This window comes from Podarcis melisellensis, assembly GCF_964234715.1.
Source record: "Podarcis melisellensis genome assembly, chromosome: 6".
NCBI lineage: Eukaryota > Metazoa > Chordata > Lepidosauria > Squamata > Lacertidae > Podarcis > Podarcis melisellensis.
Genome location: NC_138538.1, coordinates 76,541,152 through 76,602,099, shown reverse-complemented (window position 1 = coordinate 76,602,099; position 60,948 = coordinate 76,541,152). Strand labels below are relative to the sequence as shown.

General features: G+C 44.5%; 1 long non-coding RNA gene across 1 annotated transcript; it reads left to right on the top strand.

Annotated features, from left to right (window-relative positions):
* Positions 1–11,639: 11,639 nt before the first annotated feature.
* LOC309372472 lies at positions 11,640–29,819 on the top strand. Its single transcript, XR_014169518.1, has 3 exons — positions 11,640–11,758; positions 14,763–14,881; positions 29,496–29,819. It is a non-coding gene; the product is annotated as an uncharacterized lncRNA (long non-coding RNA).
* Positions 29,820–60,948: the final 31,129 nt, after the last annotated feature.

The following is a 60,948-nucleotide window of genomic DNA, read 5'->3' as shown; positions in this document are numbered from 1 at the left end:
AGAGGCGAAGGGAACTGGTTGCCCCCAGGAGGAGTGCTCGCCTTAAGGCCAGAGGAGGCGGGGCTCCTGGGGGCCGGGACCGCCCCCGGCCTTAGAAGAGGATAAAAGCCCAGTCAGCCTGGCCCCAGGTTGCGGGAGCAACGTCGTTGTTGGCTTCGGACCTTCCTGTGTTCCTGATCCCTGCTCGGCCTCCTGTTCCTGACTATCCGGTGTTCCTGATCCCTGCTCGGCCTCCTGTTCCTGACTATCTGGTGCTCCTGTTCCCTGCTCAGCCTCCTGTTCCAGCGTTCCTGTTCCCCGCCCGGCTCTCCGCCTTGGACCTCGCCCCTCTTCGTGTGGACTCTGCTTACACCCACGGTACCTACCCCCGGGACCAGCACAGTTTGCTCCCGCCACACCCGCACTCCCCCTTCGTTGGGGTGCGTTCGGGAAGAGCCAGAGGCCATGGCTGACCAGGCGGCTGCGCTGGAGGCTTTGGCCCAGGAGAACCAGGCCTTGACCCACACCGTGCAGCAGCTCAGCGACGCGGTGACGGCTCTTCAGCAGCGCTTGGAAGCCCCACCGGCTCCTGGCAAGTACCCAGTGGCTTTGCCCGAGAAATTTGATGGGGCCCCGGCCAGCTTTCCCATGTTCCTCGCCCAAGCCAAGCTGTATATTCAGGGGCGAGCCCGGAACTTCCCTGACGACCGCACCAAGGTGCACTTTTTGATTAGTTTGTTAAAGGACCAGGCGGCCAAGTGGGTGTTGCCGCTACTCAGGCAAGACTCCCCCTTGCTGGCAGACTATACGGGGTTTTGCAATCTCCTGGAGGCCGCGTTCGGCAACCCCCTGAAAGGGAGTCAAGCCAACCGGGCGATTCGGCGGTTGGAACAGGGCAAGTCCACGGTAGCCGCATATACCACGGAGTTTCGGCTGTTGGCACAGGATTTGACCTGGAACGACTCGGCACTGCGGGACCAGTATCTCGAAGGGCTTTCGGACGAGATACTGGACCAGCTGGCCACGATGGAACGCCCCACCACGCTAGACACTCTCATTCAACGGAGTCTACAGATAGACGACCGGCTGGAGGATCGTCGCCAGGCCCGGGGCCGACGACACCTCCAGTTCTCGGCACCAGTTTCTTCCGGCAGCCCCTCGGTCACAACTAAGTTATCGGAGGAGCCTATGCGGCTCGGGGCAGTGCGGCCACGCCTTTCCCCCGTAGAGAAGGAGCGGCGTCGGGAGGGGAATCTATGTCTCTACTGTGGCGGAAGTGGACACTACGCTCGGTCCTGCCCTGAGAAACGCCGGCCGCAGGGAAACCGCCAACCCCCAGTAGCTGATGGCCCTAGCTACCGGGGGTCCCAAACAGCGCAGAATGGGCCCGCACCAATAGACTTGCAACATCTTATGGTTCCGGTACGTATATACCCTCCAGGTGGGCCCTGGATTCTTACCCATGCTTTGGTGGATTCAGGAGCAACCCGTTCTTATATGGACGCTGCTTTTGCTGCCCATCATCAGGTGCCACTTCGGAACAAGCCAGAACCGGTCCAGGTGGAAGCAATTGACGGATGGCTTCTACGTTCGGGAGCCGTTACTCAGGAGACCCAGCCCCTGGTCCTGTGTCTCCAGCAGCACCGGGAGTTGCGAACTTTGGACATTGCCTCTATGCCCCGGTTCCCCCTTGTGCTCGGGATGGACTGGTTGGAAGCTCACAACGTTCAGATTGACTGGGTCAAACGGACTGTGTACTTCCCAGACCCATGTTCCCATGCTCAATCCGAGACGCTGGCGGCCGCGCCCACGGAGCAGGCAGCACCCACGCTCCCAGCCGTGTACCAGGACTACCAGGACGTGTTTGAGGAACGGGGGGCGGACCAGCTGCCGCCGCATCGGCCTTTTGACTGCGGCATAGACCTCCAACCCGGAGCGCCTTTACCAGTGAGTCGCTTATATTCTCTAACAGAGCCAGAGCGCGAGGCTTTGCAGGACTTCTTGCGCAAGAACCTGGAGCGTGGGTTCATTAGGCCTTCCACCTCGCCTACCGTGGCACCAGTGCTCTTTGTTAAGAAGAAATGTGGGGAACTCCGCCCTTGCCATGATTACCGAGCCCTGAACAAAATTACCATCCCAGACCGGTACCCCTTGCCCCTTATTTCGGAGTTGCTGGAGCGGGTGCAAGGGGCACAGGTGTTCACCAAGCTGGACCTCCGGGGGGCCTACAACTTGATTCGGATCCGAGCCGGGGATGAGTGGAAGACAGCGTTTGGGACCCGGTACGGGCAGTTCGAATACTTGGTTATGCCCTTCGGTTTGTGCAACGCGCCTGCTGTGTTCCAACGCTACATCAACCACGTGTTCCAGGATTTGTTAGACAAGTACGTGGTGGTGTACTTGGACGACATACTGGTTTACTCCCGTGACCCGGCTCGCCATGAGGGACATGTCCGGACCGTGCTGCAGCGCTTGCGTGAGCACCGTTTGTACGCAAAGCTCAGCAAGTGCGAGTTCCATCAGCGGACTGTGGACTTCCTTGGTCACCGGCTCTCTCCAGATGGGGTGCAGATGGACCCTGGGAAGGTGGCAGCGGTTCGAGAATGGGCGGCACCCCGGAACCGCAAGGACCTACAGCGTTTCCTGGGGTTCGCCAACTACTACCGGACCTTCATTGCAGATTATGCTCATCGCACCACCCCGTTGACCCGGCTACTGCGCCCAAAGACACCGTTTTCCTGGGACAAGGAGGCAGAGGAGGCGTTTCAGGGGTTGAAGGCCTGTTTCCAGAGGGCGCCGATCTTACAACATCCTGACCCCTCTCGACCCTTTGTGGTGGAGACTGACGCCTCCAGTACGGCTCTCGGTGCCGTCTTGTCTCAACAGAGTGGACCTGAAGCGCCACTCTTACCCTGTGCCTTCTATTCCCGCCAGCTCCTACCAGCGGAGCGTAACTATACTGTGTGGGAGCGGGAACTACTGGCCATCAAGGTGGCCTTTGAGGTCTGGCGCCACCATCTTGAGGGGGCACGACATCCGGTGGAGGTGAGAACCGACCACCGGAACCTGGAGTACCTTCAGACCACCCGCAAGCTGAACCAAAGACAGATCCGGTGGGCGTTGTTCTTTTCCCGGTTCCAGTTCCGGATACGCTACATTCCTAGCTCTCAGAACCAGAAGGCGGATGCCCTGTCCCGGAAACCTGAAGACAACGCAGACACGGTACAGCAAGCAGAACCCACCACGATCCTACCTCCAGCTGCATTCCTGGCCACCCAGGAGGCGGAGCCACTGCAGGCTCGGGTGCGGGAACAGCAGCGGATCGACGCTTGGGCCCAGGTACGACTCCGGGAGCTGGCTGAAGGGTCCAGCCCACAGTATCCGGGGCTGGCCCTGCATCAGGGCCTTCTGCTGCACCACGGCCGTCTGTACATCCCGCCAGGGCCACTGCGGCTGGAGGTTCTCCGGATGGCCCATGATGCCCCAGCAGCGGGGCACTTTGGACGGTATCGGACCACCCATCTGGTCAGTCGTGAGTTTTGGTGGCCCCGCCTGAAGGCTGACGTGGCTCGCTACGTTGCTGGTTGTGAAGTCTGCCGGCGCGCCAAGGGCCCTACCGGGCGACCCCCCGGCCTACTTCAGCCATTGCCAGTTCCACCGCGCCCTTGGCACACGGTTTCGTTGGACTTTGTAGTGGACTTACCCCCGTCTCGTGGCTGTACCTGCCTTCTAGTTTTCTCCGACCATTTCACCAAGATGGTGCACTGCACCCCCTGCCCATCTGTACCCACAGCCAAGGAAACCGCTCAGCTGTACCTTCAGCATGTCTTCCGCCTGCATGGCCTACCTGAGCGCGTGGTGTCCGACCGGGGCGTTCAGTTCACATCCCGGTTCTGGCGAGCATTGCACCAGACCCTCGGGACAGAGGTGTGCCTCTCGTCAGCCTACCACCCACAGACCGATGGCCAGACGGAACGGGCGAACGCGGTGCTGGAGCAGTACCTCCGGTGTTACTGCAGCTACCAGCAGGATGACTGGGTCGACCACCTGGCATTGGCGGAGTTCGCCTACAACAACGCGGTGAATGCGTCCACCCAGCAGACCCCGTTCCAGGCCAGTTACGGTTACCATCCACGGCTGTTTCCAGATGTGCTGCCGGCATCCGCGGTCCCGGCGGTGACGGAGTGGCTTCAAGAGCTCCAGTCCCAGCAACAGCTTTTGGTGGAGCAACTGCACCAGGCCAAGGAAGCGTACAAAGCCCAGGCTGACCGCCACTGCCAGGTGGGGCCGGAGCTTCGCGTCGGTGACCTGGTTTGGCTCTCCACTCGCCACCTCCACCCCTCTCGACCTTCGCGGAAGTTGGACGCCCGCTTCACCGGCCCGTTCCCTATCGTGGACCAAGTCTCTCCTGTGGCATTCCGCCTCCGGTTACCCGCAACCCTGAAGGTTCACCCGGTCTTCCACAGGTCCCTTCTGAGTCCGATGGCCCCACCCGACGAGTTCCACCCGAACCGTCCCCGACCGCAGCCAGTGTTGGTTCAGAGAGAGCCTGAGTACGAGGTGGAACGCATCCTGGACTCCCGATACCGCAGGGGAAAGCTGCAGTATCTCATTGACTGGAAGGGGTACGGACCGGAGGACCGTTCCTGGGAACCAGCGGCCAATATCCATGCACCTGCCTGCCTCCGAGAATTCCATGCGACGTACCCCGGCAAGCCGGGTCCGGACCCTCGGTTGAGGGGGGGGCCTGGGAGGGGGGATGGTGTGATGGCCTGGGATTCCGATTCAGAGGATGAACCAGAGGAATCCCAGCCTGCACTGGAGTCCCCGCCTCCAGGGCCGGCTGAACTGGGGCAAGGCCTAGATGCTGAAGAGCCTGCACCTGTGACAGAGCTTCAGGAGCTGGCCCCAGGTGAAGCCCTTCTGGCCCCAGAGGGGCTTGACGACTCAGTGGCCACAGGTGAGCCTCCTCCAGGGCCCAGTAACCCTTCGGCCTCTCCTGATCTGCAGAGGCTTAGGGCAGAGAGGCGAAGGGAACTGGTTGCCCCCAGGAGGAGTGCTCGCCTTAAGGCCAGAGGAGGCGGGGCTCCTGGGGGCCGGGACCGCCCCCGGCCTTAGAAGAGGATAAAAGCCCAGTCAGCCTGGCCCCAGGTTGCGGGAGCAACGTCGTTGTTGGCTTCGGACCTTCCTGTGTTCCTGATCCCTGCTCGGCCTCCTGTTCCTGACTATCCGGTGTTCCTGATCCCTGCTCGGCCTCCTGTTCCTGACTATCTGGTGCTCCTGTTCCCTGCTCAGCCTCCTGTTCCAGCGTTCCTGTTCCCCGCCCGGCTCTCCGCCTTGGACCTCGCCCCTCTTCGTGTGGACTCTGCTTACACCCACGGTACCTACCCCCGGGACCAGCACACGGTAGCTTCGAGAACACTATCCAACCATCTCGTCCTTTGTCGTCCCCTTCTCCTTGTGCCCTCCATCTTTCCCAACATCAGGGTCTTTTCCAGGGAGTCTTCTGTTCTCATGAAGTGGTCAAAGTACTGGAGTCTCAGCTTCAGGATCTGTCCTTCCTGCGAGCACTCAGGGCTGATTTCCTTAAGAGTGGATAGGTTTGATCTTCTTGCAGTCCATGGGACTCTCAAGAGTCTCCTCCAGCACCTTCATGGATCCCTTCATGGATCACTGCCTTGCCATGGCGAAGGGGCTTGAATAACTCAGAGAAGCTATGAATTATGCCGAGCAGGGCACCCAAGATGGACAGGTCATAGTGGAGAGTTTTGACCAAACATGATCCACCTGGAGCAGGAACCGGCAAGCCACTCCAGTATCCCTGCCAAGAAAACTCAATGGACAAAGACAACAAACTCCTGCCATTAGGTCATCCCAAACGAGGCTCAGTCCCTTGACTGCAATTACTTTAAGAGCAGGGCATGAAGAGCAAAGTACAGTCCCTGTTTTAATTTCCATGTATGCTGTGGGAGACAGCACTGCAGAACCAGTATAGCCATTTCATACCTGATTGCTATGCAAAGTGGCTCTCAGTAGATAACACCCAGGAGACTGCATTCTCCCAGAGGTATGCCTATATGGAGTCATTTGCATCTTCTAGTGCAGTTTTCATCTGTCAATTAAAAGATCCAAAGAAAGAGCAAATAACAACAACAATAACAAACCCACTTCCTCCCTGCCCAGCCCCAATCAGCATTCAAAACTCCCAGAAACCCTTCTTTACGGAACGAATTGCAGCTTGTGGTGAAATTGGCGCATTCGTTTACAATTAAATTTAGAAATTTAATAAAAAGATATCTCTTGTTAGGGAGGGAGGAATATTCAGCCCCTGATTGAAGTGTCTGGAAAGCTGTTATGAAAAGGACTGATATTCAGATCCAAATGTATGATCAAAGTGCAGCAATAAATAAGTGCGACAGAAATCGTAAGCAGTTCTAATGTACCAACCCTTAAACGAAACAAAAATAAGAATCATTTTAGGATAAAATTAAAGGGCAGGAAATAGATGGCAATGCTGACTTATAAGGCTGCTGGGTGTGATTATGGCATGTATAATTAAATGGATGAGAGATGGTAAAAGGAAAAGAAAATCTAGGTGAAAGGAAATACAAGGAAGAAAGGCTTTTTTTAAAAGGGCTTGGAGTCAAATTCAGACCAAGGAGAGAATACTTTGGATAAAACCACACCATACTGTACTAGCTGTATATAGCCAGAAGGCAAAATAAAATGTAGTATAATGTTAGGCAGTTGATTAATTATACTGATTATCATATCTTGACCATTTTGCAGACCAGAAATTGAACTCTTTGCCTTCAGGTAGCACCTTTCCAAGACACAGGCGTTTTGTTATCTAGTAGGGAGAGGCAGGAGCTGCTGGTGTTACAGGCTTCCTTTACCAGTTGAACCACTGAGGTCCAGCACCAAGGGTGTTTCCCTCACTGCAAGAAGTGAGGTTACAGGGAACCAGGCAGAGGGCCTTCTCGGTAGTGGCACCCGCCCTTTGGAACACCCTCCCTTCAGATGTCAAGGAAATCTGACTTTTAGAAGACATCTGAAGGCTGCCCTGTTTAGGGAAGTTTTTAATGTTTGATGTTTTATCATGTTTTTAATATTCTGTTGGGAGCTCCCCAGAGTGGCTGGGGAAACCCAGCTAGATGAATGGGGTATAAATAATAAATTATTATTATTATAACCACACATGTATCTATGGATGTGGCACTGGCAGTCCCATAGATTTTCAGACATTTTCTCTATATTGCGTCTAAGGAATGAACCACGTATTGTCTCGCCTTGTTTTATTAACAGACTACCTTGGGTAATCTAATTTGGTATGGCAATAAAAAAATTCATTTTATGTCATGTACCTAAAAGAAAAATACATACAAAAAGGTGGCTTTACTGAACTCATTACTTACCAAATCAAATGAGCACTCTTGCCTTATGTTTAATGTTCTCAGAATGTTTTGAAACAGTTCAGTCAACAGGTACTGCCATTTTAGAAAAACCTTTTAAGTCCACGGAAGAAGTTATGAAGCACATCACTCAAACTGAAACCTTGACCTTCTCTTTGTATTATAACGTTATACAATTGAGCCAGAAATGGAATGTTTTCTCCCCAGCTCAGATGATGAGCTTTAAAAGAAGTAGAGAATATATGGGCATAGGGCAGGAATAGCCAACAAATTGTCCTTCAGATGTTGGTGAACTGCAACCAGTGGTGGCTGGTACCTATTGAGACTGGTAGAGCCAAAAGCAGGAAGGCCAACAGTAGGTGGCACCAGAGCCAATGACTGGCAGAGCCAACTAATTCAAGTTTTGCCTCCAACCTTCTCCCTGCTGAATTCTAATAGGGGCAATTCTGAGATGAAAGAAGAGGAAGTTGACAGTGTTGTAAGTAAGCAGGCAAGCATGGTGGGTCTATCTAAGGGCAGACTGAGGTTGGTGGGGCAATGCTCTGTTTGCCCTAATGAACTAGCCTTCACTGGCTACAATTTCCATCGGCTTCAGCCATTGTGGCCAAAAGGACAGGGATAATGGAAGCAGGGCCGTCTTATCCATAGGCGCTAGAGGTGCGGGGCACCCGGGTGCCAGGCTCTCAGGGGCACCAGGCCGAGAGTCCGGGGCCTGAGAGTTGAGTCTGGGGAAGAGCCTGCCCATTGGTCGGAGCACCGCGATGGGGTCTTCTGCTGCAGGTGGCTCTGCACCGTGAGTTCAGGGGCGACCGAGCCAGTGAGATGCTGATGCAGCTGCCCAGCTCTGCTCTCCTGCGCACCTGGGACTGGGAAACCTGGGGGGGGGGGATCTTTGCACTCTGGTGCCACATATGCTTAAGGCAGCCCTGAATGGAAGAGGACCCTTCATTGGCCACCCTGGGGAAAGGATTCTGGACTAAATGGACCTTTGGGCTGATCCATCACTGCTCTCCGTATGTTCTGAGGTCATGTAGGAGGAATCCATGCCACAGCATTTTCCCAGCCCAGCCTTTATGTCAGGAATGAATGGAGAACCTGTGACCCTCCAGTTGTTGCTGGACTATATATCTCATAATCCGTGACCACTGACCATGCCGAGTGGGGCTAATAGGAGTTGACATCCATCAGCACCTGAAGTCCCACACATTTCCCATCCCTGCCCTATGCTGTGGTAGAAAAGAGCCACAGCTTGGTCTCTTACAGGCTGCTGAAATTAACTAGCAAGCATGAAGCCTCTACTCTTCTGTCACTAAAGGAACTCTTGCAAATGAGGGCACACAAATCTGCAGTTATAAGAAGGTAATTTTGCATTCCTATCCACAGTGCGGTCTCCATGAAAAAAAAGAAAGAGCTTTTCTTGATATCCATTGCATTAGCAGAACAGGATAATTCAAATAAGCTTCAAGCTATTTCTCATCATAAACAATAACAAGTTGAATTGCTTGTCAATATGCTATTTAGTATTTGGCCTATATGTTCTGCCATTCCTTCATATTTTATACTGAATTTTGGATGATAACATTGGCATTCAGCTTAGTATGATACTCAAAGCCTTCAACACTGCAAAAGCAGCATGCCTAAATGCATATTGTAGCATCCATCAATTAGCTTTGCCACTGAGCAGATGAAAACTGGCTTGGCTTAGAGCATTTGATGGATTTAGGAGCTCCAATATAAAGTGGATCCATACTTTTGTTAGATCTAATTTCCACAAAGGACATTTAGTAGGAGCAAAGGATCAAGAAGCCATTTGGATTTGTGGCTGTGCACATATGTTAAGCAGTCATTTTCACTCCTTTTTAATTAGTTCCCATGGAAGAAATGCTTAAGCAGCTCTGAATCTTCAAACTGCAGCTAATTCAAGGCAAAAACAAACAAACCCATCTTTGATTCTTCTGTTATTTATTTCATGAAAGCCACGGTCCATCAAGGTAAGCTGGGGCATGTAGAACTTCAAAGATGGCAATGACAAAAGCCCAGAAAATTTTGTTAAAATACCCAGCTTTACATGTTCCAAGGAAGTAGAGAGGGGACACAAAGTTGAGCAGAGGTGCTCAGCAACATTAGAATCATTGCAAGCAGAATGGAGGTAAGCACACATGCCACCTCAAGCATGCCACCTCACCTTGATCGTGGGCACACCCATACTTCCGCTGGTCCTGGACTTTCTAGGCATGGGTCTGAGCAGTTTTCCCCATGCACCACCACCCCTTTCAGCACAAAATTTCAACTTCCAGTACTACCTCAATACAGCTGCACGCTGCCATCACTGGGCTCCATTGAAAATGGCTTTTCCATGCAAACCAGGAAGTGACCTCTCCAGACAATGGAACAACTTCTTTTCTTACATCTGCAGCTGTGATCTCCTGGGTGGCACAGATGCCGTTGGCAGTCAAATGCACATGTGTACTCTGTCCATTTCCCTCCCTCTCACCCACCACTCTGCACAGTCCCGGACGTGGGCAACCCATGCTATGCCACCATCCAGAATTCTGTTTTTTCTGCAGCCTTGGGGAGTTGAAGTCCAAGGCATCTGGGGGACATCAAGTAGAGGAAGGCTGTGCTAGAGGCAAGATGAATGGCTGTCAGCACAACCCTACACGTCTCATTAGGTTTAAGGGGACTTGCTTCCAGGAAAACAAGTCTGGGATTTGAATCTGAGTATTGAGCATACCTGGATCCTGCGATGTCTAGTCTTTGTTGCCTCTCTCAGCTTCACTGAGCTTTCCTTCCTTCAGCATCTATTGTGACTGCAGGCATAGATCATCATCACTGAGTGTCAGGTTATGGAAGCTGTTCTGTCTTAATGCTGCTGCGGTTGCCGTTGAAACCCTTGGCTCAGAGCCTGACCTTACCAGAAGCAGCAGCTGCTGCGTCTTAAGCTTCAGTGCATTAACCAAAGAGATGTTAACATCTACACAACAAACTCAGAAACAGCCAAGGCTGGAAGCAGTGAAGTCAGATTTTTGCTGGCAGCGGGTGGCTCCAAGAACCGATGAGGTAAGGGAAGTCAATATCTTGCAAGGCTCCTGGCAGCAGTCAGCCATATGTGCCACAAGCCCCCTATTGGTTAGATTATTGGACACAGGATTGGGAATGATGGGCTCAATTTCCAATTTATTCATCATATTGTTAAGTATCCATGCGAAAATCATTGCTAGCTACTGTCAGTTCTCCATCTGGAAAATGGTGATTATGACCTACCTCATAGGACTCTTTTCTGAGAACAAATGGCACTGCAGAAAACGGGGGGGGGGGGGACTTTGTAAACTAAAAAAAGAAGAAGTAACATTGAAGTTGTTCATAAATCCTAGGAATATGTCCTCTTCAGTTATGAAAGCACTCAACATTTCATGTAATTAGAAGCTTTGCACTATTATTTTCCATAATAAATCAGAGGATTCTCTTTTATCTTTTTGATGGCTGTGGCCCACTGAGTTGGCAATTGTAAGTTGTGATTGTGCAATGAAACTATTTTGGAACTGGTAATTGCTAATTGAACACCATCCAGCCCTAGAAATAGATAACTCTCCAACATATCAGTTTGTACCAGTTCCCATACCTCTGGCACACACGCAACGGTCATTCTGTTTCAGTCACGAAAACCGGAATGTTGTAAATGTGAACATGGTGCTGATAGTGAGTTCTTCTGTGTTTAAAAAATAGAATAGTAGATCTGCATAAATAAGTATGTATCAAAAATACAAAAAGACATTATATCATCAACAAAATAATCTACAGCTCATCTTCTTACATTGAACTATTTTTAAAAATAATAATCCAGATTTCAGTTGCTATTGAATTGCATATTGCAAAATGCAAGGTTTCTGCTACATTTAAATAGCTTGACAAAAAGGATCTACCAATCAAAGTTTTCTGCTTATGAAATTTAGCAGGAACACACCAGTCCACAGCATCTTCCATGGCAGTAAAGCCTCACTCCAAAACAGTGCATGTGACAGCCTAGGAAGAGGGAGATGGAGGCCTTTATGAGAGAAACTTGGCTATTCAGAAAGGCTTACTCCCATGTGATACAGAGTGACTTGCACCTGCCTTGCTAGATTTCCAGAAGAGAAATGAACAAGAAGGTACCACTGATCTCTTCCACCATTGATTCATCTGGTCATCAGCTGCTGCAGCACTTTTTGCAAATAAACCATTTGTCATTTGTTCCAGCAGCTGCTGCTCCCTAATTGGTTGCTGCCCAAGCAAACTACCTGTATCCACTTTGCAAAGATAGCTGCACTGGTGGAGCAGGAGGACCAAACAGAGAATCTCCTTCTTTGAGACCACGCAATGCAGTGAAGGTAAATAAGTAAAGCTGGGATCCTATACATGGTTTGATGGGAACAAATCTCATTGACTAGGGAATGGGTGGGTCCAGTGGTGTAGCATGGGTTGCTCACACCCGAGGCCATGTGTAGAGGGTGGGAAAGAAATGGATGGAGTATGTGTACATTTTGTCTGGAGATGTTACTTATTGGTTCGCATGAAGAAGTAGTTTTCAACAGAGCCCAGCAACAGGAGTACAGTGGTACCTCCGGTTGCGAACAGGATCCGTTCCGGAGCTCTGGTTGCATCCCGAGGAATTCGCAACCAGAGGTGCCATTTCTGTGCATGCGCACAGTGCATAGAGTGCTTCTGCGCATGCACGTGTGACGAAACCCGGGAAAATACTTTCAGGTTTGCCACGTACATATCCAGAAAGATACGTAACCGGACGTGAACGCAAGGTACAGAGGTACCACTGTATGCATCTGTATTAAGGCAGCAGCAGATGTTGAAATTTTGTGCCCCCTAACAATTTTGAGAACGGGGTAATCACCCCTGTGAGCCCCCTCCCTACACCACTGGGTGGATCACTGTATTAAGGCCCTATATGCACTATGAATTTTAAGCAATATCATATCACTTTGAGAGTCATGGCTTCCTCCAAAAAATTCTGAGGACTATAGTTTGTTAAGGGTGCTGAGAATTGTTAGAAGTCTCAGAAGTAAGACCCATTGAGTCTAGAGTGGCTTGCTTCCCATAAGTTGGCATAGGATTTGAGCCTCAAACATCTTTCTCCCATTTTCATGATTTCTTAAATGTACAGTGGTACCTCGGGTTAAGAACTTAATTCGTTCTTGAGGTCCATTCTTAACCTGAAACTGTTCTTAACCTGAGGTAACACTTTAGTTAATGGGGTCTCCCACTCCCGCCGCTGTGTGATTTCTTTTCTCATCCTGAAGCAAAGTTCTTAATCCGAGGTAATATTTCCGGGTTAGTAACCTGAAGTGTATGTAACCCGAGGTATCACTGTAGATTTTGTTTTTCCTAAGTACGTTTTATTTTGATTTAACCATTTCTTAGTTGTGTTATTTGATTATTCTCCAGCCTTGACATGTCCCCAAATTTTGTTCTGCTCTGGTCTACACAAAGCAACCTAAAGGAAAAGAAGCTCTCATGCAGCTTTATAAAAACTAAATAGATAGCACATCATGCTGAAATTGTCTTTGAAATGAGTTATAGAGTGTAAATGTGCCTGTGGGACTGGCCAATACATGTTGGGAAGCACATAACATATATTTACACTGACTTTTATCGAAAGAATACACTACTGGAAAAAATTCAAAGAAAGCTCCTGAAATGCACTGTTTCAAAAATGCATCATGAAAAATATCATGCTTACCAAGGAGGAGACCTTCAAGTCCCTTTAGGATATTTAAGCTACAATATTTGAAGAACTTGGTGGCTGAAACAGAGAACCATAAGTCAGAAAACAATTATATTTGACCCTAGCGACACCCTTTTTGTGAGTTGTTATGGAGCAACTGAGAAATTTCATTGCCCTTTGGGAGGATCAATATCTATAAAACAGACACGGTTAAGAGAGACAACAAAAATAGTATACAATTTGTTTCTTTTTATAAAGAATGTGCTTTCCCCTTCCCCCTCCACCCCCACTGAAAGCTTTGGCACTGCACACAAACAGTTTGGGTTTGGTACTTTTCATAGTTCTCTTTATATAGGCAGCTTTTGGCTTTGCATGTGGCTGTCAAGATGCGGCAGAGAGTGAGTGGCAGAAAGAGAGGGAGACCATTTTGGGTTCTGGCCCCGCCCCCACTGCCAGCATGCAACCCCTGACAGATTAACACTGAGGGAATATGCCCCTCCCCAGAGGGGAAACATGCTTCTTCACTGCTGAGGGAGAAGGGACTATATATTATTGTGCTTAAGGGCCAGATCATACCTCAAAATGAATAGTATTGGATATTTCACCAGTATTTGTTGATACATGACTGGTACAAAACCAAAAGCTTACTAAAGAGAAAAGAATGTTTTAGTAGGTTTGATGCTTTAATTTGCTGGCAGCCACTGAGAGTGACCAGGGCAACCTGGTCAGATGGGCAGTATATTATTATTATTATTATTATTATTATTATTATTATTATTATTATTATTTAAGAAAGCCCAACAGAGACTCCATCTCCTCAGAGTATTGCGAAAGAACGATGTCAATCAACATTTGATGATCTCCTTCTACTGGTCCACAATAGAAAGTGTCCTTTCATACTGCATCATGGTGTGGTATGCTGGTTTGACATCAACTGATAGGAAGTGCCTACAGAGGGTGATGAATTCAGCACAAGATATTATGGGCTGTCCCGTGAATCCGCTGGATGCCTTTGCGGAAGAACGTTGCCTCAGGAGAGTGAGGAAAATTCTCAGGGATGAGTCACACCCTGGCCGGCACTTTCTTGATCTCCTGCCCTCAGGCAGACGATATAGAAGCATGATTAGTCACACCAACAGGGTAAAGAAGAGCTTCTATCCGTGGGCTGTTAGGCTGCTGAATGAAAAGATAACAATATGGTAACTGACTTTCAGGTTTGGTGTGTGTGTGTCAGTAAACAAGGGGAATTAAGACTATGAGAGCTGAGTGGGGAGTACTCATGTAATCTCACTGTATACAAGTTGTACAAGTGACAATAAAGTATTTCAATTTCAGTTGTACAAGTGACAATAAAGTATTTCAATTTCAGTTTCCATTTCAATTATTATTATTAATCAAGTGACCTCTTTCCAAGTCTGTAAAAAGAAGATCCCCCCTTCCCCCATCTCTGCGGTAGAAGGGGTATCTTAATACTTGGTTTAAGTCCCCATTCATTCTTGGCTGTTAACAGCATTGGATATTTTGGTACAAAATGAAAAGATTATTAAAAAGAAAAGAAAGCTTCAGTCGAGTGACCTCTTCCCAAGTCTGTCACTAACCTCATTAAGCTACTTGAAAATACAACAGTGACTCTCAACCTCATTCGTTCCCTGCAGGCTTTGAAACATATTGAAGGGAAAATAGTGAAGAACAGCGACTCTGCAGCTCTCAGACAGCAAGCTAATAACAGGTTACTCGTCTGAGGTCAGAGGTACCCAAGCCATCAAAATGCAAGGTAAGTCGAGCAAAGTAGCCCTTCGGAGAAAATTCTATGTGATCTGAGGAGGTGGGACGGATGCCCAGTAAAATGTCAGCTTATGGCCTTTTGCCTCGTGTTCCAGAGGCTCTCTGCCTCCCCCACCATTGAGTGCCATGACAGCTCACCCCTACAGATGAGGAAATATGGTGGAAGTCAGCTTTGAGTCAGTAACACGTTCAAGGAAATGGCCGGGCAGCCACCTTTGTGTTAGAGCAGGCGCAGGTAGGTAATATTAAGAAAAGCCCAAAAGCAAAAGCTCCGAAAAGATGGTATGGAATGCAGTACATTATAATGGTGCCCTTTCGACCTGTTCGCCATAAGTGCTCATCTATAATGCACACTACGAAATGCCCTCATGCTTGACATGCCATCTTCTGCTTCTCTCTCCAAGGAGATGTCTTCGATGGTAATTCAACTGTGTCAAAAGCCAGCTTTTAGCCACAGGAATACAAACAGTTTCATATACACTCCTTTTTTAAAAAAAGAACTGGCATAATTGGCAGAATATGGGCTGTAAAAAACACATTCATACTGTAAACTTAAGCCAGTCTTCTGGTGTCCTGCAAATGTCTTGGACTGCAATTCCTCTCAGGCCTAGCCAGCATGGGAGCTGAGGTCCAACACATCTAGAGGGCACGAGGTTAGCAAAGGCTGATTAGAGTCCCTGTTAAGTGCAGTGAGATTGACTTCTGAGGAGGCCTGCAGAGAACCCAGCGGCTTATCTGTTTACACTGTCTCTTTGCAGCAATAAGTATTTTAGTCATCATTGATACAATTGAGTCAAAAGTGGGTGGAGCACAGAGACGCTGAGTTGCACCCAACATGGGGGGGGCGTCGTCATATGTGTGTGATGTCACATGTGTATGACATCACATACACACGGCACTGGCACACTGGGCTCCTCAAAGGGTTGTGCCACAGTGCTAGACCTCTGGCACAACCCTGTTTATGAGCCCAGAGGACCTTCTTGTCTTGCACTGGCAAGTCTGGGTTCATCAGAAGGTTGCACAAGAGTGCTGGACCTTCAGTGCTCTGGTGTGACCTCTGAGCGTCATGATTTTCTATGTTTGGCTGGCTTGGTCTGGATTTTGCTGGCACAGTCAGTCAACTCAGGCAACTTTTCCTCCTTCCAGGGAAAAAAACACGAATGAATAACATTAAACCCCATTGATTGATGATCTTCTAAAATTAAATGTAGTATGTTCCCCTACTTTAACATAATTCATTGCGTATGGAAAAATCATCTCTGCCCTGATGACCGGTACAATTATATGCTTCATTAAAGTGCCATGTATGTCCTTAAGCACCCACACTGATTGATCGTGGCAGCAGTAAAGAGCTCATAAACCTTTGTGAGTGTATAGATGCTCTTGGATAAAACCTGGGCACAGTGCGTTGCGGGGGTGGGGGCTTCTCGTCTTCCCACCCATGTTGGAAATAAGCAGTTTTACCATGTCCACATGCATACTTTCAGAACATTTTGCTTTCCAGTCTTCACACCGGCAGGAAAGGAAAGGACTTTGCCAATGTCTATAAACATACCACGCTGTTTCTAAGCAAAGCTTTCTTGCGCTTGCACTAGTAAGTATTGCAACAATTTCCTGCAAGTGAGAAGAGAAGACATGAGCTACGGACCTATACAATGGGATCTGTGCAATTCTTTTGAAGCTTATGAAATGCTGGGGATTATGCCAAACTTTTCCAGTTGGGAGAACAGATTGGCAGTGGTCTTCTGTGGCTTCGATTTTTGTTGGGCAGCCAGAAAACTACTGTCTGGCCTGGTTCCAGCTTCTTAATGATTCCACACATGCAGTCATTCCTGGCCAATGAACCTTTGATCTACCTCTATGGTAGATCAGTGTTATTATTCCCATTATTGCAGATGGGAGCTGAAGCTGAGAGGGATTTGCTTACTAGCTAGTTGCTAGGTGCTAGTGAGCTCCTGAAATTGTTTGAAGGGAGCCAGTGTGGTGTAGTGGTTAAGAGCGGTAGACTCGTAATCTGGGGAACCAGGTTCATGTCTCCGCTCCTCCACATGCAGCTGCTGGGTGCAGTGGCGTAGCATGGGGGTGCAGGGGGGCCGGCCGCACCGGGCGCAACATCTGGGGGGGTTAGGGGGCGCAAATCCACAGGTTAGGGGGCGCAAATCCACGGGTTAGGGGGTGCAAATTAGTTGCCTTGCCCCGGGTGCTGACAACCCATGCTACGCCACTGGCTGGGTGACCTTGGGCCAGTCACACTTCTTTGAAGTCTCTCAGCCCCACTCACCTCACAGAGTGTTTGTTGATCAAATCCAAACTACTACTACTACTACTACTCTTCTTCTTCTTCTTCTTCTTCTTCTTCTTCTTCTTCTTCTTCTTCTTCTTCTTCTTCTTCTTCTTCTTGCTTTGAATCAAAGGCTTCCTGAGTCACAGCTCAGTCTCTTAGTTCCTCCTAGATATGAGTACTCAGATGGTTTTGATATGGTCAAATGCTGCTCATTTTGCTCTTTTGACTAACACAGAAAGAGCTGGATACATCCACATTTGCAGAGCATCTGGGCACTACATGCCTCTTTACAAAAAGCTAGCACAAAACTGGCTACTTTTTAAAAAGTGAAGTGGTGTCTATGAATGAAATAGCTAGTTCACTGTAATGAGACGCGATCACACAGTTCCCTTTCATCGCACTTCCTGTTTGCTTAACTTGTGTGCTTGCCTGTAGGACCTCGTGCTTAGGCACACACTGAGGGTATTTCATAAGATAGCTGATGTCAGAGAGGAAGTAATCTGCCATCTCTCCCACCACCACCAGGAAAAATAAATAAAGAAGGAGCCAGAGAGGCAGGTGGTATAGAGAAACAAATCCGAGCCAGTGCAATTACTGCAGGACTGAGCTTGCCTTAGGAATGTCGGCTCCGAAGCAGCTATCTGCAAAACAGATTCTAATTTAAATCCTAGTGGGAAACTGAGAAATAGAAATGGTTATCACTGACGCTCTGTCAGAGGATGTCATTTCCACAGGAATTGGGCAGTTGCAGAATTAAGGAGATCACTTGCTTTGAGAATATAAAGTATTTGTATATGCCTGATGCCGCAGGACTGGAGCTCCAAACCCTTCTATAGCCCCATTCCACAAAATGGGAATTTCCTTGGCACAAAACATCAAAATCTTGGCACTGTATGCTTCCTGGCACATTGCTCCTCCATTGTAATCAGAGGTGCAAAGCTTCTGAGAACTGGTTGCTGAAAATGGACGCGGGTGGCACTGTGGGTTAAACCACAGAGCCTAGGACTTGCTGATCAGAAGGTTGGCAGTTAGAATCCCCACGACGGGGTGAGCTCCCGTTGCTCGGTCCCAGCTCCTGCCAACCTAGCAGTTCGAAAGCACGTCAAAGTGCAAGTAGATAAATAGGTACCGCTCCTGCGGGAAGGTAAACGGCGTTTCCATGCACTGCTCTGGTTCGCCAGAAGCGGATTAGTCATGCTGGCCACATGACCTGGAAGCTGTACACCGGCTCCCTCGGCCAATAAAGCGAGATGAGCGCCGCAACCCCAGAGTTGGTCACGACTGGACCTAATGGTCAGGGGTCCCTTTACCTTTACCTTAAGAGTGCTCCTGTGCTCAAATCCTTCTTATAGGTTTCCCAATGGCATCTGGTGGGTCACTGTGGGAACAGGATGTGGGACTAGATGGGCCATTGGCCTGATCCAGCAGGCTCTTCTCATGGTGGCCTCTAACTCACATCTGTCCCAGCAAGCATGGCCGATGGGCAGGGATAATAGGAGCCTGTACTCCAAAACACTTGGAGGCAAACAAAGTGGAAAAGGCTGCAATAAAGCTATGATTGCCCATGGAATACCCACTCTTTGAAGGGGTATTCCAAGGGAGTGCAGTTGTTTTATTACTTCATTTGTTTCATTGTTATTGTTGTTGTTGTTGTTTTATTTGTAGCCTGCCCATCTGACTGGGTTCCCTAGACCAATTTGTTGGAATTGAATTTTTTTCATAACAAATCCTGTTAATTATCCTTATGCACATTGTTTTTTGTTTATGTTTACCATGGATTTCATCAGAGACCCAGCTGCTCTTCTGCTGCCTCTACCTTTTGTGTTTTCCATCCAATTTGGCATGACATATTCAGGCTCTGCCAAATTTCAGACAGATAGGGGGGAAAGCATTCTTGCTTTGTGGGCAATTAAAAGGCCTACGAACACAACCTGACTCCTATCTAATCTAACAGGGAGAAGGTGGGTTTGGTAGAAACAGTGTAGAACAGATTTAAAATACTTAAATGAACTGTCTGATGGCTGGGAAGATGGTGTGTGTTTTTGCTGCTGTTCTGCAGAATGGCAAAACACAGAGAAACCTGCATGTGTTCTGTTTCCGAAAAGAAAAGAGCAAGCACAGGCAAATGGCGACTCCCTGTCCTTCTCTTTCATGTTTCCACAAGCCCCGCCCCCAGGCCACTGTGATTGGAGGATTCTGCCTGGAAAGAAGACCTGTCAAAATTTTGGACACCTATGCTAGAATATGTTTAAGTTAAAAATTGGACCACTGACATTATCACTCACCTCCCACACATACCCCATCACTATATAACTTCAAGGTGACCATAAAGAGAATTGAACTCACATGCTTTTGAACCCCTGCATAGGTGGGACAAAAGTCATATGGTGGTATCTGTTCCATTGTGTCCCAGCACTGATAGATTCCCCCCTCGCACACAAAATCTCCCCCCAAATAAGGAGACTTGTGAGAGGCTATAGTGTGCCTCTCTAGAAGAGAAAGGGACATTGTTCAGAATGGATGCTGAAGAAGACCAGGAGGCAAGCATGTTGTGAAGAGGTGAAATAATTCTTCCTCAAACATGTTTTGCAGGATTGCCACAGGTGAAGGAAGACCAGGGCTGAGTCTTATGGGAACAGAAGTTTAGGGCTGCATACTGGGTGCCATTGCCCCTATGAATCATCAGATGAAAAGATACATTGTAGGCCAGCAGTGTGGAACATTTGGTCCTTCAGTCATTGCCCATCAACTCTAGCAAGCATGACCAATGGCCAGGGATTGTGATGCCTGAAGTTCAGCATCATCTGGAAAGCCAATGGTTCCTCACCTCTGCTATCTATAGGCAATTGTGCTTCTATCATAACACTTATTTGGGTGGGGTAACTGGAACTATTGATTGTTTCCAGCCTCTGATTGCACTCTGTACTTTTTGGAAGGCCTCCCTTTAAATCAAAACTCAATGCGAGTTTCTCTATATGAAATAAACAGTTCCATTCTGCTTCAGCGAAAATGAAATTCTTGTCTGCCGCCCCCATTGTTTCCCAGATCCTCGGAGGCCCATAAACATATTGGCACACTGCTCTGCCATTTCTAAAGCAAAAGCAATAGGACAGGAAGTTGAAATTTGCTTCTCCTTTGTTTTAGCTGTAAGAGAATACAGAGACACACCTGGGAACTGTGCATAATTTAAGGAAAAAAACAAAGCCTTACCATTCTCCTGTTGAAAGAATGTGTGTAATACCCAGTAGATTGGGCCATACCAAATAGAGAATAGATTCTGAGCTGTAATAGCGTTTCTAGAAATGATCAATAATAAGAAACTTTAACAAAAACAGCTCCACTTATTGCAATTGTCTCCCAAAAACGCTTACATTTCTAAAATGGGAGAAAGCCTTAAGGCCCATAAATCTTTCTTCTTCTTCTATGTTACTTTGGCTAAACTGCATAAGTGTAATAACAGCCTTGCTGCGACAGATGAAGGCCCATCTCATATGACATTAGACTGTCTCTAATGTCCAGCCAGATACTTCTGAAAAACCAGGAGGAGAATGTATCAGTGAGAGTCATCCTCTCTTGTGCTGATGGGAAAACTGTGGCCCTCTAGATATTGCATTACTAGAACTCCAAACATCCCTGAACCACTGGACACTGCCCCACCACCCTCAATCTGCCTCACTGGGCCTGCCTGTCAGTTTCCTCCTCCTTAGGGAGACGGATGGGGGCAGGTCTAGAATTACTTGATTCAGTCTCCACCTATCATTGGCCCAGGCTCAGGTACCACTGGTTATTGGTCTCCTTGCCTTCAGTCCTACCAACCCCAATGGGCACCAGCCACCAACGAGTCCAAGAACATATGGAAAACCATCACTGCCCGATTGCCCATTGCCTACATCTGAAACACAAAGGTATGCTATCTCCTTCACAAAGCCATCTAAACAAATGGACATCAGTTATAAACTTTGTGTTGTATATGTAAAAAAAACCACTCCACTTTCTTTTAACCAACAGATGGTGTTTGCTGGAAGACATTTTCCTACCCAAAGGCAAATTCAGTGTCTTCAAACAACCTGTGTCTGAGGAAAGTCACTTAGGTTTATTACTGTGGGTCAATTGTGTCTGAAAAAAACCATTGGAACTTCTTTTAATAATAAAAAACCCCTCAGTACTTTCTATTGAGTTAAAAAGTGTCCCAGCCACAGAAATCAGTTCAAAAATTTTGGGATATGTTTTATCCCAGCCTCTTTTTGGTGAAATGTGCTTCCCTATGGAATATTTGTTACATATTTTTGGTGGGGAGTTAACCCAAATAGCTACATTGATCAGGACAAAAATACTTCAAAACCAGATTCAGTTGGGATTTGAGGTATGTGCCTATGGGTATTTTTTTTGCCCGAGCCTTTTTCTTGTATATAGAAGGGGGCAACTCTGGGAAAAGTAAGTAGCTAGATTTTGGGGACATTGTTTACTAGTAACAATATCATGGAACAGAGTTTATCAGTGTGGTGTCCATGCCTGCTCATGTTACCACAGAGACCTTCTTTGGTGCTCGTAGGCTTCGTCTCCTCTTGCTGAGATTAAACTTGAGAGAAGCAATCAACAGAAGTGGTTGTTGTCTATGCCTGGCTGCGGCATCTGCATGTGTGTGTCACTCGTGACAGTTCCTCCAGTTTTCAAATGTGCCCATGGGGCCAAAAGGTTATAGACACCCTGTCCTAGAAGGATTATGTTGTAAGTTTCCTTGCAGTTAAATTCTGCAATGAAATGTCTGCCTGGGGTAGGATTTCATCTCAAGCCACTGTTAACTCTGTATGCAACTTTGAATTCTCTTCAGTGTGGATAAAAATCCCTTCACATACAAAAAGCCAGCCTGTTGGCAGGAAAGGCTAAAACAGAGCTCTTCTGCCCAACATCTTCTTGTCTTTGTAAAAGGGATTTCTTTTTTTTTTCAAGAGTATGCAGCTCAGACAAAGGTTTGCCCCTCAGCTGGAAGAGCTAAGCCTCTGCCTTAACTGTGCCTTAAAATTAGAAAATTAGATTTGAAATCACAGGTGACCTTATCCTCCTCCGTCCCCTTTTACATTCACATTGTTCTCCTTAAGGGGATTGTGGGCTTGAGACTCCCCCCCCCCCTCTTCAGCTCCAGGCATTGCACCGCATGCTCGAGAGGCAGAATAAAATGCAAACTCAGAGGCAGCTCGGACCTTAAGGCCAAGGTCAATAACAATTCACTAGCAAGTTACATTAAATTCCTAATACACATTCGCTGTTGTCATTTCAGCACATTTTTGATGATGATGTGGAACTGCCTGCTATGAATGTCATTTCTGCTTGTTATCTAATGGCTTGCCTGTCTCTATTTATAGCCCATCAGATCTCGGGGCTTAACGCAGTCTGAAATGAAACCATCTTAATTTAAAAGAAGCATTGTTCTTGCCTTACCTAATAGCTTCAGGCGTTGAGGAGGGAATGCCTACATGATTAAAACGGATTAGAAACACTCTTGCTTAACACATAACTCGCCAGCGGTATCCTTTTGCCAAGGTAGGATGATGTCACAAGCCCAACGGGGGATGTAAGGCTGCTTGATCTCCTAATCAAAGTGGCCTTGTAGTACATATGCCTTGTCTCCTCCTCCACTCCTGTATGCAAATTCTATGCCCCTTTCCATTTCTCACAGCTAACCATGACCGGTTGTGTATCTGCGCTAGCATTTTAGATGGCCAGGGTTAATGACAAATGATGGTTCTCAAACACAGGAAGAAGAAGAAGAAGAAGAAGAAGAAGAAGAAGAAGAAGAAGAAGAAGAAGAAGAAGAAGAAGAAGAAGGCTTGTCAAGTGTGGTTTTAGCTAAAGTACTGTACAGAGAGCTGGACCATAAAGAAGGCTCATCGCCGAAGAATTGATGCTTTTGAATTATGGTGCTGGAGGAGACTCTTGAGAGTCCCATGGACTGCAAGAAGATCAAACCTCTCCATTCTGAAGGAAATCAGCCCTGAGTGCTCACTGGAAGGACAAATCCTGAAGCTGAGGCTCCACTACTTTGGCCACCTCATGAGAAGAGAAGACTCCCTGGAAAAGACCGTGGTGTTGGGAAAGATGGAGGGCACAAGGAGAAGGGGATGACAGAGGATGAGATGGTTGGACAGTGTTCTTGAAGCTACCAGCATGAATTTGACCAAACTGCGGAAGGCAGTGGAAGACAGGAGTGCCTCGCATGCTCTGGTCCATGGGGTCACGAAGAGTCAGACACGACTAAATGACTAAACAACAACAACACTGTGCAGCTATGACACGAAGCATGGTTATCACCAAAAAGGAGAGGAGGAACAAAAGGACAAAGGAAAGAAAAAGAGGACTTTGAAAGAGGACTGGATGAATTCATGGATTACTAGCCACAATGGCTATGCGCTACCACCACTGCTGGAGGCCCTTTACTTCTGAATGCCAGTTGTTGTTCTCCTCAAGTCCTTCTTGTGTGCTTCTCATAGTCATCCTGTAAGAAATTGTGAAAACAGCATGCTGGACTTGATGGACTTGTCTACCTTCATATGGACAAATCCTGGTTTCAAAGCCTATTAGACTTTGTAGTGTGGGGTGGAGAGACCTGTTTCCTTTACCTAGCCAATTTGGAATGCAGAGCAAGAGGTGTTGCCTACTGGGCTGCTGACTGGCAACAAGCTACAAAGACCACAACTTGCTTTGAGGTGAAAAGGGGGAAGCTGCCTCCCAGGGTGGTGGAGAGGCAGCTTGTCTGGTCTTCACTACTTTCCTGATGGTGGGAGATGTCTGGTGAGACACAATTCAGTTAGAAATTCACAAAACTGAGCCAGGAGTTTGAGCAGAAACTTTGACCATGAAATGGCCAGACTTTATCACAAAGTGCTGGATGTGTCATAGCTGCTTCTCTTTTTCACCTGGCAAACGAGGCGTGCTTAGAAACACGGTCTCCAGCTTGGGGGAAAACGCAGAATAAGGCAAAAGCTAGCTGCTTTGTTTGTTTGCCTAGCAAACAACCACAGTCATTCTGAATTTCCATTCCAGTGCTCCTTCTGCATAGAAGTGTTAAGAGCAAGATATTTTGCAATCTCCTCCACCACAGGAAGCCCTATAAACACATGTATTTTCATTGAAGAATAGTTCCTGTGCATCTTGCCTCAGAATCCTGGTTCTACAAGGGCTAGAGACTTTTAGAAATGAAGGCAGGAATTTCGGGTCAGGCAATGCAGCAAAAGGGCACTGGATGGGATGGCTTAAATTTGGGCAAAACCTGTTCCACCCCATAGGTGATGCATGTATCAAATGAGTTCACCATCTGCTAGCCACTCCCCCAGCCTTCCAGATTGCAGTGGGGAGTATTTCTGTTGTTCCAACGAGATACACTGGAGTCTTATATTTTGCAAATTTTTGTAAACGCCAACAATCACTCCCATCTGTCAGGCTGGCAGTGCAAGTTGCTTGGATTTACTCTTTGAGAGCAACACAAAACAAGAAGAAACTTTGGGCTTTTTTTCTTTTTAGGAATGAAATGGCTGAAAAAATAATTCCATAAAAACCTGTGACAACAGGGGAGAAATCAACCTCAGACGAACAAATTCAGCAGATCCTGGCAGCTATCACACACTCCCTCCATTGCTTAACCGGGGAATAAATACAGAGAGCAGATAATATCCTTTCTTAGTATTCCTCAGCATCCCAATTAGGTGTGATGCAGAATCCCAGACAAGGGAGCCTTCACAGGCTTTCAAGATTCCAGGTTTTGTTTCTGCAGGAGTTCCCTAAAATGCAAGACTCCTGTAGAAATCAGCATCTGTTAAGCACAGATGGAAGAGTACTGTGATATCCCCCAAGTCCTGATTATTGTTTCAACAACAGCAACAGCCTGCTGAAGAATTATTTCCATTGACTTGTGTGGGTATGAGTCCTGTGAGTAAAATATGCAGCTCGAATGTAATATATGTGGATTGGATCTCAGTCTGACTCTCAAAACGCAGTTTTTAAAGTAAAAGAATCTAACGGCTACCAAAGAGGCAGTAGAGTAGGCATCTTTAGCACAGTAATTACAGAGGCTCTTTGGTAAAATAACTTCCTGATTTTTCCATAATGCTGAAACAACCAAGGATAGATATATATTCTGAAAATGAGTGTTGTTGTTAGAATTCAGTATAGAGCTGATTGGGGCATCTGTTTTTTTACTGGTCTTTTTATTTATTGGTTCATTATATTATTTTTAGGCTGTCATCCCAAGGCAGATGACAATACTTTTTTTTATAAAAAAAAAAAGTATCATAAAGGAGACAGAATAAAAACAACTGTTTCAAAACACAACAAACTGACATCTTTTCTTTATACCTCAGCTACAAGATTCAAACTAACGTCAAAAGCAGCGTCATAAAACCATCAAGAAAAAGGAAATAAGAATGAATGAGGTTTTAAAGTTCCCCTCTTTAAAAAACCAAACCCTCAGATTGAAGGGCCAATCATGTTTTTCTGGCTAAAGAATTCCACAGATGCAGAGCCACCACATTTTCTCTGAATGTGGCTGGTGCCATAAAACCACACCAGGACCCCCTGTTTCTTCCCAACTGTATGCAAACACTTCCCCACATGCATCTTTGAAACTACATTTGGCATTTGCTACCCATTCCAAAAGGGGCGCGGGTGGCGCTGTGGGTTAAAGCCTCAGCGCCTAGGACTTGCCGATCGAAAGGTCGGCGGTTCGAATCCCTGCGGCGGGGTGCGCTCCCGCTGCTCGGTCCCAGCGCCTGCCAACCTAGCAGTTCGAAAGCACCTCCGGGTGCAAGTAGATAAATAGCGACCGCTTACCAGCGGGAAGGTAAACGGCGTTTCCGTGTGCGGCTCTGGCTCACCAGAGCAGCGATGTCACGCTGGCCACGTGACCCGGAAGTGTCTCCGGACAGCGCTGGCCCCTGGCCTCTTAAGTGAGATGGGCACACAACCCCAGAGTCTGTCAAGACTGGCCCGTACGGGCAGGGGTACCTTTACCTTTACCTTTACCCATTCCAAAACTCTCTCTTCAAAACCCCGCCTGCTCAAAGGAATGCAACCAGACAGGCCCATCAGAAGGAGCCCGGAATGTCAGGCTTCTGACAAATAAACCAAAATGGATATACATATTTTTAAGGTGGGGATTCTCAAACAGGCCTTTTCATGTGATAAATCTACTTGATCCATGATACATCAAAGCAGCTCTCAGCCTCACTTTTCTCTCTGTCTACAATGCGAGGTTTATGCTAGATGCCATCTGTTGTTCTGGCATACGTATAGAGTAACTGGGGAAGGATAATAAACTTTTGCAAAAGTATCAATATTCTGTAGCAGCATGGAATATCTTTTAATCAGAAACAGAGATTATCACAATAGGTCTCGTCTGGTCACTCCACCAGAGCATCTCTTTGCACACAGGGGAAGTCCCTAACTCACCAAGGCTTTGAGACCCATTGAGTACCCTCACCTGGTTTAGTCGGCCAGCTGAAACCATCCCCAAGGTGTGGCTGCTGTCTCATACTGACAGCTGCTGGACCAAAGGTGGACAAGCTACCCCAGAAGGAGCAGGGCTGTGTTCCACACCTCTCCTCTAACACCCCCTACACCCCAATAACAACAAAACAAAATTAATAAAACCGTGGAATTATATACATTGTATTTCTTGAAATGGGTTTGTTGTGTTGCACATTTAATATATTTTAACTGTGCAAACTTTAATCTGTGCTTGAATCCCTCCCATTAAATATCATACCCTCCAACATTTCTCCAATGAAAATAGGGATATCCTACATTTCCCTCCAACACTTCTCCAAGGAAAATAGGGGCATCCTAAGGAAAAATGGGACATTCTAGGATCAATTCAGAAACCTGGACGACTTCTGTGAATTCACGACTGTCCCTGAAAAATAGGGACACTTGGAGGGTCTGAAATAATGACAATCTAGAGGTGCATCTACACTCACTAATTTATAGGGTTAACTTCACCCTAGCAGCTGGAGTTTATGAAGAAGCTCTTCAAGTAGTGCTTATTATATGCAAAATACAAATTGAACGAAAGCTGCCTTTTTCAGGGTAATTATCAGCTAATTCTCACCATCCAGACACAAGGAGCTGCCTCAATTGCACATTGTTTTCCCATTCCATGGGTGCATGTGGGTTAGAAACCATTTTCCACATCTACAATTCTCACTGCGGTAGCAGGAAGTTATGGACTCTGTAAAAATGTAATAAGAATTGAATACTTTTTAAAAGCACCTGTTAAGACTACTACAACAAAATCTTAGCTCTTGTGGTATTTTAAGCCAATACAGACTCTCCATCTGAACAGCTTTCCCTATTGTATCCTTATAATTGTTTCTGAACGACACTGGAAAATGAAGGCCTGTATAATAAACTGTTAGGAATGTATGAACTGTGAGCTTTCTCTTTGTAAAGTCAAAGTTCTCCTGTGATAACCCGATTTCTCTCTGAAGAACTCAGTTCTGCAATCTGTGTGGTAAAAGGTAAAGGTCAAGGATGGTTAAGTCCAATCAAAGGTGACTATGGGGTGTGGTGCTCATCTCGCTTTCAGGCCGAAGGTGCTGGCGTTTGTCCACAGACAGCTTTCCGCTTCTGGTACAACGGGACACCGTGATGGAAACCAAAGCACACGGAAACATCATTTACCTTCCTGCTGCAGTGGTACCTATTTATCTACTTGCACTGGTATACTTTTGTACTGCAGCTTAGTAGATAAATACATTTGCTCACTGGACTAAGAAATATGTTTACCAACGGCTGCTTGACTGAGACTGCAGTCCTCTACTCACTTACCTGGAAGATAGTCCCATTGAACTCAGTGGGGTGCACTTCTAATAGACAAGTGATTGGTTTGTTAGTGTGCTACTGCTAATCACAGGGAAGATTAAGAAGCAATGCAAGGCATAATGGACTGTGCAGAACTGGCAAAATTAACAGCAAAATGAAGAGAATCCAACGATGGGTGTTTTATGGCAGAATGGATGCCTTTTTCGGACTATTTAAAGAAATATTGTAGTATGATGAACTTGTGAGCAGGTTTTGAGCTATGAGCAACAAACAGAGATGATTAGATTATAATAATGTGGTTATGATTTAATATATAGAAGATAGAGTCCAGCAGAAGAGGAGGAACAAGAACTCCATGGAAAATAGGGTGGGAACTTGACAAAAATAAGAGAAAAGATGAAATTGTGTTTTGATGGTATATGTTTAAAAATGTTGAAACTTAATAAAATATACTTGAAAGAAAAGAAGCACTGAAACAGGGGCACCAGCTCCTGGGGACTGAGCCCTTTTGGGACCCCTGAATATTTGGGGGGTGGGAGCTGCCCCTCATGTCCAAAAAGTGTGGAGGCGAAGCATGGAGCCAAGCATGGCACAGCTCTAGTAGCTGGATCTTTCTTCTCCTCCTCTTCCTCCTCCTGCCGGTGGTGGCACCAGGAGGAGAAGGAGGAGCTGTCACCCATTGAAGCCGTGTGGCCACCACTTTCAGCTCTGCCCCTGGTTTCTCCCACTGTCCTGGTGTCACATGTGACATCACACACACAACGTTGTCCCCTATCGCCCTGGCAAGCTGGCGCCTCTGCACTGAAACATCTGACACCCAGAAAGATACTGACAACACAATCTTATGATGTATATTTACTAGGTCCCATCAGGCTTACTGCCAAGAAAGTGTTCACACAATTGCACCTTTACTACTGTAAACTCTTTCCCAATAGTATCTTTGCAGGCATATGGATTAGAAGCCCATTTTCACAGTGGCTGCTTTTGCTATTTTGTCATTTTTTTAAAAAAGTGTCTTCTTTTTATATCATTTACATTTTCTTCTGCTGTTTTACAAGTTTTATGTAGTCTGCCTTGGATTTTGGAAAGGTGGGATGAAATGTTTTGAACGAACTAACGAATGAATAATTCAGCTCGCCCTACTCAGATTCAATATGAATTAAACACTAGCTCTTAAAAGGTTCTGCACATGCTCAGACCTTGCTTTTTAACATTAGTAAAAAGCCAACCTTTGTTAGTCCAAGTCCCAGGCGCTAATTTCGGCTCAAACAGGGCTAGGCATTCATACCTAAGGGGGATTTTTAAGGCTCCAGGGACAGATGGGCAAGCATCAAAACATTTCTGAGACTTGAGAAAAATGAAACTGCATAGCCTCTGAATTTGTCTTACCAAGTTCTAAGAAGCTCCTCAATCAGAGCAGACAGCTGCATCTGTAAAAGGTTTCTGTCGGCTCTGCTAGAAATGTACCCCCACCCCACTGAAACTGTATTATGCATTTTCCTTCCAGGTCTGTAACTATCATCTCTGGGAATGCCGACATCAGGAAGTGATCTACAGTTTTGTTTTCCAGATATGCCACCAATGAAGGAACAGCTAATTTATCAATTGTAGCTCGCTCCTGGTAGCTTCGAATTCATCGCAACGCTGCCAGAGCATTTTATTTTCAAAGGCTTACTATCTGGTTGGAGTGAAGGTATCACCTTGCATAGACAAGGGTGAATGGGAGTCAGAAGGACTGCTTGGGTCATGTTCTGTTCCAATGCCAGATCCCAAAGTGGATGGCCTGGCAAGTTAAGAAAGAAGGGAAAGTTGGGGTAATGCTGTGTTTAGTAAATGAACAATTAAATGCTGAAGCAAACAGCATATAAGGATCAGGACAAATATATGCCACCCAGAAATATAACGCCCCATCAACAGCAGATCAAGAAATATTTTAGCACGGACAGGGATAGATAGATGGTAGATGATAGATGATAGATAGATAGATAGATGATAGATAGATAGATAGATGATAGATAGATAGATAGATAGATAGATAGATAGATAGATAGATGATAGATATAGATAGATAGATAGATTAGATAGATAGATAGATAGATAGATGATAGATAGATAGATATAGATAGATGATAGATAGATAGAGATAGATGATAGATAGATAGATGATAGATAGATAGATAGATGATAGATAGATGATAGATAGATAAATAGATAGAAGATAGATAGATAGATAGATAGATAGATAGATAGATAGATAGATAGATAGATAGATAGAGATAGAGTTAGTTTCTGCTAGCACACGTTTCTGGAATCTTTGACTATCTTGGTTTACAAAAGCAACCGATCAAAGTTTTAACACCGAAGCAAATCCAAGACAGACTCGATTTAGCTACAGGAAAGAGAAAGCCTGCTTATGCAAGGCTTTGAATGAGATTGCACTCCAGTGAGATGTCTCGGATGAGAATCAGCCAGTTGCATATCTTTGCCTCATTCCCACCCGACAAGCAATGCAGTAGAAGTTCATGCAGTCAGACATGTTGTCAAAGGCTTTATCCAAAGGGGTAGCACATAAACTATCCATGTGTATTGCTGCACACCAACCTGATCTCTGAACGGTGCGAGATTCCAGGGGTTCTGCTTACCTAGGGTTCGTGTTTCCTTTTGGAAATGCACATCAGAGACTGTGATGTCCTTGGGAAATATGGTGTGTGTGTGTGTTTGTACACAACCTGAGCCTACAATGGAGGGGTTCACAAAGGGTCCTGTTTTCCCCATAGCTACAGCCTTGGATTCAAACAGAAATCAAACATTGTGCGCACTCTCTCTCGCTCTCTCTCTCCAGCTTGCTGCTTCACCTCAACACAGGAAGCTAGCTGGGCTTATATTTTAACACCTGCTGGATCCAGGAGTTAGGAGACTCTCACATGCAGCCTACTTCCCCCCCCCCAAACTCCTAACAGTATTTCATGTCAAGCAGTTTCAAAAGCACGCACTAACAGAGCTGACTATGGATCTTATGCCTAAAAATAATTACAGAAATCATTCTCTCTGTCATCTGATGGGCCCTGAATTAACGGAGCTGTCAGAAAACATTCAGTCACGCCTGCCACATGCCCACTTCATGCACAAAATATGGGGCAATTTGATTTGGCTTCCCCTGGGCCGCAGTCTGAGGTGGCGGTTTTCCTGAGGGGCGTGATGCTGTCACCAGGATCGCTGTGCTATTTTGAAAACAGGGAGCCCTCTCTCTTCTCCCACCCCCATAAGCAGAAAGGGGATTTGACTACATGATAGATAGAGCATTAAGGAATTTCTTGTGCACAGTGTCTTTCAATGTGAGATCTGCAGGGTGGGATTTGCTGTAACCTAAGCTTGCCGCAATCTTGCATAGCACGGCTTGCTGTTTCTGAAGACGCTCAGCATTTAGCCTATACTGGTTGCTGCTGCTTGAACTGTTTGTGTCCCAGTAGGCTAAAGACAGCCCGACAGCCATGTCTTACAGGTGTTGGGCATTGCTCCTTGTTTTTTCAGTCCTACACAGGCAGCAAAAACAGGTGGCAAAGCAATACCCATCTGCAGGTGTGTCTTCAGTTAACTGGGTCACAAAAAGGCGAAGACCTGTGCTGCTCTCATTTCAGTGGTGCCCAATTTGTGCACCAAAATACACAAACACCACAAAAGAGCATGTCTTGAAGAAACGAAGACTCCAAGATGCATGTGTCCACTACTTTATGCTACTTGGAGTTGAGGGTGGGGAAGAAATTCAGTTCAGTTTACATTTAAAGGGGAACTTGCCTAATTTGAACTTTCCCAAATAGTGCAAGACCTGAAAAACAGCAATCCTTCAAAATTCGCACATTGTGAATTTTGTTATGTAGTTCTTCAGCCGAGTGATCTCCACTATAGTGCATGTACTACGACAAAGCATGCATAAAAATGTATATATCAGTGAAAAGAGCATGCAAAAATTACGTGGGGAAAACTGGGGAAAATTTCAAATAAAATTTTGTACATTAGGAGAAATTCACATGTAAAAGCTGGTGAATTTTCATGAGCATTTTAAAAACAAAACTAAATTCACTAAAGTGAAGAACAAAACTTATGATTGGAGTCAGCACATTGGAGTCACCCCCAAGGGATGCTTGGGGAATCTGATCAGTGGTTGTTAGAGTGTCAGACTAGGACCATGGAGACCAGGGTTCAAATGTGCATTTGGCATTTGAAGTTTACTGGGGCCAGTCACTGCCTCCTAGTCCAACCTACCTCACAGGGTTGTTGTGGGGATTAAATGAGGAGGGGGGAATTATAAATGCAATAAAATAAAATATATTATTGTGTGGGACAATAGTTGTTTTTCTGCACTTGGGTAAACTATTTGGGATTTCCATGAAAGCAGAGCGGTTTACAGTGGTACTTCTGGTTATGTACTTAATTCGTTCCGGAGGTCCGTTCTTAACCTGAAATTGTTCTTAACCTGAAGCACCACTTTAGCTAATGGGGCCTCCTGCTGCTGCCGCGCCGCCGGAGCCCGATTTCTGTTCTCATCCTGAAGCAAAGTTCTTAACCTGAGGTACTATTTCTGGGTTAGCAGAGTCTGTAACCTGAAGTGTATATAACCTGAAGTGTATGTAACCCGAGGTACCACTGTATAAATTCTGAAGTAAAGAAAAAGGTTCGGTGATATCCAACTGAGTTACACTCAGAGTGGATTCACTGAACTCAACAAGTTTAAGTAAGTCATCAAAAGCTTGTCCAAAGGTGCTGTTCACAGAGTCCTATTTAGTCTAATCCAACCCATTCCTTTGTTGAAATTTTGACCATAGTTACAATCAAACCTTTGCACCTGCCAGTGATCTTCACATGTTGGGAAAGTTCTTTCCATGTATCCCCCCACCCCTGTGCTATTGAAATCTGAAGTGCCAGCCCAGTTTGTACCTGCTTATTTTTATACTTCAGAAGGAAAATATTATCTATGAAGTGGATGGCCACTTGCAGGATGTTTTGAAATGTAGAATACCCATTATTTTACTCTGGCTTCTTCTCCATTTTGTTAATAGATATAAATAGCCAGACGCCTCTTTCTGTCTGTTTTATTGTCAGAGTGTGAACCATATCATTTCCAAAGCAGGTTGTGATTTATATTGAGATTAAGTCCTTTCAGATTTAAGCTTTCATTGTTTAGCAAATTTGTTTGAGGTGCTAATTTTTTTGCTACTTGATGTGAGCAACTGACATTTGGACAGTTCAGTACCACTGCAGATACAGCCTGACATTTGTCAGCATTTGTGTTCGTGGCGATAAATTTGTTATAGCAATTCATGACCAACATTTTGCCTCGGAGGCTAACTATAAATCCCTCACGCTTTGCTAAACATTGTTCTCCGTTCAGCGAGCCCTCTAACAGGGAGGCCGTTTTTCCCCCTTGTTTCAATTTTATTGAGTCCTAATGTTGCTCACAGTCACAGACACAGTCCCATAGATGGCTTGATTCCCTTTCCTACGTTTGTAAACCGATGACTTCATATTTTATCCTCTGTGTATACCATGGATCTACTTCTGGTAGAAATGTTTTTTAGCATTTGGAAAATGTCTAGCACATCCCACCACCCTACCAATATCACATAAAGGTAAAGGTAAAGGACTCCTGGGTGGTTAGGTCCAGTCAAAGGTGACTCTGGGGTTGTGGCGCTCATCTCACTTTCAGGCTGAGGGAGCCGGCGTTTGTCCACAGACAGTTTTTCGGGTCATGTGGCCAGCATAGCTAAACTGCTACTGGCACACGGAGGACCATGACAAGTGCCAGAGCACATGGAAACGCCATTTACCTTCCAGCCATAGTGGTACCTTTTTTTAAAAAAATTGCTCATTTCCACATAACAAATTATCAGATCATATAATCACCTACATAATTCCCCCCCCCTTTTATTTTTCCCCTACCCTCCCTCCTCCCCCACTGAGGGACTTCCTTCAGCTCCTCTCCCTGATTTCTCTGCACATATTTTTGCTGCATATTATAAAATTGTATATATCCTTACGTATCTGTCCATCATGTTATCAACAATAAATTTGTGTATGTTTATTCAAAACCTGCCAAGGAGTCCAGTTCATTTTGTTGTGTTTTTAAATAATTTGTGTAAAGTTCCCATTCCTCCTTGAAGTCAAAGTTGTCCTTGTCTCTCAATTTGTATGCCAATTTAGCCAGTTCTGCAGTTAAGTCTACTCAAAGGCAAGTATGGGGTGCGGAGCTCATCTTGCTTTTCAGGCCGAGGGAGCCAGTGTTTGTCCACAGACAGCTTTCCAGGTCATATGGCCAGCATGACTAAGCTGCTTCTGGCACAATGGATCACCATGACAGAAACCAGAGTGCACGGAAACATCGTTTACCTTCCCACTGGAGCGGTACCTATTAATCTACTTGCACTGACATGCTTTCGAACTGCTAGGTTGGCAGGAGCTGGGACTGAGCAATGGGAGCTCACCCCATTGCAGGGATTCGAACCACCGACCTTCCGATCAGCAAGCCCAAGAGGTTCAGTGATTTAGACCACAGCACCACCCGCGTCCCTTTACCTTTGCCAGTATTACATAGCCCTATAAAACTGGAAAGATACTGCAGAAATCTATTTGCTTAATGCAGGAACATTTTGATCAGTTTTCTACTACAGGTCTGGGAAGAGGAGGGTTGGGGAGGCCCCTCAATCTTCAGGGTCAAGTTAGTTGATGTGTCTTAGGCTGCTAAGACATCTTCTTTTGCATTTAAAAAAACCTGCCCATTTTACAGACTATCTCGTGCTGGCTCTGGCTCCATGAATTCACGGCACTATAAGGATGGTGGAGAATTTCATTTGCCTGCATTTTGAAGTGAACCAGCCTAATTAGCACCTCCCATACTAATACATGTACTTGAAACCAATTATTCCTTGGACATTGCACTTCTCTGAATTTTGTAGATTTTGAGCTGATATATTCATAAGCTCAAAAACACCCTCCCCCCCAAAAAAACCCAATCCCAACAACTACAAAATGTGTATTTTGGGATAAAATTGGTTTAGAAAGGCATACATTGTGCTAAAAGACTTGCATTTTGTGTTAAAATTCACTTTCAAATGCATTCTTTAGTATGAATTTTCACACTGTTTAATGCAGGGAATGGATTTATGAAAGAAATGCTAGAGAAATTGATACAGACTGGAAATAGACTGATCTACCCATCCCCAACCTCACCAACGTGAAATGTACTTTGATTAATCCGCACTGTACTATAGGAAGGTAAGTGCTAGTCACCCCCTTAAGACTGTGATACGTTTGTGGTGGAGAAACTTATCACTTTCGAGTGTGCTGACTTTTCCAACAGAGAGAGTAGCAAATCCATTAAGCAAAGTTCTCTTCGTTTTCTCTAAAGCTTGATAAATCAGCATGAATAGCAGGAAGATAACATTAGCAGGTTATTACTTCCATACTTCACTGTTGCAAATTGGTCACTTACTCTTTCCTTTCAATAGCTTTACTCTTTCCATTCGATAGCTTGGCTGTAATAGCCCACATGAAGGAAACACAAGAAACACCAGCAAAATGACAGTTGCTATTAAACAAGAGAAGTACTGATATATACCAAAGTAGAATAATTGAAAATTTCAAGTGTCTTTGTCCTTTGCCAGTTAACTGTTTCAGGGCTGGTGTCCCTTTTGGATAGAAACTATCCAAACTCATTCAAGACATAGATTGAACACTTCCTCAGCAACCAATGTCAACTGGGATGTCCTGGGTTTTTTTATATATACTACTTGGTTGTAGAATATTGCCTAGGACCGCAATACCTCAAGGACTGCCTTTCCCCATATAAACCAGGCTCTGTATTCATCATCACAGGCCCACGTGAGGTTTGGAGGGTGACAACACAAGAACTGGCCTTTTCTATAGTGGCTCCCCATTTGTGAGATGCTCTCTTCAAGGAAGTTCACCTGGCGCCTTCATTATATATTTTTAGGCCTACAGCCTTTTAGATTTATCTGTGGAAAGGGGGTGGGTATTGTTTTGCTGTTTTGGTTTAAATACTTACTATGTTTTATCTTTTATTTTATTATGTGAACCGCCCTGAGATCATTTGATGAAGGGCGGTCTATAAATTTAATAAATAATAAAATAATAATAACTGTCTACTCAACGACATTCAGTTCAACCACTCAGGGTTTCCCAGTTTTCAATCTATGTCTTTTGCAGCTTGCTCCAGTTGGTGGAGCTCAAGGTTGTAACACAAACCAGATCCTGCAAGCGTGAAGTTTGTCCACCCAGCAGCGTAGCTCACCGCTTGGGTGCTGGGTGCAGTGCAAGCGTCCTGCAGCCGGGGGCGGGGTGTGCCACCTATGGTGGCGGGCAGGGTGCACTGCATGGGCCTCTCCGCCAACTCCCCCTCAGTTGTAGGGTGGCTGATGGAGAGGTGGAGGGCAGATGCAAGTCCCATGCTGCCGTTTCAAGCAGCACGGAGCCTGCAGGCACCCAAGCCACCACATCATTCCCAGGAGAGATGCGTGCCTCAGGCACGCCTCAGGCCCTACGGAAAGTCCCAGCCCCCACGGTGTGGCACCCAGTGCCAGCCGTGTTTCGTTACATTTGATGACTGAACTAAACAGTTTTGTGAGCCCAATATTATTATTTTCAACTCATATTTTTGTCATTTTGTCATCCCCCTCATTGATGACACCTGAGGTGGTCCGTGCCCCCTGCACCCCCTTCCTCCTTCGCCACTGTGTCCCCCCTTTATTTGGGGGGTTTGGAATAGTAGTAATAGCAGCAGAGTAGTGTCCAGTGCTTTTCCTTCACTGATGGAAGATATCTGTCAGTGAAACAAGAGAGAATTTATTGATTATCCTCCCTCTCCTTTACCCTCCTTGCATGCTAACTCCAAATCTGCTCAAAAGGACCCTCCAAAGCATCAGAGCAGATTTTGAGGAGCCATTGGGAGCTTCTGTCGCAAGGAGGAATTGTGGGAAATGGCCTCCTCCCCTTGTTCCGCTGACATCACAGAACCATTGAATACCACTCATTTAAAAATTCTATCGAGTTCAATGGCATTTACTGCCAAGTAAGTCTGCATAGAGTTGCATTCTCAATTAGCTAGTTCTTTACTACTAATGAAGGTTAATAATCAACCGATTGAGAATTTAATCTTTTTGGAGTCTGCGGGTCATTATTCCTCCCAATCTCTAAATGGCTAACGAATTTATGCAGTTAATGAATGCTGGGGACTGTTTTAAAGTGTGTTAAAAGGGGGAGAAACTGTGTCACACTCCCAGGCATCTCCTGCTTGGATTTCATCTACTGAATGCAAGGGGGGAGGGGGGGACCCGTGGAAATAAGGAAAATGACTGTCTGGCATTGTCATGAAGAATTGATAGGCTCCCGAAAGATGCAATCAACTGTAACCGCTACTATAGTCTTCCTTTAATTAGATTATGAATACGGGCAAACATCATTTTTAGAAATAAAATATGAGTATTATGGATAATTTATGTAAATTGACATGAAGGCTGTAGCAATCAGCTTGACATTTGAGCTGTATGTGACAGCGGAGGACTTTCTCAGCTGATCTGCTAAGCTGGAAAGCAATCACATTGAGCAGGCCTCCACGTTCAGCTTGACTGGCTCATTCTTTGATAAGAACCTTTCTGTATCATTTTCCCCTAGGATGACTCTTATGATCATTTCTTAATAATATATTGAAACCCAATTTTATTCAAGGCATCTTAAAAGCTTTTTATGACTTAAGTGGGCTCCCCGTTCTACATTTTCTAACTGGAGGAGGATTTCCAGATTCTGTGGAAATCCTCATCCTAGAGTGTTTTGGGAAGTGTGCGAGTGTTTCTGATGCTGCCACTAAGGATAGAGGGAAAAAATGGTTCAGCACATGTTTTAACACACACTACCTAATTTGTTCTTCTCTAAATAATGCATGCACAGCTATCCTTTGGAATTCTGAGTTTTGTGAGGCAGTTCTCTAACAAAAATCTATATATTAGGGGAATGTGCAGATCAAAAAATGCATATACAAGTGAAAATAACATACAGAAATGTGTTATAATGGCAGGGAATTGCTTGCAGGAATATGTGAAATAAAATGTACAATAAGTAAAATTGTTCAATATGTACAATAAGTAAATCTGCATACAAAAATAGGTATAGGAGAAAGGCATGCTAAAGACATATTTGTGTTATTACGTAAATATTCATTTTTATTTAGTCTTACTTACCACAGTGGTACCTTGGGTTAAATACACTTCAGGTTACATACACTTCAGGTTACAGACTCCGCTAACCCAGAAATAGTGCTTCAGGTTAAGAACTTTGCTTCAGGTTGAGAACAGAAATCGTGCTCCGACGGCGCAGCGGCAGCAGGAGGCTCCATTGGCTAAAGTGGTGCTTCAGGTTAAGAACAGTTTCAGGTTAAGAACAGACCTCTGGAACGAATTAAGTACATAACCCGAGGTACCACTGTACTTACTTACTCCACCAAACCTTTATTATGCATTACAAGTATAAGGTAAAGGTAAAGGGACCCCTGACCATTAGGTCCAGTCGTGACCGACTCTGGGGTTGCGGTGCTCATCTCGCTTTACTGGCCGAGGGATATAAAATCATTTTTGCTGTGTAGTCAAAATCCTATCTTTATTTTTAAAAATTCTCCTCTACTATACCTTAGTTTTGATAAAACAAAAAAAATTCCTTCCAGTAGCACCTTAAAGACCAAATAAGTTAGTTCTTGGTATGAGCTTTTGTGTGCATGCACACTTCTTCAGATACACTGAAACAGAAGTCACCAGACCCTTCTATATAGTGAGAAGGTGGGGAGGGGTATTACTCAGAAGGGTGGTGGGAATGGGTGATTGGCAGATAGCTGTGATGAGCCTGTTGACGACTCTTAACGACTGCAATAGGTCTTACAGGAAAAAGCAAGGGGTGAGAAGGTGAAAAATGGCTTTGTCATGTATGGCTTTGTCATGTGTGTCATCACAGCTATCTGCCAATCACCCATTCCCATTGTTTTGACTATGGCAGACCAACACGGCTACCGATCTGTAACTTAGTTTTGATAGTTACTTTTTCAAGAACAGCTATGGACCATAAGTCCTTATTGTAACCCAGGAAGGTGAGTATGGGATGGTGACCTCAATACACTATTCATCCCCATGTGTAAACAATCCGCAATGTAAGGCCTATCAGGGTCTGGTTCCCAATAGTTTGCCTTGTGGGGCAAAGGAACAGAGATAGCCTCTTGGCCGCAGAGTTGCTCCACTTAGCAGAGGAGCAAAGAGATGGAGGCAAGGTCAGTATTGCATTGGTGCATTGGCAAAGTCAATCCAGCAGTCCGCCTTGGGTAGACATGCAACTCCAACCTTACCACCACCTTACACATCTCGCTGTCCATAAATGACAGCAATTCTGTGCTGCTGCGAGCCTATAGCCATGGCTCCACCCTGCCAAGCTGTTTTCAGAAGTCCTCCCAGGTGAATGTTACTCAAGTCTGAGCAGTCAACTCCATGAAACAAGGGGTCATATGCAAAGGCAAAATAGTGACTCAAATGCATATTCCCAATATAGTGTCTACACCAAGGAACTAGAAACTGAATAAAATAACTCTGGAGATTTGGAGTGCATGGCAACATATCACTGGGTGAATTGCACTGGAATTATGGCAGGGTGGGGGGCGGGAGTCAGTGACAGAAAAATTGCAGACAACTAAAAAAGGTCAGTGTTAGGATCCATTAACATAATTGCTAATGACTTGGAAGAAGGAAGATGAATTTCAGCGCACAGCCTATGTGCAAATATTGAGCCAGGCACTGTGGGAAGATGGCTATGTAATTTAGCCATGACAGGGTTTGCTTCCTCTATTGAAATAATGTATTATGCTAGTTAGTGGTAGCACAGAATTTTGTGAGTGTTTCACAAGTTAAGTGCAAGGCCAAGACCATATAACACTGGTCCTGAAAGACCTACATTGGCTCCCAGTACATTTCCAAGCACAATTCAGAATCTTGGTGCTGACCTTTAAACCCTAAATGGCCTCGGCCCAGTATACCTGAAGGAACATCTCCACCCACATGGTTCAGCCTGGTCACTGAGGTCCAGCTCCAAAGGCCTTCTGGTGGTTCCCTCCCTGCGAGAAGTGAGGTGACATGGAACCAGGCAGAGGGCCTTCTCAGTGGTGGCGCCCACCGTGTGGAACGCCCTCCCATCAGATGTCAAGGAAATAAACAACTATCTGACTTTTAGAAGACATCTGGAAGCAGCTCTGTTTAGGGAAGTTTTTAATGTTTGATCTTTTACTGTGTTTTTAATGTTCTGTTGGGAGCCGCCCAGAGTGGCTGGGAATTGTTATTATTATTATTATTATTATTATTATTATTATTATTATTAGTTCTACTCAAGGATCTTGATGTGATTTTACCACTAGTGTAGTGAGCAGCAGTTAAGGAGGTGGTGGCAGGTGTTTAAAATGGGCTCTGTGTTTTATACAGATATCTCTCTGGCTCCTATCAGGAGCAGTACCTTAACAGTGCAGTACATTTGACAATGGTTTCACCGGTTGGCCAACCATGTATTTAAATAACCCATCAGCTAGAGAGAACCAGTACAGTGTAATAGATAAAATGTTGTACCTGAGCCAGTTGAGTTGAAATCGGTCCTTAGTCATGAAACTTAACTGTGGGTAGGAATGTCACAGAATTCTGCTGGAAATAGGGTTGAGAATTGCTGATGTTGCTTATTTGTCCCATAGCTGGAATGGAAATAAATCCAGAAAATATACGGTAACCAGTATTCCCTGTGGGTGGTGTGGGTGACTTTGGTCCACAAACTATGGACCAAACTGATCACTCCCTCTCCATTTGAATTGTGTTTCCTTTGAATTGAAATGAATGAAGTGGAATGGCATAATACAGTGGTACCTCGGGTTAAGTACTTAATTTGTTCCAGAGGTCTGTTCTTAACCTGAAACTGTTCTTAACCTGAAGCACCACTTTAGCTAATGGGGCCTCCTGCTGCTGCCGTGCTGCCGGAGCCCGATTTCTGTTCTCATCCTGAAGCAAAGTTCTTAAGCTGAAGCACTATGGAGCCAATTAACCTGGAGCCAGTGTGGTGTAGTGGCTAGGAGTGGTAGTCTCGTAATCTGGGGAACCGGGTTCGTGCCTCCACTCCTCCACATTCAGTTGCTGGGTGACCTTGGGCCAGTCACGCTTCTTTGAAGTCTCTCAGCCCCACTCACCTCACACAGTGTTTGTTGTGGGGAGGAAGGGAAAGGAAAATGTTAGCCGCTTTGAGACTCCTTAAAGGGAGTGAAAGGCGGGATATCAAATCCAAACTCTTCTTCACTATTTCTGGGTTAGTGGAGTCTGTAACCTGAAGTGTATGTAACCTGAAGCGTATGTAACCCGAGGTACCACTGTAATAAAAGGAATAATTACGTATGCAAAATCCTGCCACAGCAGACAGTGAGTCAAATACCCAGTTTTTGTCAGAAGCTGAACTGCAGTGGAACAGAAACAGCACTGCATACAGTGAACACAAGTTAGAATGGAAACTGATGCCTTCTGACAGCCCTAACCATGGGGGCAGCCATTGTTTCTAGCCCAAAGTAACACGCTATATGCTGCTCAAAGAAGAGGCAAAATAAAAAGTGATAAAGAAACCCAGCACTTCAATAATGAACCATTAATCTTTAATAATTACAGGTAGGTAGCTGTGTTGGTCTGACATAGTCGAAACAAAATTTTTTTAAATGGTCTCTAAGTTGCTACTGGAAGGGATTTTTAAAATTTTGTTTCATTAATCTTTAAATCAGGGATGAGGTACAACCTCACTCAGGAGCCCAATGAGACCCTCAATACCTCTCTGTGTTGACCTGTGAAAGTTCCCCCTGGCCATATCAGCTGACTTTCTCCTTGAATTCAGAGGTATCCCTTGCTTGCCTGGGCCTCCACAGAGGGGTGTTTTGTGTGTCTGCAGAAATTAGCTTACTATACAAAGGTAGCATTTCCATTCCTTGCTTCACCCGCTCAGCACCGACATGTGGCTCCCAGAGAGTTGGTCTGATGGAAATGTGGCCCTTGGTTTGAAATATATATATATATATATATATATATATATATATATATATATATATATATATGCTTTCGTAGATTTTCACGGGTACAGGAATGCAGGTTTTGGTGTCCTCGGGTGTCTTCCCGTGTAAAAGTTGGGGTGTCTAGGCGACGTTTCGACGAGGTCTCACTCGTCATCTTCAGGCTGGTGCTTTCGGCTTCTTGTTACTGGAACAGAGCAGGATCTCAGTGTTTGAGTTCCTATAAATACTGTTGAGGGGGTGTGGTGTATAGCCTCCAATGTTCTGGGCAGAGAGGAAGTTCCCAGGCTAGTGTGCCTTTTCTTCTTTTGTTCCTTAATTACTTGAGGGATATCTTGAGTGATTTCTTGAGTGATATCCTGAGTACCACTTAGGTGGGTCATTAGGTGTGGATTAGTTGCTAAAGTCTTTGTGTCTTGACCTCTTGAACTTTGTGAAGAGTTTTTCTGAGAAGATGGCTGTACTGCACTTAGTTGTGCTCTGGCTTGGCTTCGTGTATAGGGGCGAGCTGTGGTTTTGTGGCCTGTGTCAGCCAGATCTGTGTAGGGATTGCAGGGGGGTGCAGCATCCGGAGGTGCCACCATGGTTTGGCCACAAAACCACAGCTCGCCCCTATACACGAAGCCAAGCCAGAGCACAACTAAGTGCAGTACAGCCATCTTCTCAGAAAAACTCTTCACAAAGTTCAAGAGGTCAAGACACAAAGACTTTAGCAACTAATCCACACCTAATGACCCACCTAAGTGGTACTCAGGATATCACTCAAGAAATCACTCAAGATATCCCTCAAGTAATTAAGGAACAAAAGAAGAAAAGGCACACTAGCCTGGGAACTTCCTCTCTGCCCAGAACATTGGAGGCTATACACCACACCCCCTCAACAGTATTTATAGGAACTCAAACACTGAGATCCTGCTCTGTTCCAGTAACAAGTAGCCGAAAGCACCAGCCTGAAGATGACGAGTGAGACCTCGTCGAAACGTCGCCTAGACACCCCAACTTTTACACGGGAAGACACCCGAGGACACCAAAACCTGCATATATATATATATATATATATATATATATATATATATATATTCCTGCATTAAATCATCCTATGGATGTTTCTGGTACATGCCGGTTTCACATGTGTTCAGTCAGAAGCCCATGCCATCCTCTTTTCTGCATTTTTTTAAACAAAAAAGCTTCACACACAAAAAATGCTTTTCAACTGTATGCATTTCCCCGCTAAAATATGCATTATTTTGAGCCAAAGCAGTGCATCATACAATTTAGAGAAGTATGCCATCTGAAGGGTGATAGCATATAAGTTGCAGAAGTGCAAATGAGGTTGCTTTGCTTAAAAAATGCTGACTGAACAAAACCCCCCTCCATCTCTGCAAAGGACCCAAAGGTATCTGTGATCCAGTGCCCCTCTTTCTCATCAATAGCTCCAATGGTCTGGGGAAGATGAACAGGGGTGCCATTTCAGGTTTCGATGAAGCAAGGATCACAGCATGGTTCAGAAGGGATATTCTCTTGAGTGCATTCAGAACAAAATTGAAGCCGTATATTTGAAAAGAAGCTGTATATTTGGGAAAAAAAGGATATTTATTGTTGCCATATTTTAATATTTCATCAGGAGGTTCTGAAGTAACTATCAGGCATTAATCTAATAACAGAATTATTCTGAGTGGCTTCCCCCATCATAGTATTGTAGTCAAAGACACTGAAGCTTGCCATTATAAGTTCTGAACGTTCCCAGAAAGCACCACACTCTTTTCTGCCATGCAGGAATCTTGAAGTTATAAATCAAATATAAAGCTTGTTAAAAAATAATTAGCCGAAGGAACAGTCACACTGTTGCTAAGCACAGTAATTTATGGCATGAGTGAGTGTGTGTGTGTGTACTCATATACAGTGGTACCTTGAGTTAAGAACTTAATTCGTTCTGGAGGTCCATTCTTAACCTGAAACTGTTCTTAACCTGAGGGACCACTTTAGCTAATGGGGTCTCCCGCTGCCGCTGCACGATTTCTGTTCTCATCCTGAAGCAAAGTTCTTAACCCGAGGTACTATTTCTGGGTTAGCGGATTATGTAACCTGAAGTGTCTGTAACCTGAAGCGTCTGTAACACAAGGTACCACTGTATACACATAGCCTGTATCCTTTGTAACACTCCAATAATGGAAATGGTCCTAGCTACTAGATCATGGGTTTGTATCCAAGGTAGTGATGAGTAATGTGTTCTGCCACTGCAAGGATTTTTGCTTCTGCACTGAGACACCCCCTCTCTCCTTCCACTGCGCACCCCTAAATTTGTTCTGGGGGTTCCCTAACACTCTGAAGCAGAATTGAAGTAGGTATGGGGCACATGCAAGGGGAGGAGAATGGGACGTCCTGTTGCATAAGCAGAAATCATTGCACTGACGTAATGCTTTTTAGATGGATGGGTTCCACCCATGGGGGGGGTAAGGGTTCTTGACCTGATTTGGGGGGCTGTTGGAGTTTGTTAAAAATATTGCAGCAATGTGCAGAGAGAAATAGTCTGGCAAGACTTCCAGGTGAAGGGATGAAGAAAACATAAGGTTTATTACTCATGGAACACAAAGTCCATTTTGAGTACAGGTTTCACCTGTGGCCAAGATGGAGTCAAGAAGTAAACATGCTAGCTCATACTGATATGGACTGAACTGAGAAAAGAAGCAGGATAATAAATCCGAATTTTACAAAAAATTGGAGGACAAACTATTAGAATTTGCAGACCAAAAGATAGTTCTGATGGGAGATATGAACGGGGTGGTCTCCTTAGAAATGGATAGACTAAGGAATAACAGCTCAAAAGAAGGGAAGTTACCTAAGTCTTTTTTTGAAATGATAAAGAGCTGTAATCTAATAGACATCTGGAGGCTGAGATACCCACTAAGAAAAGAATTCACATTCTACTCCGACCCAAATGAATCTATGTCCAGAATTGACCAAATTTGGATATCAAATGAGCTGGCACCGAGAATATCCCAGATAGAAATTCAACCAAGAGTAATCTCAGATCACAGTCCTTTGGAAATAGAAATCAAGAGTTTGGAAGAAAGATCGTTTAGATGGAAATTGAGCGACTACTTATTGGATGATCAAAAGGTAATTGAAGAGGCGAAGAAGAAACTGAAAGAATATTTTGAAGATAATTGGGACAAAGGAACGAAGAAGAGTGTGGTCTGGGACGCAGGCAAGGCGGTGATGAGGGGGTACTTTATCCAACAGAATACGATTAAAAGAAAGAATAGAGAAAAGGAAAAGAAGGAACTATTAAGACAAATTATGGAAAACGAACAGAAACTGATAAAAAAGCCAAATAATGCCAGAATCAAACAAAGTATTAAAGTGTTGCAAAAGGAGTTCGAAATGATGATAAACAAAGAAGTTGAATGGAATATTAAAAGATTAAGACAAAAGAATTTTGAATTTGCAAATAAAGCAGGGAAGTGGCTGGCATGGCAGACTAAGGAAAGAAAAGAGCGAAATACAATAAACAAAATAGAGGTGGGTGGAGAGGAGATAACCAACCCTAAGGGGATTAGGAAAGGATTTTTGGATTTCTACAAACAACTGTATAGAAGGAAAGAAAAGAACAACACAAGGAAAATAGAAAGATATCTAAAAGAGAAAGAAGTACAGAAGATTCCAACAGAGGCACAAGAGAGACTGAACACCCCAATAAGATTGGAAGAGATAAAAGAGGCAATCAAAAAACTGAAAAATGGAAAAGCCCCGGGACCAGATGGCTTTACAGCAAGGTACTATAAAGAACTAGAGACAACTCTGACACAACCAATGAAAGAAGTGATGAATATGATTTTGAAGGAGAAAGAGATTCCGGAGACGTGGAGAGAAGCACTCATAACATTTATTCCAAAAGACGATGCAGATCTGACGCAAGTCAGAAATTATAGGCCAATCTCCCTATTGAATACGGATTATAAAATTTTCGCAGGGATACTGGCAGAAAGGCTGAAAAAGGTTTTACAAGGAATTATACATGAAGATCAGGCAGGCTTCCTTCCCGGCAGACAGATGAGAGACAATGTGAGAAATATTGTAAATATTATAGAATATCTGTCTGCTAGGAATGAGAAGCAGGCAATGCTAATGTTTGTGGATGCTGAAAAAGCATTTGATAATGTATCATGGGACTTTCTGCTGAAAAACATCGAACAGAGGGATATGGGCAACGATTTTTTCAACGGAGTAAAGGCGATATACACGGAGCAAAGAGCCAGATTGATAGTAAATAGTGTGATTTCAGAGGAAATAAAAATCTCAAAAGGCACTAGACAAGGCTGTCCACTGTCCCCATTGATATTCATCATGGTTCTGGAGGTGTTACTAGACTCAATAAGGAAAAAAGAAAGAATAAAAGGGGTGGCGGTAGGAAAAGACCAACATAAAGTAAGAGCCTTCGCAGATGACTTGGTGCTGACGGCTGAAGATCCGCTGGAGTCAGCTACAGAAATATTGGATGAAATTGAGAAATTTGGAGAGGTAGCGGGGTTCATAATAAATAGGAAGAAAACAAAAATCATGGTTAAAAATATGGAGAAATCAGCGACGGAAGAATTGCAGCAACAAACAGGAATTGAAATCGTCAAAAAAGTGAAATACTTAGGAATTTGGCTGACCCCAAAAAATATCGACCTATACCAGAATAACTACACACCGACATGGAATAAAATTAAGAAGGACTTGATAATATGGAATAGACTAAAATTATCCATTTGGGGCAGAATTTCTCTAATTAAGATGTCAGTATTGCCCAAAATGTTATTCCTATTCCAAATGCTACCGATCTTAAAAGGAACGTTGATTTTTAAAGAATGGCAGAGGTTGATCGCAAGATATGTTTGGCAGGGGAAAAAACCAAGAATTAAACATAAATTATTGATAGATGCAAAGGAAAGGGGGGGTTTTGCCCTGCCCGACTTAAAGATATATTATGAGTCAGCATGCTTATGTTGGCTGAAAGAATGGATCAACCTGAAAAACACAAAGCTGTTAGATCTGGAAGGATTCGATAATAGAGCTGGATGGCACGCCCATTTATGGAAGGAGAAGAAAAAGGGTTATAAATCATTTGAAAACCATATCTTTCGGAGAGCCTTGCTGGAGGTATGGGATAGATATAAAAACATTCTGGAAGTCGGAGTCCCACATTGGCTGTCCCCACTAGAGGTGTTGGCAGTTAAAAAAGTTAATATGAGAGACAACTGGGCGACTTATGGAGAATTGGTGAGGAAGGAAGGGGGAAAATGGAGGATAAAACCATACGAGGAAATAAAAGGGCAGGTTTATGATTGGCTTCACTACCTCCAAATAAACGAAATGTTTAAGAGGGATGAAAAAGAAAAAGGGTATAGAGAAAGAGAATCCAAATTTCAAATAGAAATAGTGAATAACAACCATAAGGTGATTTCAAAAATGTATAAAATCTTGTTAGAATGGCATACGATGGATGAGGGGGTGAAAGATACGATGATTCAATGGGCCAGAGATTTGGGACAAAACATAGAAATAGATGATTGGTACAAAATATGGAACGAAAACATAAAATTTACAGCCTGTGTCTCCCTAAAAGAGAACTCAATGAAGATGGTGTATAGATGGTACCTGACGCCAGTAAGATTAGCTAGAATGTATAAAATTAGTAATAAATGTTGGAGGTGTGGAGAGAAGGAGGGTACATTCATGCACATGTGGTGGGAGTGCAGCAAAATAAGGGAATTTTGGGGGACTATACACAGTGAACTGAAGAAAATATTAGGATATAATTTTGTTAAAAAACCGGAAATTTTTCTATTAGGAATAACAAGAAGGGATATAATAAGGAAAGACTGTAAATTTTTTCAATATGCTATTACGGCGGCAAGGATGCTGGTGGCCCAGAATTGGAAAGGAAAAGAGGTCCCGACTCTGGAAGACTGGAGGGCTAAACTTATGGATTACGCAGAATTGGACAAATTAACAGGCAAAATAAGATATCAAAAAGATCAGAAATTTTTGGAAAACTGGGGGAAATTTACGGATTATTTGGAAATCGTATGTGAGGAACAGACAACGTTAGTGTGTCTCAAAGAAGCTTTGTGAAAGAGTGAGGAACATTACGCAAAGAGAAACATAGAAAGAATTGTAACGTTTAATGGTAATGTTGAAGCTAAGAAATGTGTAGATAGGATAGAGGGTGCGAAAGATTGTCGGGAAAGTTGAGGGAGGTCTAAACAGAGAAGAGAGATGAGATGTAATGGGATACAAATAAGTTTTTCTTTTTTGTGTTGCTAAAATTCAATAAAAATATATGGAAAAAAAAAAAAGAGAAAAGAAGCAGGAAGGAAGGAAAGCCTGGAAGGAAGTGGTCTACTTAACAAGGAGGAACAAATGGGGAGATTCCAGACCAGCATTCAGACAAATGCTTCATAAAGTGACATAATCCAGAGTAGGCAACGATTTTCAGCCAAGCTACACTGGATTCTCACAATTTGAGAAAAGGCTGTGCCCCATATGTTAATTTTCCTGAGGGTAAGCAGCTGTTGCAGCAGGTCACACAGGAGCTTCTGCGGCTGAAAATAGCAGGAAAATGTCACGGAAAAGTCATTGTTGATGGATGAACAGTCTTCATTTGCCAAGCAAAAATAAATGGGATATCCCCCTCTCTCTCTCTCGAATCAGAGCCGGATGATGTACACAGGCACAGCTCATCAACTACAATGCCTATAAAGCAGGCTGGTTATGGCGAAAGCGCTTCCTAGAGCACAGTCTGAAATATCAGAACCCAACAATAAACTAACCATGCTTTTCTTTGTACGATTACTTTGTATGATTACTAAGAACCACAGTGAAGTGTCACTCAAAGCTTCACATTGTGATGTATTGAAAGTGAGATCAGATGGTGCCCTGCCTATCTAGGGGTGATTTTCCCATGCCGCCAGCATCTGCCACAATAATCCACTGGAAAGTATCAGTGTCAGCAGGGTGACTTCCAGATGTTTAGCCTTCCACACATTATGAACATGGGGTGCAATTGGGGTAGTGCATTTTTTCTAGCTGTAACAACACTGCCAGCATAACCTATGAACTGCATCTCACAGTGAACCTACCAAGGTGGCAGAGTATAAGATTTTGCCAGATATCCCCTCTTTCTTCTTCATTGTGCCTGTTCTGCTGCTCCTATCAAATTTCCATTTTTATCTAGCACATTCACATCCAGCCTTTCTTCCATCATCGTATTCAAGATGGCATACATGGAGCTCCTAGATCCATCCAGGCTCTCAATAGCCCCCAACCTGTTAAGCTTCAGTATGATGGCTACCTCATGTGCTCTTAAATCATGTCTTGGAGCAGGTTTAAGAGAACCTTCGGCTCTCCAGAGGATGCTGAACTCCCATGAACCCCAGCAAATGTGGCCAATGGCAATGGATGATCAGAGTCTTAGTCCTATACTGTACCCTCCAACATGCCACGGAAGAAAATTGAGACTCGTGGCTTTGAGGGGCATGCATCCTTTGGCGCCATGCTGTCATGGGAGCCAGGTGACTCACACCCCTCAAAAATACAAAAAGGCATCTTTTGGAGCCATGCTCTTCTGGGAGCCAAAACAGGACATCCTGGGATCCAATCAGGGGCCAGGGTGGCTTCTGTAATTCCCAGATGTCCTGATCAGTTTGGGACAGTTTATGGATATGTAGTTCAGCAACATCTGGTCAAAGGTTTCTCTTGACTGTCTGAGATTGCAGGTTTGTGCAGGAAAGATTAAATTGTTGTTGTTGTTGTTGTTGTTGTTGTTAGTGACTTGTAAAATTTCGCACAGCTTTTGCAATGTATTTAATATTCAGTCTCACCAGAGAGGTTCTACTTAAAAACAAAGCATCCAGTCTGAAAATCTGTTTGCATACCTGTGAGTTAATGGATCAATGTCAGCTTTAGGATACCAGCCAAATAATCTTGTCCTGTTTCATCAACTGAATACATGTAATGAATAAACTTCTGCTACCAAGCCATCTATGGAAATCCCGCTGATAAGTGTTCTTACAACATAAATTTCCTCCATAAAAAAAAAAAAATTAAACCATAGAGAGATGTGATTTCTTCCTTCTCCTTTTAAAGTCTGACGGCTGACCTTTCACTTGCAATATTTTAGCTTAAACTCCAGCTTCCTAAATAATAAAGATATGTTTTTATAATAGTGACATATCGGTCAAACAGTCTCTTTAGGCCTCTAGAAGTCTAGATGGCAATCTGGAAAAATTATTTGACTCCTGGAACAAATGCATAAATTCATGTTAGAAGCACTTAAGCAGCCACCAGGAAATGAATGCGTACTGAATAAGTCAGAACAAAAGTTGGAAATATGTGTATGTGTGTAATTTTGACCTTCCCCTTTTCTCCAATAAATGCACACACTCTCTGTATCTGGAATGTGTGTACACGCAAACCCAGACATGTATCCATGCAAAGATAAATGTAGTAATAGCTATCGTTCAGCATCATCTTCAGATTATACAGTGAGAGTATGTGTCAGTGCTCAGCCCAATGCAATAAATTGGACATACATTTTTATTTGCATTCAATGGGGGTGAAAATGTGCTTTCTTCTCAATACAGGGGTACGTTGGTTCTCAAACGCCTTGGTTCCCAAATGCTGAAAACCCGGAAGTAAGTGTTCCGGTTTTCGAACGTTTTTCAGAAGGCAAACGTCCAATGCAGCTGTCAACTATTGTTTTCGGGGTGCCTGCACCAATCAGAAGGTGTGCCTTGGTTTTCAAACATTTCAGAAGTCAAACGGACTTCCGGAACGGATTAAGTTTGGCGCTTTTGTTTTTGCTTTTTATTTTGAGTTGTTTGTTTTTGAGGCTTTTTAGGTTACCGTAATTTGTTTTTGTGACTGTGTGGAACCCAGTTCAGCTACTGGTTGATTGATTGTGTGACTGCGGAAATGGATAAAAGCCCCCCGTCCAAACAATGAGCTATCATCAGTGCAGGTAAGGAAAAAATTAATTGTAATTTTTATCTACAATACTGTCTTATTTATTTTGTAGTACAGTATATTGATTATTGCTTTCATTTTATGCATCAATGGATGTTAAATTGCTGTTTTAGGGGTTGTTTTTAAAAATCTGGAACAGATAAATCCGTTTTGCATTACTTTCTATGGGAAAGCATGCCTTGGTTTTGGAATGGGCTTCTGGAACGGATTAAGTTTGAGAACCAAGGTACCACTGTATAGCAAATGAGAGGCTCTGGATGCCTTACCTATAGACATTTGTCACAAGGCAGGTGCATACCTGGATCCACACAGTGTAATCCCAATCCAGAATGAAAATCCACATATCAGCCTTACCACTTGAACGTGAATGTTTATTAATAAGTCAAGGTTAACATTCTAGAGAACCTAGCACTCCATCAATCAAATAACAGTTAAATATAGCATGCAGTAGCAATGCTAACATCGTGAAGACAAGACACCTAACATTATTAGGACAAGACATCTAGAAGTATTGTTTTCATGAAATTTATCACATTGTTGTTATACGTTTTTGGCAGGATGCAAGTGATGCAATATTCATTATTTTCATATTCTCTCTTTTTATGGTCAGAATTTTATTAAAAACCACATGTAATTCAAAAGAGAAAAAGTAATCCTGTGAGGAAAATGGCTCCCCTCTTCTCCATGTGCCCCCATAGGCCCCTAAACTTGTTCCAGGTTTTCCCCCAATGCTTCAGAGCAGATTTTGGGGGCACAGAAGGCACGGGGGTGGAGTGTCGGGATCTCTGCTTGGCCAAGCTGATAAAGCTCATCTTACGGAATCGCCCTCCCGACGAATAATTAATGACCTGAGCCTTTGATAAGGCTCCAAGGCACATTCCCATTAAGCAGTGGTTCCAAAACAGCAAGTGGAAGTCATGAGATTTATGGCTACATTGCTATTCTTTATTACTAGGCTACGCAGACAGCAAAATACATCCTCTCTCTATGAGAGCAGAGAGCAACTCAACAACAAAGGAACAAAGGAACAGGAAACCACTAACGTCACATCTGTCTCTCGTCCCCCGTGAGACTTCCAACCGCCTGGAAGGTCTCTGGAATGTAAACAGAGTCCTGTGACTCTAAGAAGCTGCCCAGTGGCCAACAGAAACTAACACGGAGTACAAGAGGAGAAAGTCCTGTTGTGCAAGCAGATTTCATTTTGTTCATGCAACTTAGCAACTATCCTTCCTAAATTTCAGTTCCAGTGCGATGAGACCCAGCTTCAGGTCCTCATTCATCCATGAAGTTGATTGGGTGGCCTTTGGCTGGTCACTTCATCTCCTAGTCTAGTTTGCAGAGGGTGAAAGTGGGGAAACTCCCACATGTTTGGTCTTGAGCTCCTTGGAGGAGTGTTGGATGAGAAATTTAACAAGCAAATTTTTACCTGTTGACTACTGAGAGGAAAAACTGAACTGCACTAACTTGACTTAAAATGTCCCTGCTTTGTTCATCTTTTACTTGGCAGGTAATAATTATATCAACCAGCCTGCCAAGATCTGTGGACAATGGCAACATTGCTCTGTTATGTTTGTTATATTTGGTATGTGAAGAGACTAGGACTACACGTTCCCAAACCAGCATTTGCTAAGGTAACACAAGTGCAAGAGAATGTGTGGGAGGCAATTGGTAGGCAAGTGGGACAGAGGGGTGTTTAACATCTCCCTTGTCAACCGAACCTTCTCTACAAATGCACCATAGGCCAATTTTCCCCACCCACAGATTCTCCTGCACAAATACTGCCCCCTCCCATCCTGCATTATGTAATAGGATGGAAACATGAGGTTGAATGCTCTGTGGTTACCTATTACTATGCATGTCCTGCCTCAGAGATAGATAAAGCAGCACAAAACTTTGGGTTGAGCACTTGGAGTACAGAAAGATATCACAGTCCTCTTTCCACCCTCCTCTCCCCCCCCCCCACACACTTGTGTAAACTTAGTGATTTGCAACACTTTCCTGCAAAGACTAATGGGATGTGATCATCACAATTCTCCTTTGGTAAATTCTCAAGAGTTGAAAGCAATTGGAGTTAGAGATCCATCAGGAATTTGAAGTGATTTTTCGGCCTTCATTACAATCAGTAATAGACTCACCTATTCTGTGCTCACAAACCACTTCATCAAACACCTCTAGATTTCCTTCTTTGGATTGATTCATCCCAGGGCACTTTGTTTTCCAAGAAGAAAAAACGAAATAAGATTCTCATTTCAAATCATACTAAAGTAAAAAAAATTTTTTTTTTAAATGGCTCATTTCCCCAAGCTATTTTTTGTGATCAAGAATATCACAAGAACATAAACCCATGTTCAACATTCACTCATGCTGCAAATGGCATCTAGGCAATCTAAAAGATTTCTGAGGGTGTTGCCTTGTTTTATCTTTAAAAAAATATTTTCGTACATTTACCTACTGATTCTCCATATGTTTTCAAGAAGTATTGACATTACAGTGATGTGTTAATCATTAGTGCAAATGCATTTGCCATCGGGTTGCTGATACCTTTGGCAAATGTAACATCTGGAGCAGCTCCCCAGATGAACATAACTGACTCCCTGGGATATGTATATTGGTGGAGGTGCCAGGTCAAAATAATGTTGTGTCTGCAGTTTGATCTGTAGTGGCTCTTTTCACTAATGCAAGTCATGCCTTGATTTTGCAGTTAGCAAGCAATTACAAAAGTAAAAGAGTGGCAGCTAAGAGGCAGAGCTAAGAATCGGGAAGCCACCTGTTCAGATCTTGCCTTTGCTATAAACTCATTGGTGTACTTATTTTTCTCACCCCCACCCTCATCTGCAATAGGGTGTCATGGCTGGGCAGAGGAGGAAGAGTGATGGAGACTGCCTCCTCATCCTGACCCTTCCAGGGAGAAGGAAGAGGAAGACAGTATAAATGGACAACAGTGGTTTGCGGGAGGTCACAGCTCAGAGGCATACGAGGGGGGAAGTTGGGAAATAATGGGAGAGGAGGAACAGGCAGAGTCGGAACAGCAGCTGGCTGACATGTTATCACTAGAAAGCATTCCAGACCCATCATCTCCCAGAACCTGGCAAGCCTTAGAAGTAGGAGAGCAAAGAGCTCAAAGACAGAGGGCACCTAGCAGCACCTGTAGAGGAGGTGATGAGGATGATGAATGAGGAAGGGGGGAAGATGTGGGGTGGAGATTCACTGGGGACAACGCCATTATCCAAGAGGCTGGGTTCTATAGTCTCTCTCTGTAAAATCTGGAATAAAAAAGGACTGTAAATTTTTTTCCTTGTCTTTATACTTTCCTGGGCCCACTGACAGCATCTTGACACAGGGGTATATTATGATACTGACTGACTTCACGGTGTTGTTGAAAAAAATTGTAGCAAGGCAATGTAGGTGAGGAGATTCAAACACTCAGGAATGCCATGCTACATATTGTTAACATTTGTGGTAAGGTGTGGACTGCACCAGAGGGATTCTCTGCTAGCCGCCTTAGCATAGATTTCCCCCTGTCTTCCTGAAAGGGCTAACACGGGTCATTTCCATCTGAGGGGTGAAAGGACGGAAAGCAACTTTCATCAAATGACAGAGGGACAATGAACACAGAGAGTTAGTTCCTTTCAGTAGTGGGGAAAGTTCTGATTGTGGAGTGTTAATTATAAAGGTTTAATTCACACAGAAATGAAAGATGTAAATGTATCAATGAAGGTTTTAAAACGCAACATGGCTAAATGTGCCTTGCTAACACTGGGGTTTTCCCACAAGAGTTTTTCTGAAGGACTCTGAACTCTTTGAACAGTTAATGAGTAACTAACTGATTGTTGTTCTCTGGTGGCTAACACGTGAGGGTTATAAACCTGGACAGCACAAAACATTGTATGGATATTTTTGATGTTTAAATTCTGTTTTGAAGAAAGTTCTGCCAGTAAAAGTTTAAATAATATTTCATGGGTCTGGACAATGCTTCATTTGCAAAGGAGTCAGTTATTTTGCTTCCAGTCGCTTCAAACTGCACAATATTTAATATCTGCTGCATGGAGTTTGCAGTAGGATACATAAAATCCCAGTTAATTCATAATATCCCCACTCATTCCACGTTGCTCATTATAACTGAGGGTTGCATCTAATGATGTTCTTCCATTCATACAAAGACTTCCAGTTGTGCAACCAATTTCCCCTGCCTCTCTCCCACCCCATGCCCCCCATATCTGTTCTTTGTTGTTTAGTCATTTAGCCGTGTCCAACTCTTCGTGACCCCATGGACCAGAGCACGCCAGGCACTCCTGTCTTCCACTGCCTCCCGCAGTTTGGTCAAACTCATGCTGGTAACTTCGAGAACACTGTCCAACCATCTCGTCCTCTGTCGTCCCCTTCTCCTTGTGCCCTCCATCTTTCCCAGCATCAGGGTCTTTTCCAGGGAGTCTTCTCTTCTCATGAGGTGGCCAAAGTATTGGAGCCTCAGCTTCACGATCTGTCCTTCCAGTGAGCACTCAGGGCTGATTTCCTTAAGAATGGAGAGGTTTGATCTTCTTGCAGTCCATGGGACTCTCAAGAGTCTCCTCCAGCACCATCTGTTCTAGGTTTCCTCAAAAAAAACACAACTGGATCAGATTGGGGGAAAGGGCTCAGGGGGCATGTAGAGAGATGAGAGGGAAGAACAGAACTACTTTGTTGCATACTTGTTAGTAGTCCCAGGGTCATCATGTGGTACAGTGAGGCAAACACTGTTGCTGCCAGGCCCACTTTCATGGTATTCACCCAACGGTTTGGCTTGCTGGAATTGTAACTGGCAAGGATGAAGAACAGATGTTGACTGCAGCTCTGAGCTGGCTGCCGAAACTTGCTAGGCCTGCCTTCTTAATGGTGCTGGATCAGACCCAGCCTGCATACATACATAAAGGATGGGGTGATTAAGATGGCAGAGTCTGAGCCTGTGTGCTTGGTCTGGATCTCGAATCAGCACCAAGGGTGAGACACCATTGCTGCTGCCTCTATGGGGCAGGTAGAGATACTGCCCACCAGTGGTGGGTAGTGGAAGTGCAGCCTGGCACTCATCAGAGCTGGGGGCTGCATGCCCAAATGCTTTAGTCCCATCATTTCAATTCTGCTATTGTTAGTAGCAGACTATGTCAGGGGTGGGGCTGCCATCATTAAGACAGCAGGGCTATCGTTGTGCAATTGCAATCAGCAGGCACCTTGGAGGGTCCACTGAAAGTAGCATGTCCAATTTCCACCACCACCCATACAAAAAATACCCCCAAACCCTTGGGAACTAGGTCTGCTTGTTCAGTCTTTTGAAACTAGTGCATCATGGATGGGAGAACTTTTGCAGTGCTGGACAGTTTTATGCAAATATGATAAGCATACTGAACACTCACTTCCTTGATATATTTATTATTTTTACTTGAGTTCATATCCCTCTTTTTAAAAATCCACATAGCAGCCTCAACTCTTTAGACAAAGAGGTGTTGTGGCAGATTTTTATTGTTTGCCAATTCATTGCTTTTGGATGTCAGCTTCAGAATTTAGGCACTGCTGAATCTTATTCCTGGTATTATTCTATTCAGTTCAGTGGTTTGCATGCTTACTTTTTAGGGCAGCTGCTTTGGCTTGGGTTTTCAGAGTGTAGTGGATGCCTTGATGAATTACAAACAAGGATCGTGGTGGGTTTTCAGCAATTTCCCATGATCCTTGGGCCCTGGAAGTAAGATGCAGGATTAATCAATATTTTTAATCAAAGGCTGTCATAGTACATTGACACACTTGTTTCTGAGAAGCGCTAGGTCTCTGGGCTGTTGAAACCTGCTTTGTTGCCATTTCATCATACTACTGCCACACAGATTAACAGGGGCTGCTTTTTAGACAATATTCCATATATACTGCGTGTCACTTCAGATATCAGGTAATATTTATCTTACTTCAGTGAAAGTACAATGAGGGTTGTGGCTGTTTTTTTGGGGGGGGAGAATGTGTAGCAAATGCTGAAAAATAAGAAAATAAGAAAAATGCAGGGAAAAAAGCTAGCAAAGGTTTCCAGTGACAGAGAATTGCTTTTAAAAGAAAAAAGACCATAGGTTCAAAAACATCTGGAGCAGAGTTTCCCAAACTTATTTGGCCTACCACCCCCTCTTCAGAAAAAAAACAAATACTCAGTGTCCACTTGGAAATCTACCTTCTTTAAACAAACAAACAAAAAGATGCAGTGACAAATTTGCATTCTTTTATGTAAAGTCGTACCTCGGAAGTCGAACGGAATCCGTTCCCAAAGACTGTTCAACTTCCAAAACATTTGGAAACCAAGGCACGGCTCCTGCAGTCAATCAGAAGCCATGGAACCCTCATTGGACGTTCGGGTTCCAAAGAATGTTCACAAACCGGAACACTCACTACAGTGGTACCTCGGGTTAAGAGCTTAATTCGTTCTGGAAATCCGTTCTTAACCTGAAACTGTTCTTAACCTGAAGCGCATTTTAGCTAATGGGGGCCTCCTGCTGCTGCCGTGCCGCCAGAGCACAATTTCTGTTCTCATCCTAAAGCAAAGTTCTTAACCCGAGGTACTATTTCTGGGTTAGCGGAGTCTGTTACTTGAAGCGTATGTAACCTGAAGTGTAGGTATCTGTAACCCTAGGTACCACTGTAAGACCCCTTGAAGCTTGAAATTATAAATAGGCAGGCTAACTGCGATCCACTTCCCAGGTCTGGGTGAAGCCGAAAAGGTTCACCGGAGCCCAAGGAACCCTCGCCTGCAGCACAAACTCCAGATCCAGGGGAGGTGTTGTCGCCATCCTGCAATGGTGCCCAACCTAGCAGTAAATGTCATTACACAAAAGATAAAACTTGTACGAACAGTTTTCAAAAAATTCTTCTCTTAATCACAAGCAGGAGATTAAGAACTGTGTGGAAATGAATTACTGATCAAAGAGAGGACTGGTGGGAATGTCGGATGGAAAGAAAGCTTTGTGACGCAGTTTCAAATGGAGATTCGTTAAGACAGGCCTGCTCACAGGAGGACGAGGGGGAGGAGGACCACGGTCATCAGAATGTGAATGTATGGTTATCGGAATGAGGATTTGACCTGGCAGGGCCCCCTGAGGTACAGATTCGCAGGCCTGTGGAAATCAACGGACAGACTGTAGGAATGTTCTTTGCGGAGGTGTGGAAATGGCGTCTGTCCTTTATGTGATATGGCTCTTGGAGAGTGTAAAATCCACACAGGATATGTTTGTTTTCAACCCGCTTGTGAAGATTATCAGAGATCACAAAGAAAGGAATATATGATAACAACAAGAAGATGAGGAAAATAACAGAGACTATCTGGACAGAACTGGACAGAACTGTATAATTAAAGCAGCAACAAGAGTGATGTTTGGATCCCTTTCGGAGCTCGAAGCATGGGTACCCCCAATAAAATTTTAAAAATTTGGCTGTATAATTTGGAACTAATGTGATTTGGAATTAATGTGATTTGATTGGCCTGTTAATAAAAAATATTTTTTTAAAAAACAAAAAAATCTTCTCTTATTTCTTCTTCCACTGCCCCCTTATTTTTATTCAATGCCCCCCAATTGTACCTGAGGCTACTACTGCCCCCTGGAATGTTCCAGCCCCCCCAGGGGGTGGTATTGTCTACTTTGGGAAACACTGATCTAGAGCTAGTGGAATAGCATTCCAGTTAAGATACAAGAGGTACCCACTACCTGGAATATATTTTTGTTTCAACAGGCTTTCTCACCTGGATAAGTGGGTTTTGCTGTGAACATCTACCTCATATGGTTTCCATTTTGTTTTTAATGTATTTGCTGGTTTTTGTGTGTGTGTGTTTTCACTGTTTTTAATTATCTTCAGTGAAGGTCAACCTGAGATGGTTGTTTAGAATGTAATAAATCATCAACAACTATCGTGATGATAGAAAACCTGGTGTTTAAAATACTCTTAGCCAGGGGAATGAGAAAGAAAGATAAATTTGACATGGGGTGGATAGACTTCATCTTAGCATGTTGCCAAATCTGATAATGATGCAACACCACCGTCATGATACATGAACATTTGGATTTCCTGAATTTGTTTTGACATTTGTGACTGTTTTGAAAGCATGTAATATACACCTTTGAATGCAAAGATCATGTTAAATAATGTTCAGCCTTTGTAATAGTAGTGTTTCTTTTCTTTTCTTTTGTTCTTATATATTTAAATGTAAAATCTGGGATTCTTTTTTCAACTGGAACTCACTGGAACTCAGTTCCAGTGCCTCTCAGGTGGGCACCATTTCCATTATAAGAGAAAAAAGGTGTTCCTGGTGAGTTCTTGCACCTCTTTTTTAGAAAAATAGCATTGTGTAGCATATAAAAGGCAAGGCTTTTCAATGTATTTTTCTATTTTTTATTTTGGTAAGTCTGCTTACCTTTTCTAGTGGGCAGTTAGGCATTGGGTAAGCCTTTGTTCAGGGACGTGGGTGGCTCTGTGGGTTAAACCACAGAGCCTAGGGCTTGCCGATCAGAAGGTTGCCGGTTCGAATTCCCACGATGGGGTGAGCTCCCATTGTTCGGTCCCTGCTCCTGCCAACCTAGCAGTTCGAAAGCACGCCAAAGTGCAAGTAGATAAATAGGTACCGCTCCAGCAGGAAGGTAAACAGTGTTTCTGTGTGCTGCTCTGGTTTGCCAGAAGCGGCTTTGTCATGCTGGCCACATGACCTGGAAGCTGTACGCTGGCTCTCTCAGCCAGTAAAGCGAGATGAGCGCCACAACCCCAGAGTCAGTCACGACTGGACCAAATGGTCAGGGGTCCCTTTACCTTTACCTAAGCCTTTGTTCAGATGGAGGGGAGGCTGTAGCCTCACCCTGCCCCTCCTCATTAAGGGTATCCTGTTAAAGGGATCTGGGGGTGTGAATTCTGTCTGATGCCCAGACGTGGGCCAGGGCCATGCCATGACCCCAACAGGGACCCCTTGGGGTGCCCCTATTTGATGTAATCATAGGGTTCCCCCTATTGGTGGTTTACCCTTAGTTGGACTCCCTGCAGTTGGCGGGAAGTCGAGATATAGTCTGGCTTCACCCAATGCCTAAGCCAGGGGTCAGCAAGGTTTATCTCACCTGGGCTGGTTCACTCCAGCAGAGATCACTCTGTGGGCTGGATCGCGTATGCACAGGAGCATTCACACCTTCCATTTCCTGCGTCTGTGTCTACGCAGACGCAATTTCCTGCATCTGCGTCTGTGCAGACGCGATTTCTGGTGCCGCAGAAGCGAGTCCCCACAGCATGCCGCACCGGTTAAGTACAGCACACGGGGACTCACTGAGCAGGCCGCTCAGTTCGGGGGCGGCTTGTGGGTCAGTTAAACGACCCCCATGGGCCGCTTGTAGTGTATGGGCCTTAGGTTGCCAACCCCAGGCCTAAGCCAAACCACTCACATCTATAACCAATAAAGTTGTGGCCTATTCAAACCCATAAAACAAAATCCATTCATCTGTGTGTTTATTTATCTACTAGGGAACTGTGGGTCATGGGGCTTTGGCATGCAACTCTGCAATCCTTGGAAGGGCACAAGTCCAAAGGGACTTACTCCCAAGTGATTGGGTATAGGATTGCAGGCTAAGCTTATTTCCCTAGCTTTTTTTTTTCCCCCAGTAGAACTTTGATTTAGTACATTTATGCAAATTGCCAGATTAAATAAGAATATAGAAGGACTTCCTGAATATTGGGTATCATTAATGCCCATTTCAGTAAGAGGGGATATCTGAATACTCACTAGACATAGCACAATATCAAGGCTGCGTAATTATGCTAAGTGTGTCAGTTCTAATTGGGATGCTTTTTAGGTTCC